The sequence below is a fragment of the Equus przewalskii genome, chromosome 16 (assembly GCF_037783145.1).
Source record: "Equus przewalskii isolate Varuska chromosome 16, EquPr2, whole genome shotgun sequence".
NCBI lineage: Eukaryota > Metazoa > Chordata > Mammalia > Perissodactyla > Equidae > Equus > Equus przewalskii.
The window spans coordinates 45,973,382-46,031,929 of NC_091846.1; the positions used below are offsets into that span (position 1 = coordinate 45,973,382).

Consider the following 58,548-nt stretch of genomic DNA (forward strand, 5'->3'; position numbering starts at 1 on the left):
TTGGTAAAAACCATTTCATTGTGGAATTTGAAAAATTTTCTTCATGTGTCTTTGTAAATATTGCTGACAGGGTTAGTTACGGATTTTAACAATCAAAGGTGTGTTTGTTGCCTGTAAATATGAATAAAAGTATAGCTTTACATTTATAATCAATGCAAATTAACCGTTATTTCCTTCTATGGTTAGACTACCAACCGTGTGGAGTTAAACCAGGATTGATCCAAGAAGGGCAAATCGCGAGCTTTGTTAGGCATGAATAAAATTTAAAAGATTATTTTAATAAAGCATCTATATCAGATTACTCCATTCCATGCTGGGCTTACCTATTCAAAATGCCAACTCTCTACTCTCCACCTAGCTTCCTTTCAAAACTATCTCAAGTTCACCCTTCAATTCACAATGATCTCTCCTTTCTCTGAAGCCAGGGCACTTAAAATTTATAGCACTCATTTGGTAATTAATCATGTAATGACCCGTGATATTTCTTTAATTGATATTATTTAATATCTCTCTCATTCTATCTCTCTCCTTTCCACCTTCCCCCACCCCTGTCTTTTTCTCTCTCTCCAACTTTCTCTCTTTTCCTTGTCTTTTAAACCATGTTTTAAGCTTTTATGGGAGTAAGCATGTGGTAAACTGCCACATTATGACACATTAATTCATGGCACACAACACTGTGTCCTGCATCCAGTAAGTGCTCAATAAAAGTTTGTTGACTTAAAAAGTGAATTTTAAAACTAAACCTTATATTGGAGGCCTGGCAGGTATCTGCAAATAATTAATTAAATTGACAAGCTGTGATTGAAGAATGGGAGGTGGTAGGTAGCTAGACAGTAGGGTGTAGCAAGGCTTGGCAATCTTTCAGATATGTTGTGCCAAATCTTCATTCATCCACTCCTTCCCAAGGTCAGACGCATAGCAACTCCTTTGGGAGAAGGAAGCATGGCAGATTCTCACAGATCATTCACGCACCTCCCTGAACAGAGGCCACTGCAGCATGACACAGTGTCTCAGCAGAGGAACGCCAAGAACATGAAGGACAAAAACTTCACATGCCTTACACTCCTGAAATCACTATGGAGGGAGAAGAGGAAGTTAGGTTTCTTCCTATATCTCTGTGTTCCTTTTAACATCTGAGCACTGGAAAAGCCAGAATCTTAATTATCAGCTAAGCAAGGACAGGAGTTTTCATTTACAACCAAGTGAGAGGAAGACAAGGTACTTGGAGGAACGAAGAGGGTGTCCAAGAAAAGTCTGGTATCCGATAGACTTACTTCTTTTTTCACTTTTTACTCGTAACAGCGAAACAATCTTAGACATAAAAAACAAAAGATTTAGGAAAGTTTGAGAGTTTTACACCAGATATATCAAATAGAATAAAGAGAAACAGGACGGACTGGCAGTGGAAAAGTAAAACCTTCCCAAAACCTTTAGTGCTCCTAGCTCAGCCATGGGATATATTTCTGCTTTGCAAGATGTTAAAAGTTAGAGAAATGGAAAACCTCATTGAAAGATTCACTGGTAATTTAGTCACAAACGGTGGTCAAATTTAAGAACATGGCGGAATATCAGACTCTCCATATTCACCTTCCAGAATGCTATGTAGATTCCGATAGAAGATTTTCAGTCAAATGCTTGTGATTTTTAATATAAGTTGGAAACCATTGGAAATCACTCTAGTTTTCTGAGGAAGAGAGAAAAGAGCCAAAACTATAATTTTGGAACAATGATTATTGAATGTAGGACTATGTAGCATTATATAATTATATAACTTTGTTCATGACTTCTTTGAAAACAAAAAAGGCACTTACCAAAATATTTAACATAGAATTTCAAAGGATTTAAAGACGCACATGTGTGAAATCCATAGCAGTCAATAAACATCAGACTAAAAATTCGTTTTGCAGATAGAAAGACCAGCTTCATGGAAGCTGGTGGAAAGCCATTGAAGTTCACCGGACATGGTATCTTTTCTCTATCAAAGAGACGGCCATGATGCTGTAGTTATTAGAAATGCTGTAGATGCAGTAAGCTTACTTTGACTGAATATGGTTATAGTTGGCAGAATAATGGCCTCCCAAAGACGTTTACATCCTAATTCCCAGAACCTGTGTATATGTTATTTTACCTGGCAAAGGAGAATTAAGGTTGCAGATGGAATTAAGTGTGCTAATCAGCTGACCTTCAGATGGGGAGATTATCCTGGATTGTTTAGGTGGGCCCAACGTTAACACAAGGGTCTTCATAAGTGAAAGACAAAGAGGAGGCAAGAGAATCAGTGTCAGAGTGATGCAGTGTGAGAAAACCTCGACTGGCCATTGCTCTCTTTGAGATGGAAGGAGGACACAAGACGAGGAGTGCAGGTGGCTGCTAGAATCTGCAGGAGGTAAGGAAATATTAGCCTAGAGAGACCCATTTCAGACTTCTGCCCTCAAGAACTATAAGATAATAAATTTGTGTTGTTTAAGCCAGTAAGTATGTGGTAAATTTTTACAGCAGCAATAGGAAACTAATACAATACCCAAGAGGAAGAGAAGTAGAAAATTCTCATTTGACTGCTAGACTGGGAAGCCAGAGAAATTAGTATATAAGTCTTTTCCTGGAAGAGTTCAAAGCAAGTAGAGCAGATCACCATTCCAGAACTCTAGGAGGATATGATCTGAAACCTGTTCATTAGAAAGAAAAAGTTGGGCCAACCCAGTGCTGTAGTGGTTAAGTTCATACGCTCCACATTGGTGGCCAAGGGTTGGCAGGTTTGGATCCCAGGCACACACCTATACTCCACTCATCAAGCCATACTGTGGCAACATCCCACATACAAAATAGAGGAAGATCAGCACAGATTTTAGCTCAGCGAAAATCTTCCTCAAGCAAAAAGAGGAAGATTGGCAACGGTTGTTAGCTCAGGGCCAATCTTCCTCACCAAAAAAAAAGAAAGAAAGAAAGAAAGAAAAAGTTAAATATAAGTACGTAAATAAACAAATCCAGGATCAATCAATAGCACACTTCAATAAATACTTATTAAACACCGTCAGCCTGTAATTCAGGGTAAAGTGCGTAAGACCAGTGTAGGAAGGAAAGTCCTCCCTGAGTTTCAGGAAGAGGCTTGGCCTGAAAGCTTCTTTCTGGTGGCAGAAAAGAAAAAGCAAAGAGAGAAAACAAGATGAAAAAGTGACTGGTTCCCATTTGTAGCTACTCTCTTCTGCAGGTCCACATATCAGCTGATTTTCCATCAAAGCTAAGATACTCTACTATAGATATGGCTGTAGTAAGAACCAGAGCAATTTCTCTTATGAAAGAATGTATTTCCCATAAACGTAGATAGAAATCCTGGAAGTAGTTTTCTATATTACTTGGTTCGTTTTTCCTCACACATCAGTCTTCTTCGTATCCTCCTTTATCTTTGCAGGACTAAACCTGACATTGGTAACTACATCAGGAGGTTCTAATACGCAAGCAAAACATATTGCTTTCCCAAAAATCCATCAACAAACACTAAGCATCAAGGACAGATTTTTTTTTCCCTATAAGTTTTGAGGACCACCTACAACAGCCATGACAGCTGCGCTAATCGAAAAAGCAAACGAGGCCACAAAGGGCCGTTCTTTGACCATGTAATCAATTTTCCACTCAATGCATTGTTCATTCTTGGAGACTTTAATGCCAGAATTGATTTTAACAGCCATTATAGAAATACTTAAGTCAAAGGGCTTGCAACCTTTTTTAGCATGACCAATGGAATTTTTTAAATAGATATGTGAATAAATCATTGAGTATGATTCATATGCTTTTTTAAAAAGGTTCTTTGAGTCACTGTCCAGACACATTCTTTACAAGTAGTCAAGTGAACTAAGTAAAACCCCATACTGAGAAATAGTGCATTAGCTCAGTTTATGCTTATAAAATTATATTTGAAGCATTTGTATACCATTTTCAGCAGCTCCCAGAAAAGCCAATAGGTACTCAGCCTATAATGGATGATCAGTGTTCAAAATGAAATCTGAGGAAGAAGTTGTGTAAGCAGTCCTGATGACAAAATGTGACCTTAATTTGTGTGCAAGGCAGACATTTAAAACTCCCAGAATGAGGAGAGATGATAAAGAAATAACTAATTGCTGCTCAAGGTCACCAAGTTGGGAGTTCTTCCATGTGAAATAAAATGTTGAGAGAATCACTTAAGTGACTTCATGTATTTTTCAAACACGCGAAGAGCAAGATAAACTAACGAAAATCCTTTGCTCATTCATATATCTTCTGATAAGAGTTACTTAGGACATCCCACATCTGGAAATGGAAATGTACATAAAATGAAATCAAGCCATAATTAAGGTAAAGAACAAGCAATCTATTAGAAAAGGATGCAGACTGGCAGACACTTTACATGTGAAATCTTTTTATAACTGATAATAGAGCTTTTAATTTGTATTCTCACGGTAGACAAATTTCTGATAAATTAGTGTGTATTTAGTCGTAACAAAAAAAAGGTTACCCAATAAGAAATTATTTTGTTCAGAATTTTACAACTATGTTGAGTTCATCTTGAACTAAAATGACATAGAATTTAAACCACATGATTGGAATATTGATAGCTAAATCTCGTGATTAGGGTCCCTCTATCGTACTGTCTTACAGCCATTCACCAGCTTCTAAAAAACCTTTGATCCTCCATTCTGCTTATACCAAGGCTCAAATGTTGTCCTCATAGGATGTATGCACAAAGTTTGTTTAGCAGGCAGTTCTTGTTCATGGAGTGAACAATGCTGTTAAGCACAAGCAGGCATCCATCAGCATTCTCAGCACCACACCTATTCTTAAGGAGATGTCTTCATGTGTGATAGGGTGCCTAAGTGACACAGGCATGACATCTGCGTTAGCAATCAGCATTTATCTGGAGTTCTGCATGCACCATAAAGCAGAGCTTTAATTCCATTTTTGGTTTCAACTAGGGACAAAGAAGGTGGGCAAAGGATGATGTCTTTTCTCATCTTTGTTCAGTGTTAATGCTGAGCACCATTCATTCATCTTTCAGCTGAATATGCCGTCTTTCTAGGTTTCCTATTCAATAAAAACAAGGCAGAGAATATTTCCAGTATAAAATAATTTCAGTTTCATTCCAGGGAAATCTAGAGTTAAATCCCCTAAAAATATGCGTTCTTAACATCTGCATAATCCCATGGGGGGAAAAACAGTATATTTATTGATTTAATGATCAATAAAAACTCACAAGTTGAATGCACTATGAACTTGCATCTGATATTGTGAAAGTTACTGATATTAAAAGTGCATTAAAAGTCATTTATGGAAGATATTGAATGAAAATTCAAGGAAGAAAATAGTTCAAATTATTTTCTCTTTGAAGATCAAGAGAATAAGTCAGCTTGACGGATAATATTAGATGATTTAGAGTCATGAAAAAGATCTATTAGAGCATGCATTAAAAATGGCATTACCCCCCTCCATGGGGCCCTGACTGACACAGGAAGCAATCTCAAGCTAGAAAATCTCAGGACTCTTCAGGGAGTTTATTTGGTAATTTGTAGTCTCATCTCTGATTCTGTAAATGAAAGACATTTAGAAGCTGCCTAATCTTCATTTGGGACAAAGTGTGGCCTTCAAAAATCAAACACACCTTTTTCTTCTACAGTATTCCCTTTGTACTCTGAGGGTCATTTTCACCCTTAAGGGCAAAGCGTACTTTTGAGTTCATCTACATAATATTAAATGTAGTTTCAGCCGTGTAAATATTAACAGCATTGCTAAAACTATTTCGTAGATCTCTGAAGTATCTCAATGGCCACAATGCACATTTCTGCAATGGGCAGACATATTTTGAGTAGAATGGTTATGTGCTTTTATCCTTATATCATCTTAAAAATGATTTTCGTACACTGACCCACAGTGTATAAGCTTCAATAAATACTAGAAATTTTAAGATTATGGATGTGGAGAATATTCAGGATAGTTATCAAGAGGGTTTTCAAAAAGCCCTTGTCAGCCAGGTGAATAGAAATTGAATATCTTATTGCTAAATAAGAAAACTCAAACATCAGTGATGTGTAAACCAAGTTTAAGGTATCTGAGCCTTTTCTATGAGCAGGTAAATGCCCAACTTTTCTCTGACAAGCTTGCCTGTATTAGTGTTCCCTGCATTGACAAGGCCAAATAATAGTATGTTACCTGAGCTACTGTTAAGAAATGAAGAACAGTTAAGGATATACAGGCAACACTCTGACCCTTAATTTATACCTCAAGTTGACTCTACACTTCTGACCCTTTAGTAAACAAATTCTACAGTCAAGATTACTCCATTACAAACCTAACCTCCTTTGGTTAATAAAATTTCGTGTTCAATAATAATTGCTTTGTGATGTTTTCTATCTTATAAGCACTTTCCTTACACAATATTTTTAATCCTCACGACTCTGTGAGATATGCATCTATTATCACCATCGTTCCCGTTGTGCAAATGACGACACTGAAGCACAGAGAGGTTAAATAACTTGCCACAATCTCACAGCCAGTAGGTGGTAAAGCTGCAATTCCGACCCCGCATGTCGAGCTTCTGCGTCCTGCCTCTTACCCACAGTGCTGTCCTGCCTCGGAGCTTTCTTTCTTTTACTGGCCAGTCTTTCTTCTACTTTTGCTCTCAGGGTTATATAAGACTGTATAAATATTGGTTAACTTCCAAAGGAGACTGCATCAATAATCACCTAGTTCAGACTCCTTCCCCAGATCCCAAAGTGCTCTCTACCACCAGGAGCAGACTACTTCCCTTCGCTCCTTTCTTGCTTAATCAAGCATATCACTCACTTAAGTACATCTTACCTTTGCCCCGTATGAGCTTGGCTTTGAAAGAAATAACATTTGCTGGTATATAATCCAACAAATATGAATAGAAACTAAAACATGTGGTTTCCTGTCCTTGTAATTTGTATTTTAGTTTGAGTCTAGAAGGAATAAGGAGATTTGTTCCTTTCCCTTTCTTGTGGCTCTCAGTTTAAAGTAATCTTCTGTGTTTCAAATAGTTAACTGGATTCCCATGCCCCAACTTGGAGTGAGCAGGTCAGGGTAGAGAGGGAGTTATTTCCGAAGGCTGCCCAGCGGCTGCGTGACACCGCAATCCAGAAGGGTCTCTTTATTTTTCCCCTTTCTGACCAAGTGCGTCCCTTCCTCCCTGGGATGCCAGGAGAAGGAGAAATGGCGAACAGCCATAGCTTCTGGCACACACCCAGGCTGAGTAAAGCCTAAAGGGTCGGATCTTTAAATCAGCAGCGAACAGTGCCCTCTGGGGCAAGCATCACTAGTAATGCAAAAACTCCAGCTACTTTGGAAAACTGTTTAGGAGAACAAATGCTGCACGCCAACAGCGGGAGCCAGTGTGGGCAACCTGACTTCTCCTACCCGGTCCAGCCCCACCTGCTCGCCTCCAGCTCTCCATCCTCATAATGAACTCTTTCCCTGTCCCATCCCTCTCATCCCTCAACCAAATGTTTGCCCTTGTCATGCTTTTTCCTTCAGTCCATGAGACACAGGGAGCACCAAAAACGTGTAAATCACCAGAGCAGGAAATCAACAAGTATTTTGTCCATAGAAGTTGGTAGTTAATAATTATTGAAAATGTTATTGTGAAGAGGTGTAGCTTTATGCCCCATGAGATGGGAGGCAGAGACTGTGGGTCCTCTACCTGTTGGGCCAGAGGGCAGCCAGGTTAAAAGAGCACTTCCCTCAGAGCAGGGCGGAGGACTGATGGCCAAGGAATCGTTCCAGGTATATAAACAGTGCCTTGCACAATAGCCCTGGGACGCCCTGCCAGAGCATCAGAGTGGGAGGGTAATCACATTGAGTTGCTGAACATGGCTGAATCCCCAAACAGGCCCTCAGCCATCCTCATGGAGAGCGACTTCTTGTGCTCGTCAGCATCCAGTCCTCATTTGTTCAAACCAGCAAAAGCTAACCCGCACTGATAGAAAAGGAATATTTGTCCCTTCCTAAAATAATTGATTACCATTCATTAAATATTTCCAAGATTTTTTGTGTGTGTGTGAGGAAGATTGGCCCTGAGCTAACATCTGTTACCAATCTTCCTCTTTTTTTCTTTTTCTTTTTTCTCCCCAAAGCCCCAGTACCTAGTAGTATATCTTAGTTGTCCTTCTAGTTCTTCTATGTGGGATGCCACCTCGGCTTGATGAGCAGCATGCAGGTCTGCATCTAGGATCTGAACCTGTGAACCCCGGACCCCACGAACTCAACCACTACCCGCCGGGCTGAACCCCCAAGATGTATTTTAAAAAGGAGTCTAAATTGACCTCACCTGCAAAATAGAAATTTCTGTAAGAAATATGTAAATGGGATCATATTTTTAAAACTTAGTGTCTCTTGAGTTTCAGCTTTGCTGCCTTAGTCTTTCAATGTAAACTATTTCTCATTAGTGTACGAACCCCTTTGATATGAAAGTGCTTGACAAACTAAAGGAAAGAATTATTGTATTAAAGAACCACAAGCACAGAAAGCATTTTAATAATAAAACGTTAGACTCTTAAGTAAAGGCTTGTTACAGGAGGAAGTAAAATATGTTTAATTTTTCTATTGTTTTCTAAAAATAATAAGCAATTTTGGTTGAAAGATATCTTCTCTGAAATGCCTATAATATTTTTTACTAGCATTGCTTGCTTTTTTTTTGGTGAAGAAGATTGGCCCTTGAGCTAACATCTGCTGCCATTCTTCCTCTTTTTTGCTTGAGGAAGATTCACCTGAGCTAAAATCTCTGCCAATCTTCCTCTATTTTGTATGTGGGATGCTGCCACAACATGGCTTGATGCATGGTGTGTAGGTCTGCGCTGGGGATCCAAACCCACAAACCCAGGCCACTGAAGCAGAGCACACCGAACTTAACCACTATGTCATGGGGCCTGTCCCAAGCATTGCCTGCTTTTTGCTTCAGCATATCCATTTCCTCATACATTAGATTATTAGTATTCATTAAATTACTAGGCAAATTTTATATGAATTTTTCAGTTTATTTCTTAAGTATTTGGGCAAAATCATATAACATCTATCCTAACTACCCTATACAATAGAAATTATGTGAAAAACATTGAGTTGAAAGAAAAGACATCATAAATTTAAATTATAATCACAATGTAAATTGTGATTAATTCAATTTGGAATATAATGTGATAGTTGTGAAAAGTATAAAGTACACGATCTTTCATCTGAAAACATTCTCTTGAATTTATGAAATAGTCAAATTAAGAATTCATCTAATTGTATATTTGTTTTCTTCATTATACTTTTCTAAATTGTCCAACTTTTATAAAGCATAAATGCTTTACTTCTAATTTGAAAAAATTAACATTATAAAAAAATCAAACAAATAAATCCTCTGCAATATACCTGCTGCCTTTGAAAAGTTTGGCAAAGAAAATCCAAATTCACATTCAGAGACCACCTCTGGGTAATATACATATTTTTTCTCACATACGGTATATGTAGTAATAATAGAAACATATCTCCCGCTTTCATCATCTTACTAAACTTGGTGGTACAATTCCAGCCACATTCCCTAATTAATTGCACAAGTTTGTGCAAACCTTCCTTTGCTATGGTTTCTTATTCTGAATAGCAGGCTCTCTTTAACCTTCCCTGATCCTAGGCTGTGAACAGTTGCCTTGATTATTATGACTGCCTCATAACAGAATCCACACAAAACCTGAGTTGACGGGTGGCTTGCCTCAGTTTCGTATCTATTTACATTTATTCCTCCAGCCTGGATTTCCAAGGAAAGTAAAGGTAGAAGTCACCCCAAACTTGAAATTGCCCTACCATTTCCTATTATTCAAATAATTTGAAAACAAATATTCAACGAGGAATTTTGCTTATAACAAAATGGTAGAAAACACAAATAAATAGCTAACTATCTAGTTCAGCCTTCAATTTGCTTTCTATTTTAACTCTTTCATAGGGACCCATTTCCAGCCCCTATTCTAAAAAGCAAGCAGCAAAATACAGATATCTCATCTCCATTTTAAATAAACAAACAGCTTTGCTTTCTCTCTTATCGTCAACTGTTTCTTTAAGTTCATCAATGGGTTCTGACTTTCCTCCTTTGTACACTTATCAAAATTGCAAAGGGATTCTCTTCTGATGCAGACTGCCATCACATGTCACTATCATTGACGCAGGATTCTATACAAGTAGTTGGCATCCAGAACAGCTTTCCATATCTTTCCACTTCATCAAATCTCCATCATTTTCTAATCACACATGAGAGCATCTTTTTTCCATCTCAACTATTAAATTTTCTTTTCTTCTGTTCATATTTAATTCCAATATTATTTTAACTTTGAAATGTTGGCAGTTGTAGCATGCATATAAAAAGCTATGTAAATGAAGCATTATTGTGTAGATAATACATGTGAATAACCGTGCAGTAGCTATGAAGCCAAACCAGAGATGCGTGCAAGGGCACACTACACAAAAAGAGTGGGGAGTGTCCATCCTGCCTAACTTCTGATTGACAGCTCCACTCTGCAAGTTGCCTTTACCTGTGTAGATGAACATTGCTGGACGACACAAAGAAAGTTATTTTGATGATACATACGCAAATATTCAAAATGGAAGTGCTTGAAACACACCATTGCCCAAACCAACAAATTCCCCTCTGAGAATAAAAGTTTTCAGCAACCCTATCAACTGCTTTATTATTATGCTAAATCATTTCTGCTACTTTCTACTGGATCAGTTAAAATCACTTTCATTTTTACCTAGCCAGCAAATTTTAGCTTCTCTTTGCAAATGAAACACCATCTATTTGACCTCATAAGAACAGTATCATGCAAGTTTTGGAGTAGATAACTTTCTAATGTTAATGATAGGAGACCTAGATTTCTGATTGATCCTAAGCTTTATTTAGTGAAAATATACACTTGTATTGGAATATGAGGACTTATCAAATGCTGAATTAAGTATTTCAACATAAATCTGTGTTTGCTGTCTCAAAGTGTTAGAAATTCTTACCCCTTTACTTATATGGGTGCCATAAATTTTACTTTGAAATGTACAGGTACTCTCTTTTTCATACAAATGAGGTCATTATTGATTGGCCTAGGAAATGGACTCTAGAGTGTTCATTTAAACTCCATTCCCTTAGGAAATTAACATTTTCATAATAATAAAAATAAAATAAAATATTTTAAATACAGAATTGTATGTTTCATCTCCTCTCTGTTTTTTTCTGAAACTCTATTGGATAGCCTAACAGCTGGCTTTAGTTTTTTTAAAAAAATAAGATGCCTGGGGTCAAAAAAATCAATTTTGGAAGTAGCAATATCAATTTCCTTGGCAGAATTGCTGAAGAGAGTTTTTATTGACTGTGAATCTAAGTTACTAAGAAAAATTAGTGATATTAGCAAATGGTTGTACTATGCGACGCCCTACGATAGAACAACAATAGCTCATCGTTCACAGATGGATGTGAAAAACAATTTTGAACAGTCTGAAATGATATGCAATGTTCCTTACCTTTTTGACTTTGAAAAACCTCAAATGACTTAAAAATTTATTCAACCTCTTTACCACTACCCTGAGTTGAAGGTATTTTTCTCCATTTCTTAAAGAAAGAAAAAGATCCGAGACTACTACATTAGGAACCAAACGAAAATGTTCTTCCTTTCCTCTTCCCATTTCACCAGCTGCATGCTGATATTAGCTGGACCAGTGAACTTCCTCTGAGGCTCTTCTCTTAGATTCTTTGTATGTAAGAACCTGAGTTATGGGAAAGCTTTGCTCTAATGGGAATCACTTGGCTTACGATTATTCTACATGAATTTACTTGGCGCCATCGGTGTGCCAGCTGATGGAAACCTCTTTTTGCGCGGAGTTATCCATCTCCACCAGATGGACAGTTTTTTATTGTTCTTTATCCTTTCTTTCCCAGTCTTCCAACATTATTTTCATTCACTCTCTGGATTTCCAACTTCGTTATCAAATTCTCTATGAAAACATTCCTTTAGGAATGGAAATGTTATCCAGTGAACATTTCAGGATATTCTCTTTGAAGCACTTCTGAAATGCCTGCCATGCCATGATGGACCGCAGTCAATCTGTTCCGCACTATTGTCGAGCTTGACATCAGAACAAGATTGACCATGCTACTTCTCATCCTAGGCTCCTTCAGTGACTCTCTGTTACACTTAGGATAGAGTGCCAAACTTGTTGCTATAAAATGAAAGGCCATTCAAAACATGACCTCCTATTACTCCTGATTTATATTGTACAATCATTTCTTTTTGCATCTTAATTTCCATAGGTTACTATCTGTAGCTATTTGAAATTATCAGCACTCCAGGCTATGTGCCCATATGCTGTTTCCTATATGTAGAACGCCCTCCAGGAGTTCCCTCCTCACCAATCACATCATAATTTTTTAAATAACTTATATGAATTAGCTTAAAGATTCTACTCAGAGGTCACCAGATAATGGCAACCTTAACTGATTCTTCTTCACAAGGTGCAGTTACTCACTCCCTCTTCATAGTCACACAAGAATGTATTACTCAAAATTACTCTTGGAATTTTGATTGCAATTATTGAATGTGTTGATCTCTCATATTTTATTGTGATCTCTATTAAGTCATTTATCTATATTCTTTGGCAGGTAGCACAGTGTTAGGCACAGAATAACCACACGATTCTTGGTGGAAGGTGGGAATCTGACATGCTAACATTATTCGTAGACCGCAAGTTCTGCTGCCAAATCATTGTTCTTAATTCCTTTCTTCCTTTGGTCAACAAATACGTATCGAGTGAAAATTTACAAAAGATAGTACTTTGTTCTTTCATTGATAAATATTTAACCCCTTTATACCACTCCTACATTCCTTCCCTCATAGCACTAATTTTTAGTCTTTCTGTTGGTTACTTTTATAACATTAAATAATAGGCAAATAGCTTGACTTCTTGATTCATGAGTAAGCCAATTCCCTGACTCCCTCCAGTGAAAGATAAGGACTCCAGGGCCCCCCTTTCTTTACCTGTAACTTTTCTTTCCTCTTTTCAACTCCCAAATTCAGCCATATGTGCTTACCCTTAATAAGAGTAATAGCATTTATGTTCTGTACTGTAAAACACAATTATGTCCCTCAGTATTTTTTGCATATACAAAATATCAATGGTTGTATTGTTATGAGTATGTAAATATTATGTACTACATAACCAGGAATGTACTATAATTACATTTCCTTTTGTGTACAGATTTATCGTTTTTCTTTGTTTTATTGGATTCTGTGTTACTTGGGAGTTTTTTTTCTGGAATTTCTGGAGTTTTCTGAAGTTGTTTTTTTCTTGTATTGACTGTCTTTATTGTGACGTTAAATTGTTCTGAATTCCCAAGGAAATATCAAATCCCTGGGATGCCCTTTTTTTTTCCAGAAGCTCCTCCGCAGTCCTGTTCCTATCTGGACTCATCGCTTTCCAGGCACACTGCACCATTGATGTCTTCAGTCAATCCTTCAAAACACTACTGGATTCTGTCTCGTCCTCTTTCCTGGTTTAAATGGCCAGAGTATATCTTCCAGTAGCGTCTAAAGTAAAGGAGATAAAGCTGCATGCCTTCCGGACATGAAAATATATCTCTTTTAGCTTCCAGTTTGATCAACAGATTGACTGGGTATTTAATTCTAAAGCAAAATCATTATTTCTCAAACCTTCAAAGGTATTGCTGTATTAATGTCTACCATCCAATTATACAGATGTGCAGTTGCTGCTAATCTGTTATTTGCTGCTTTCTGGATGAACCGTTTGCTTCTTTTAAGAAGCTTTTAGTCATTACATTATCCTTGGTGTTGTGAAAACTTCACAATTATGGGTCTAGTTATTTTTTTTTCACACATTATGTTAGGGATTGATCCTTCTGTTTAAGGAAACTGGCTTTCATTATATCTTTGATGGTGCTATTTGTTGAATGCTGACCCACCTGTATTGATTTTATATGTATTTTCTCTCTTATCTAATCTTTCCTCTCTTTGCCCTTTTAATCTACTTTCTGAGTGATTTCCTTGTCTTTATTTGTCAAATCTTGTACTAAAATTCTAATTTCTGTAACTGTATGGCATTTTGAAGATCTCTTCATTTACAGCCACCAATTTGAAGAATATTAAATAATCGGGAAATGAATCTAGTTAAATGTTACCACTAGAGTGTAATAAAACATTACAATATCTTATATAGAATAAGAAAATTTCTCAAACTTCAAATAAGTATAAGTAGAATGATTATCAACCATACTGATTACTTTTTGATTTGGTAGTACGAAATAGCAATGGACTAATGAAGTAAAATTAAAATCAGAATAGTTTAGCCTTATAATCAGAACTGTAATGCAGAAAATACATTGGGAATATGTTTTTACTATCAAATTTATTTTCTTCACCTAAAAAGTAAAAAGTAAATTTGTACAGTCCATAACTTATGGGAAAATCAATTTATTTCTATTTCTGGGGAATTAAACATAAAGAAATTATGTCTTCATCTTTATTTCACTTAAACTACATTATTGTACAATTACCAAGCTTATAAAACTTTAAAAATCTCATATTTACCAAACAGGTGACACTGTTTGGATTTTAAACTAGTATTAAGTTAGAAAAGGGTTTAAAATTCTACTGACTTGGGAGCTAAAATTTTTCTGATGTTTCATTATGTAGTTATGCATATCCAATTTATATTCTACAATAAGAAATCCATTCAAAACTACCTTTATTTCCTTGTTTACTTTGTACCTGTTTACGAATTTGCCTTTTCTCAAGAAGATTTTAAGTGTGTCAAATCAGAGAAACAAAAGGAAGTTAATTAGATTATTATTCAAGCTAGGTGCCCAAAAGTAGACACTGATTTTTTTTTAATTATATTCAGTGCAAAAATAGATAATGCGATCCCTATTTACAGTAGTTCATCTTGGCCTTTAATCATTTGTTTATCCACGAGACTATTGATTGCTGCTCCAGCAAGGAGAACAGCAGTGGCACAGGAATAAGAAGGGAAGCAGTGTAATTCTGTGCTGTTGGCTGTTCCCAGCGACGAAACTATAATTCACAAATTGATAGATAACAGAAGGTAATTTTATGGTTACTAAGAATGAGTTTGCATTTGTTTGTGTAGTTACTATATAAATTTATAGATGCATTTTGTTTGTATCGCATTTTAAATTTTAGTAGCTGAGCAGGAAGAGGATTGAAGTAGTGCAAGGAGTCTGCTCATGAACTCCTTCTTCAGCAGCCACTTGTAAAGGTGGACTGTAATTCAACATGAAATAGGTTCAGAATGTTCCCACAAACTCATTATAAATCAAGCTGCTTCGAAGGTATGGTGTTATTAAGTTTGTTTTTTGATTTTCTCTTGCCCTTCCTCCATCATCTTATCTAGAGAAAGAGTTTAAAGGCAGGAAAAGTAATTCAGCAAGGACCCACTTTTAGTGGCTGAAATAAAAAGAGTCTTGTTAGATACATTTCACTAAGCCATAAATGCAGTTGCAAGAGCCAGGGATTTTTTTTTTTCCCATATCATTGACTGACTTTGTCATCTGCTATCTGGCCAAAGTTTGATTATGAGGTGGTTAATTTATAGCACAAAGTCAGGCATGTGTTGTGGAATCTATAGATGACTGTCACGGGAGTCCAACTAAGTGATGACCCTCAGCTGATTCCGGTAATGATGACACTGGTTGTCTCTTTTGTATTAAGTCCAGCTAAAACATGTCAAGAGTTATAAAGGTTACTTTCTTGTCTTTGCATAGATGCTAGAAACTCATGTTAATATACACCGTTATGTTTTTTATGTCATGGGAAACTTCAGGTCTTATTTACATTAAGTAGAATTGAACCTGGTAAGGGCAGTCGCAAATCTACATTGAGAGAATTATACCTACGTTATACTGGTAGATCCTTTCAAGTCTGTGAATTGCTTGAGGACAAGGAGTTATACCTCATGCATTATAGTGGCCGGCACCTAGTTGTTTTTCAATGTATGTATATTGAACAGGACTGGAGTAAAACTTTGAGAAACTTGTATATAATGAATGGTTTTCCCTGATGCTTCTTAAATTCTCAATGCACGTTCTACCTAGTGAACAAACTATTTTCTCAGTCTGAGTTGTTCTCCACGATTAGTCATCCTGGAAATTGGTTCCCCCTAGATCTTGCAATCCTGTGCCATAACTTGGCATAAAATAGGCACTATATAATTGTCTACCAGACAAAGAAGAAGAAATGTGAAACATTTGGTAGCCGTAAAGTATCAGAAGTCTAAAAAATTAGAATATTAGAGAATTATATAAGGTAAAAGCTATCTTCATTTGACACATGTAATTCTAATTATTGCCCATTCAGCTAATTATTTAAACACTCTATAAAAGTAGATCTGAAAACATTCCTAACTTCAGCATGCAAAGCCTAAAAAAGATCAAATAAATAGGCAAGAGACTTTACATAGAGATCTGAAGAATAAAAGTGATACATTAATGCAAAATATTATTGGGGAAAGCTTTGTGCTTAATCAAATTAAACTAATTGAATACACATTTATTGAGTGAATATTATACCTTAGCCTGTGCTACATTCTTTAGGACCTTTTTAAGAAGTGATGCAGCATTCCATGTTTCTAGAGACTTTTAATGTAGCTGTAAGGAAACAATCTAATGAAGCAACTGGAGATCAATGACAGATGAAACTATGATGTAGCCAAATGGAACTAATCATTCTTCTCTAAATATATTCAACATTTTCTACCTCTTTACAACTATGTATAATATTCCCTGTGCCTGGATTGCCTTTGCATCCATTTCTGCACATTCCAAGTCTACTCTTCCTCCCAGGCCCAGTTATGCTCCCTTTTTCTGAAGCCATTCCTAGTCACACTGTGTCCGACCTCCACGTTGTCACCATACTTTGACCTATAACACATGCTTAGCATAGTCTCCTTTATATCACAGATTTGCACATTGACTCTTCATGTCTGGATTGAAAGCTCTTTAAGGATCAGGACTTAGGCATTTAAAAATCTTGAACAGTGTCTGACACATAAAAAATACTCAATAACAATTTTTTTCCTTCTACTTTTCTGATTTCTCTCCTTTACTCCCTTCAGTGTTTCAAATTTAGTAGGTATTTTGAAATAACTGATGTTGAATCATATATAACATCATACTTATATTGGGTATGCTAGAAGTTTGAAAATTAATATGGAAGAGAAAGATAGGAGTTGCAATAATTAAAGATCACTTCATAAAGAGTCCAACTTTCTTCAGCCACAATTTAGGGAAAAGTAGAGGATATACAGAGGTGACTTGAGGAATAATAAACAGGATTTTCAAAAACAGGAGGGTATTTGTGCAGAGGACTGGCAGGCCAGCATCATTTAATATTGCGTTTTGAAAAGTCATCAGAAATATGACTGGGAGACGGAATGAGGTGGATGTCGGAGGAAAATGATAGCTGGGCACAGAGCTTTAAATAGAGAGGAAATAGAAAGATACCATAATCTCAAGATCAGAGGAGAGAGAGAGAGAAATCAGGATTTGAGGAAGCTTACTCTGACAGCAGAGTACAGCATAGAATAGAAAAAAATAGATAGGATAAGACCAGCTAAAAGGGTGCTATAGTAATTAAGAATGAAATAGTGGATTTCTAAATTAGGGTTATAACCACATAAATGGAGAGTTTGGAGAAGAGTCTGAAACATGAGATAAATGGAATATGAGATAAACATACGAGATGAGGACTTTTTGACTCTGTATATAGAGCAGCCAGGAAATATCATGTTAAAATTTTTACCGGGCTGACACAGTTTTGCCAAATTTTATTTTGCCAAGTAAGAACATTAAAATAATAAAGCAACACCTACCACTGCCATGTTTTCATGAAAAAGATCTTTTAACACTAAAATGCAGTAAGGACTTTCTGCATCCTCTCCTACAGGTCTCTCCTCCTGGTTTTGATTGCTCTGGAGTGACCCACCTACTCTTTGAAATTCACTCATCCTTCACGACCGCCTTGAGACTCACTTCTCCATAGAGATTTTCACGATAACCACAGGTAGAAACAGTCAAATGTGCTTATTTGCCCCATTATGCATATCACATTCTTCCTCATATTAAATATATTTATTTTCATAATTGGTTCTTTTATTACAATGTAAGTTCTTTAAGAACATTCACCTTACATTATTCCTCCTCACCCAGCTGGAACAAAGTAGGTGCTCAACAGTTGAAAAAGACAAAAAGGTCAACAATGACTGAAGAGCTTCTGACGTCAGAGACTGAAAGCAGTGGTGGCATGGAAAGAAAGCAGAAGAGGAGTTGGTTTAGAGAAGAGGTGACAATGGTCCATTTTTGATATGTTGGATTTCAAGATATGGAATAATAATTGGAATAATTATGGGAAAGATTAATAATTTGGGCCATGAGTGAAATTTTAGAAGTTGAGCTATATTAAGGAGCTATCTGCATAGATGGGATTATTGACATAGATAATATCTTGGTGGAATAGGACTAAACAGAAGAAAATAAAATGTAGTAAGAATTTTGGAGACCACTGTGAACCAGTGGGGAGAAAGATGAAGAGAAACTGGTGAAAGATATGGGAAAGAGGGAGGTAGTGGGAGATCAGCAAAAGGTGTTGTCCTAGAAGCCAACGAAGGACTGAACTTCAAAAGCTGGAGGTCAGCAGTTAAATGCTGAAGAGAGCTGCCCTTCGTGATTTGTACATGCAACCCTGATAAACAAAATAAACAGTACTAAAACTGACTGCAAAGACTGACTTACAGCTGCCATTAAGTTATGTCTTTGAGAGAAAAAATCAAGTAAGAATACATTGTTTGTTGGGATGTTAAAGAAAAGAAACATCTACACCACAGCTACAAATTTTGGAGCATATGCTTCACAACAGTATGTCAGTGAAAATAGTTCATCAAGAGAAATTATATATAATTCTGGTTCAATGTACATAAATTTATTTTTCATTCCATTTTTAATGAATTCACATTAGAGAGGTTCTTTTGAAGTCATAATGTGTTATTTTTTAATAATTTATTTCTGAACTTTAAAAATTAATAATATTTGCACAGAGCCATTTTATAATCACAATATGGTACTTCAAGGTGTGAATTATGATATAATAACTCATAACTTGTGCATTTAAACAAGCACTCATCCTATGGCCTCATTCTTAGCAAAGCAAAAAGGTATGAATTATTATGCAATAACTCATGCATTGTCACATATTATTACTTAATTATAGAGGAAGAGGAGAATTTCAACTAAATTCAGTCTTGAAAAAAATTAACATTTTATCCTTGAAAAAAGAAGGCTCAGATGCCTATTTGACACAATCGAACCCCTTTAAGCCTTTTTCCATTCAGCCCACTCTAGATTAACTTTTTACAACACCTTCGTCCTTCTGCTTCTTGTTGCAAATCTCGAGAACTCTCCAATAGGGAAATTGAAAATCCCAACATAGTTCTCTAGTCTATATTTCACAGAATTATTGTTTTAGATCCCCAAAAGAAAAAGCTATATTACTTCAAAAATTTTTCAAAGTATTTCTTTGAAAAGAAAAGTAAAACTATGACTTCTATTTCTAACATACATGAGCAAAAAATAAGGGAGGAAGAAGGGAACCAAAAAAGGAAGGCAAAATAAGATTAAATATGAGGTTTTACTAACTATGATGATTTTCTGAGAGTTGTTAAATAATAAGAAAATCCCTCCAACATAGTACAAAATACACTTGTCTGTAATCGTTAGAAAACAACAGATATATTTCCCGGAAAAGGTTATAAATATTCTTTCAGGGCTATATCACAAATAGTCATCATTAAATGATAGTGAAAATTTGTCTCAAAATCCAAAGCAATGACATTATTTATTCAATGCTTTCCCTGGTGTTGGATACAGGATTTTTTTTTCTGCCCTTATGAAGCTTACAGTATAGGAAGGAGAAATGAAAGCAGAAGAAAGAGTAGATATATTACAAGAGACAAATAGCAGTTCAATAAAATAGTCAACATATCAAACAACTACTGTAGAGTGGAAGAGCTCTAATTCCTCAGATGCATCACTAAAAACTGATACGTTAAAAACTTTGTGGAGTTTGTGTGTCAGATAAAGGAGTACAGACTCAGAGAGGAAAAGATCACGCACATGTAGAGGAAGCCACCATGCCACTGACCAGCGGATGCTGACTGACTGATTGGTCCGTCTCTACTACGACTAACCAGTTAGTCAATGAATTAATGTTTAAACTTTCTTGCATAAACTTTTTCAGAAGCTATTCCTTTCTCCTGCTTTATCTATGATCTCCCACTCTAACTTATTGTTTTTATGGTATTTTTGTATCCTAGAGTTAGGAGTGGTGGTTATCAGTGACTTAAGGCTGGGAGATCTCGTACATTTAGATTTCATGGAAGCTTCTCAATCAATATAAAGATTTTTGGTCACACCATTAAGAAAACAGCAGGGCAACACAGAGAGAAAAGCCATGCTTCAGAGGCACAGACTTGCTTGACTTACCTTGAAGTTTTATGCTAAATCGTTAACACCTTCTAACAAATCTCTCTTTCCTAAGGGATATGTTAGCTTCTCATACTTTGGTTTAATGTTCCAGTGACAGCTATATAATCTGCCAGCGCACCTCCAAGGCAGCAAGACAAGGTGAGTGTTTTCAATTACTTTTTAAGATCTTTGATGATACAGCAGCACAGTCTGGTATCAGTCCTCGGTCATTTTCAAGCTGGCTTAAACTCAGTTCATCATGTTGTCCTGAGTTGCATGTATATGTATATAATGGCATGTCCATATGGTCATGAATTACCAGAACACAATAAGAACCGAGATATGTGTTCTCATATCATTTGTTACATAACTAGTGATTATATCAATCGACTTGTAATTAGAGTTAATTGATTTATAATGTAGTTTTTGTTATAAATGGGACTTTGACATTAATCACTCCTTTAATGCTTTACATAGGTTTTGTTTTAGTTGGGTAATATTACACAAAACAGTTTTTGTATGTTTTTTGGTAACACATGTATCCAAGATGAAGCAGTCTATTCTCATAGTCATATATCTCTTCCTTACGTGATGTAATTATTTTTTCTAGAAATTCATAAAATCATTTTTGCATTATTATTTAGAGAAATTCAAGAAACTTAAGATAATCAACGTGCTCATTACTTTGCTTAAAGTTCCACTATTTCTGTTTTTATGAATGTCTTAAAATGAAAGCTTCTTTAAAGAATAAATTATTCATTTAATGAGAACATTAAAAATAAGATGTTTTTCTTCATAGAATTAGATAAATTGCTAATTAGTTTTCTGATTTGCTGAGGTCTGGATCTCATTTAATATTTCCTGATTCTGAATGCAATATAGTTTTATATACTTTAGTTAAAGAGCTATGACAAGGGGCTAAATACCACAGCAATAAGCAATTAGGAAAATTAATCTGTTCAAAGAGAAATTAGGGGCAGAGCAGTGAAGAGTTCACCTCAGAATGGCAAACATTGTCTAAGGAAAGCAGATTACTAAAATTATATTAAAGTGTGATTATACATTGTGTAATAATATTTATTGTTGCCATATGTTCCTACCTCTTTAGTTTAGCAAGATCCACCACAGATGTCCCTACTAAATCCTCTTCAGTCCACGTACAAGATAAAACTCATGTCTGGATCCACACTCCATATGAGAATTTTCCCTCTCACAGATGTTGGAGAAAAGATCTTATTTTCAGTGCAGAACACGGGTTTGTGGAGGACTATGTGGAGTCTAACGAGAGAGAGCCCAAAGCTGCTTAATCTCAGCGTCTCTCACTCCCATCCCTCTGCTCTGGGTCTAAAACGACTCTTCGTCTCCACACTCTTTGAATGTGAACTGGTGAACACTCCAAATGGTGGTTGATCTGAGGAATAAACTAATTAGCTATTCCACAATATTGAAGGTAAACTGGAATAGTGACAATTGTTTAGTGACTTTCTAGGTATTTCTTGAACATAAAAAGAAAACCAACATCTTGCTGTCAGTGAGAAGCAAATAAACAAAAATGTAGCTCATGTTCTTTTATCTAAGTCTGTCCAGTTTCTTAGATTGGGCTATTTAGATTTTTGTGATTATTTTTCTGTCCATGTTTATCACCTAATAGTTTTAAGCTAGTATTTAATGCCTCTCATAGAAGAAAAAAATAATTCTATTCTCATAGGAGAAAAAATAACAGAAGATGGAATCTTCTGTTCCTCACTCAAAAGATAAAACTTATTAAAGAAAACAATCCTAAATACAACTCGATTAGCAATAGCCAACACTGTTTGAAATTTTCTCCATAAGATCGGTTGCTTCGTAAGTGCATATGCCACTTATTTTTTGAAAAGAACTATGAAGTTGATTATTTTACAGTGCAGTAGCTTATATTCCTATATTCTAGCTAAAACTTAGCAAGGAGGTTTGTTATATCCTTATAAATGTCTGCCCTTTTAACATACTGTAAATGCATTCTAAAATTTGTGTTGGGTTCTGGTTGTTACGGGGAAGAATTAATGCATTCTATTAAATTTAACTTTTGCTGAAACACTCTTACATTGGCTACAGCTCAGAGCTGTAACTGGAGACTAGCTTCCGCAGCAATTAAGGAAGAAAATACCCAGCTTTTATAATCCATCTTTTGTTCTGGGAAATGCCTATACTTAAATCAGTATGGCGTTAGACAAGGACTTGTGACCATTAAATATTTAATTTCATCAAATTTCATCCATATTCTGTGCTTTGACAAGCCCATTATTGCATAGGTATTATTTAAATAAGCAGGAACGTTTCAATTAAGTGTATACTTAAATTGGTCAAGTGATTATACCACATCTCTGCTCCAGAACCTGCTACACTCCTCGCAACATATAGATTAAAATACAAATTCCTCAGCCTAACACGCCAGTCGGTCCACCGTCTCCCTAAGCCATACTCTAAATTTACCCACCTTCATCTCTTTTCAGAAGCAACTGCCTGCTCCCAAAATGCCTTCCTTTCCTTATTTATTTAAACCCTACCAGTTCTTCAAAGTCCATTTCAAATGCGATTTAATCCACGATATCCACAACTGGAATTAATCTTTGGATCTTCCATGTCGATCCTTTTCCAGTCCACCTTCTACTGGTACCATTTATGAGAGTGCCTGCTTCTTACCTCACACCATCCCTAAGATGTTAAAAACGCGTTCAACAGGAGCATAATTTGAACTCTGTTCTTATGTTTCTCTCTAGTTTTGTGCCTTGGGCAAAGCAGGAGCTCAATAAATATTTATATAGTTAAGATAGACAATACCTCCATTAGACTCAGGTAAGAGGGACCTGCCCTGCCTGGACCTCATGTTTTATGAGCCCCTCTATATCACAAACACATGCAAAATTAAATGTATTAAAAAAACACACGGGGAACTCTATCATTAGGATGCTTCACTTAGCAGTGGCACAGCACAATTCATGGTCTTAAACATCTGCTCTGTATCCAAAACAACTCGGGCCCCACAGAAATGTTTCTTTGTGTCTCTTTGCCCAATGTCCTCAAGATAAAACAGTCGTGTTGCAATGCCCTAAGTTTTGTAGGTTGTGTGGCAACCTGCAGCAGAAGCACTTAGGTTACAAAGAAGACATATTAATTAATTTAAATTATTCCTCTCAGAGAGCATGAATACAAAGGACACTTGCACCAGAAGTGTTGTTTCCTAGTAGTGCCCATCAGTCATCTTCTTGTTTCTCTTTGTATTAAAGTTAATGACTTTCATGAATTAGCATATAATTTGCAATAGCTAGCACATGGCAGTGGAAAAATATTTTGCCATATAAAGCAATTTGTATTATCCTTAAATTTGTATATATGTAGGTGTAGATGACACTTGCACTAAACATAATACTAATTATTTACATAGTCAATGAGATGGTCGCAGAACACTAGAATCAGGAATTATTTTATCTGAACAAAAATAGTAAGATTTAAATCAATTTTAAAAAATATTAAATTGAAAATTTGAGTTTTGTTTAAGTACTTTTGATTTATTTATATCCATTAATAATTTGTTTCCTTATTTTTAATTTTAATAAAGAATTTGAAATAGCTGGAAGAAAATAAGTTTTTAAAAATACATTAAATACTTTAAATTTTTTTATTTTTCACTTTTATGTAAATATATTTTTATAAAAATAACTTTGATTGTATACACTTTAGCAGGGGTTGCGGTGGCAGAATCCAAAAGATTTTTATTTGTGTGGATGTTTTTATTTTTGTTTTTTTTTGTTTTGGATGTTATTTTAGTTTTACTTTATAATAAAATATTCATTTTTTATTTGAAAATATGTATAGAAAGGCGCACATATGTATAAACATTACCTATAACCCGATCACTTACATTATTTAAAATTTAAATGAAGACTGGCTAGTTTCTACTACTATTAAGACATTGGTGCATAGCCTTCCAATCTTCCCAGATTTCCTGAACTTATATAGAAATGTATGTGTACCAGCACATATATGTCTTTAAACAAAAAATTGAATCGTGAAATATATATTCATCTGCAACATACTATCTCCAAATTTCCAAAAGCAAAATTATAGGGAGATTTTTTAAAAGAAAAAGTTTCTTCTAATTGCTCTAACCTTCTGCAACTAATATCAGAACATAGTACTTTGATGTTAAATTCATCTGGTTTCTTTTCTTGCCTTCTGGAATTGGCCATAGTCTAGATTTCTTTCTGGAACCGAATTCAATTACTGATACTCTTCCATGCTAGTACCTGTCTCAGATTATTCAAGATGTTTTTTGGAAAGCAACTGACATTTAGAAACTGAGCCCCATTTTTGGAGCACCATAAATACAAACCCTAAAATAATCTAAGGAATAAAAAAATTAATTCCTCAGTGATCACCAATAATGCCATGTGAAGCCAGAGGCTCCCATAAGAAAATCTGTAGACTTTATAAAGAAGAACAGACCTAGGAATTTTCAATTTTGAGTGAAAAGGAATGATCATTTTCTGGCCTAAAACTCTATCTTTAGTCCAGTCACTGGCTAAACACGGCCACAAAGCACAGCAGAGGGGAAATTCGCGAAAAGGAAATGTCTCAGGTCCTCCAGCAGTTACGTCTTACTTGCACCACCAGAAGAGAGGACGGGGAGGATCTGTGGATAGCTCGTTCCAAAAGGAGGATTTCACCCTGAACTCCCTCCTGCATTTAATCAACTGCATATGTTGTTTATTGCTCCAGCGCCATGAGCATTATCGCTTAATTAAATTGTTTCAGTCTTTGGCTATCATAAATGCCACATCTCTTTAAAGCCATGTTTTATTTAGTTAAAGTTTGTTTTATCATCCACAGAAAGGATTATTAAATTGAACGGGTGACTATTTCAACTCAAGTTAAAATCAATAATATTTAGCTGGGCCTTAGGTGCTAAATTCTAAAGCCCCATGTTTTTTACTTTGCTGCAGCCCTGCATCTAAACATCACTGACGGTTCTTTCTCCCGGGTTCGCCTGTGATTTATGGCTCTTCTAGTAGGTGGGGCGAAAGCTTCAAGGCCTCTTACAGTGTTTAAGCTTCTAATAATCACAGGATTTTCGTTTCTTACACTTTTTGAACTGAGACTGCCTTTCTCAAATTTAGAAACTCATAAAAAATTTTTTTTAAGTTCAGAGCTTAATCTTTTTCTAAAATAGTTAATACTTGACTTTTAAGGAAAAAAATGTCACTCTATAAAACATGTCCTCAAATTTCATATAAAACAAAATCGACTTATGTCCTTGGATAAAGATTTTTAGCTCTTCCTTATTTCTTCATTACTCCAAGATGACCTGATGAGAGATGAAGTCTGAAAACTTTGAGTGGTTTCAAACATTAAAATTTTTCTAACAGCAAGCTTCTCATTCATGAAACTATAACTCACTCTTTGAGAAACAGTGTCTCTATTTTCCTATTTAATCCACGTAATGAAAGTGCTTATAAATAACATTATCAGAATGTTTAATATCAAAGCATAAATGATTATTAATTGCTTGAACACAGAGAAAGTTTGTCATTCAATCACTGTAAAAATTAGTTTTTATTATGTTGGGCATGTTGGAAACTAATTATCTAAATAGGCATGATTAAGATTTCACCAAAAGACATCCCCCCAAAATTAAATCCATATTTTTTAAATAAAATAAACTTTCAATCTAAATTATTGCTAACCTAACAAAAAAACAAATCACCCAATGACTAATTTGAATTACTGAAATATGTTTTGCCAGAAATCCTCTTTAAGAAGTAAGGTGCAAAAATTCAGTTTCTGTGACTGTATCACAATGTACTTATTTCTTTTTGCTCTTTATTATCAACATATCTCGATAAAAATAAATTAATTTCCTTAAAATTATGTTAGGAGTTTATTTACTGAAAACATGACATGAAAGAAATTTGAAAAATCCTTACAGTGATTCCTTTTTAGTGTTTTTTAACTCATTCTGTCCATTCAAGTTCAATGTAAAAAGTAAATGAAAACACTACACAGACAATATATTAAAACTGAGTAAAATTATACTGTGAGATATGTATTTTAAATCTATTTTGAAATTTTAGAAATTAGAAAATAAAGCATTTACTTTTAACAAAACTACACGTCTATGTAATGGTTTTTATATGTTTTGAATCTTTTACTCTTTTAGTTAATTGGAGAAAAGATCTTACTACAAAAGAGTAGCTCATTTAATTATTCTCATTTATGTAAATGCTACTTGATTATGCAAGCTACGTAGGAAACTCCTAAACATAATTCTGACAGATATTTTCACTTGCCATAAAATTAAAGTTTGGTGTGAAAAATTTGAGAAGGTATATTGAGAATTTGGCCTCCCTCTCACACACTTATAAAAGAAGAGGGATTGATTCCCCAAAATATGAAACCCAAGCCTGAAAGAATTGACTATACTATTTTAATCGTCATTAGTAAGGATTTATATCTAAAAACTCAGAAACACTTCAAGATTATTGACTTATACCAAAGGATGTTCAAAGTCTCCCTTTTCTTTATTTTCAAACTTCTATTTGTAGGGAAAGGAAATAACCTTTACTGTATAGTAGGTATAAAAGGAACCAGATGATTCATCTCTGTGAATCTGCTTGTTGAATTTGATGGATCATTCTTAAAAGCGACGTTGCTAATCTTCAGGTTTTCTTTTTTAGGTTATTCACAGATCAGTGGGTTTTCCAGCTAATACAGGTCTGATGCTCTTCTGTCTTCACACATGGTATTCATCATATCTTGACAAGAAAAGACCTTCAGTCTACAAATAACCTTCACTGAAGTAAGACATGTAAGTGGGTTTCTTTATGAAAGATAGATTTTATGGCTGAATAAAAAACAACTGTAGTTAAAAAGTGTCATTGCATGGCCTTATTTGAAGCTTTTTCCTTAAAGGAACTTTAATGTTTGTTGTTGAAACTACTAATAGACCAAAAAAAAAAAAAAAGAAAAGTATTAAATTACTTTATCATTAACCACAAACGCAAGAGGAAGGGTTGATCAGCTCCGTATTTTATCATTCTGAAGCGTTCAGCCTTTAAAATATTTAAGCATCCACATTAGTTCTTGTCAAACTAGCACAAAGCAGTGCATAATATGACCCGTGTGTAGGAGCAGAACAAGATAAGAGGTTATAGTCGGGGTGAAATTTCCACAATGGAATTGCCCTGTGCTATAGATAATAGTTTGGCTTCCTGTTTCCAGACAATTACTAAATGATGTTGAATGTTTTCTTTATGTTTTCACTTGGTCATGCTAAGGGAGAGAATCAAGTTTAGTTGCTACTGAACTATCAAGGGTGAGACAATAAATTTGAGGCATCCTACACACCCTGTATTATTCGATATGGCCAATTAGAAAAAATAAAAGGTTGATTAAGTTTCATGGTGTCAGATAGTGTGATAATTTGGGTTATCATGGTATAAATCACAACTTTAAAGGAAATATTAAGAACTTTCAAGCTGAGCAAGAACCAAAATGATTTCTCATTGAAACTTGTCTCTGAAGAAACACTTTGCATAGAGCCTACTGTGCACTGATGGAAGGCATAGCTGAGAGACAATCCTTCAAACATCCTTTAAATTCTTCCCTTTGCCTTAGCAATATTAGAGAAACCTTGTATAAACCAAAACATATCAAAATATGATTATCAATGAAATTAATATAGAGCATTTAAAAGCACAAATTCTAACCCTACTATGTGAAATGAGGGATGGTAAGGAGGAATTCGGTTGCCAGGAGGGGATTAGACAGTACTAACAAAAAATTCTCCTAAATTTTAAACCCCTATTTTCCATAGGCATTTATTACAAGGCTATCCTGTCCTTGGCTAGCTTTTAAACTGAACAGTGATCCAGGAAAAAAAATACTATTAATGAAATACAAGGAAATTTCACAACAGTAGGCATATGTTTAGTAAATCTACCCCAACTTTTAATCCAGTTATTCATTCTTTCATTCATTCAACAAACACTGAAGTCCTGATATGCATGAGTTGCTGGAGAAACAATGGTGAAAAAGATAGATGTGAGGCCTACCTTCCAGGAGCTTACAGTATGATGGGAGAGAAAAACAATGAATGAAGATTAAATATATAACAATTACAGGCTGTAATATGCAATGCATAAAATAAACCAGGTGTTGTAGTGAAACAGACTGGTTAGGGTGGGTTTCTCTGAGGTGATGCTATTTAAGCTAAGACTTAGATGGAGAGGGAGCTAGCTGATACCTGAAAACCAGGAGAAAGATGTTTCATGCTGAAGAAGCAGCAAGTACTTGGAAAGTTCTAGAAACTCTGAAACTTAGAAAAAGTCAGTGTAACTGAGGACTTAATGACCAAGATAGGGTGCACAAAATGAAATGGGAGAATTGCTTAAATCACATCAGGCCTTGTAGGCTGCTTATGGTAGTCTGTTTTTAATTATATAGGAGGATCTGAGAAAATAACCAGCATTCAAAGTGGGTGAGGTAATATATATTTAAACACTTGAATGTAAAACAATATTACAGATATGATATTGGATAGTTTAAAGTATTTGGTGACAAGCAAATAAGGGTATAATGATTGAGCCTCTTTCTTTTTTTTTTCTTCTTTTTCTCCCCAAATCCCCCCAGTACATAGTTGTATATCTTAGTTGTGGGTCCTTCTAGTTGTGGCATGTGGGACACTGCCTCAGCATGGCCTGACCAGCGGTGCCATGTCCGTGCCCAGGATCTGAACCGGTGAAACCCTGGGCCACCACAGCAGAGCACGCGAACTTAACCACTCAGCCACAGGGCCAGCCCCGGGCCTGCTTCTGAAATAACTTTACAAATGGAAAGTTCAAACTCTCTGCTTCTGCTTGCCAGAGCTCTTTGTATTTTGACATAAGGAGCAAGGATCAGACTTACCTTTTTCCATATGTTGTTTCAGACAAGCCTGAGCAATGAAAAGGCCAGGCTAGGTCCTACATTGAAGTCCCAGGAGCTGCCGAAGATCTGGGGCTTCCACTTTACTTTTATTATTCATTCGTTCATTCATGCAAAGGCCCTTTCTTGAGCACTTAATATGTACCAGGTGCCGTCCTAGACACGAGATTCATCAGTGAACAAAACAACAAAGATACTTGTTTTCAGAGAGTTCCTGTCCAGTAGCAGGAGACAAACACTAAATATTAACCGTAAGAAATAACTAAATTATATAGTAGTCTAGAAGATGATAGATGCTGTGGAACAAAGACAAAGCAGAGCCAGATAAGGTAGATCGAGGAATCAGGCAGGAAGCGGTTATAGTTTTAAGTCAAATAATCAGCACACATCTCCCTGAGAGGGTGACGTGTAAGCAAAGACGTGAAGTTGATGAGAGGTTTGCTAAGCATCTGAGGGCAGAGCATTCCAGGCAAGGCCCTCAGGAAGGTAGGCCTCGTGTTCTGGAAGAACAGCCAGGGGCTTGAGTGGCAGGAGCAGCATGAGTAAATCGGAGAGCAATTTTGCAACCTCGGTGCTGGTGAAGTGGAGCCCCCAGAACTGTGATAAAGGAGTGGCTTAGAGCAGCTACGTGGCAAGAAGGAATGGTGGTTAGGAGACGTGTTTTGAATTTGCATTTTGACAGCAAGCATGTGGTTTTACTTAGAATTTTTGTCACAAATTAATAAGAATATAAAAATATTCTAAAGATTATTTATTCACACTTTATATTTTTCTTTTTTTTAATTATCATTCTTTAAGGATGGTCGTACCACCACATCCCCAGCTACCCCAATGTGCTCTGGCTTGGTTCAGAGTCTTTCTAAGGACTGTGTGTCTATCTGGTTAAGTAAATACTGGTTATGAAGCAGTGACAAAGATTCTTACCTTGCCCAAACTCTAATCAGACTCCTCTGAGCTCTTTTTTTAACTAGTCCTTGACTTTTAGACTTTCTTTTTTGTCTCTGAATTATCCAGTTTTACCAAGAATCCTGCTAAGATAGTTTAGCAGAATCTCCCATCCTGCAGATCTGATCTCCCTCGATATCTAATCGGATTCCTCCTCCTCCACCATCCCCAGGTGATGTCTGATCACACCGACCTGCCCTCAGCAGCAATCCTGTTAGGTTTAGCCAGAATCTTCCTTCCCCCGATGTTTCCTCTTAGTAATTTTCCATCCACTGACTCCCTCCATACTCCTTGGCTATGAATTCCCACCTTTCCTTGTTGTGTTCATAGCTGGGTCTAGTCTCTCTTCCTCCACTGCAAGACCCCATTACAGTGGTTGCTACATCTGTCACGATGCCCTCTCCCTTGAATAAAGTCTACCTTGCCACTCTTTAACGAGTGTCTTGAATAATTGTTTCTTTATTGACAGTCAAAATGATAGGGAAGCCCAAGAAGCTGCCCAAATGCTAGAACAAAGATAAGCATAGTAATCACTTGGGAAAATATGGTGAATCCTTGAGAAAATATAAGGTTGTTAATTAACAAAATAGAAGGTTTTAAATGCACATTCAGGTGCATCGTGTGCCAAAATGGCACAAATAACTAAAGAGAAACCATGAAAATAAAACCCATGTAAAACAATGTCTCATCTATCAATGTTCAACACTCTATTTTGATTTTCTTAATTAAATTTACCCATTACAGTCAAATTGGGGGTAGGAGTGTTACTGTGTTTCAATATTGTTAAACAAAGTGGAAATCTTTTCATAAATTGTCAACTCGAAATACTCCAAAAGAAAGTAGATAGTTCCATGAAGCAAAGTGCTTTTCTCAACAAACCAACAATATGTGTTTATTGCATTGGAGCCCAGGACCACCACATGCGATTATAGTAAAAGCTCTGCCTTATTTCCATCTGGCAATGAGAACACAAGATGTTGTGTAAACTACCAGAAGAGCTCTATTTCATTGTAATTAAAATTTAGTGTTACACTTAAGCAATAAGGCAACTCCAGGAGATGTGATTATCATGAGATAATGACCTTGGAGTGTTGCAAGGCATACAAGGAAGCAAATGCCTCCAATCCTCTAGGGGGCAAGATTATTTCTACATAACAATCTCCACCTCCTCTTGCTCACCCTCCCCTGCCCCTGAAGCTGTATGATCAGTGAAAGAGGAAAGCTTGGGATTAAGAGCACCAATGTGATTTCTGCGAAAAGAGGACATTGGGGGACTGGTATATGACAAAGTTGGCATTGTAGAATGCTGAAGCAGCAGCTCCAAATGAGTTGTGTTGTTTGTGCAATAATTATGCAATGGCTTTAGAATTCTCTGGACACAGATAGAACTGTCAGTGATGTCATAGGCATGTAAGTAATCCCCAGCAAGGGCACAGATCTAACCTTTTCCCCCTGTTTTGGTTTCATGATTTCCATTTCATAATAGCAATAAGATATGACAGGTGGTGCAGTTCTTGAGGGTTTATTATACTTCTTGGGTGGTTGAAGCCACTCAGCCTTTGGCCTGAACCTCTCAAGACATCTGAGATGTATAATAATTTCCCCAAAATGCAATGCCTGTCATGTCTTATTGCCTAATTGCTTTGTACTTACTAAGTAATTCTTCTTAAGTGAATGCAGATAACAGTACTTACTTTATAGTTTACTCTATGCTACTAGAAACTACTTCTACAAAGGGATAATATGAAATAATTTCTGCTGTAATGACTGGAGGAATATTCCATTATATTACTGTTATAAACCCTAAAGTGAAAGGTCACTTACAACTTTGGGAAATGTTTATATTTTGTAACAATTTGTGGGAGGAGAAAATGATAAACTAAAATTCAAGAAGTCAATATAAAATGAGATTATCCTCAATGACAGCTCTTTGAGGAGACAGGTACATCAATTATTCAAGAATATCTCAAACTCTTCTATATCAAAGAGGTGAAAGTGGGAGCTTATGTTCTAAGTAATATTTTTTAGTGATAAAAAAAGTAAACCAAACATAAGTTTTATAAAAGGGAAGCATCGAGGCATCAAGGAAAATATTTTAAAATAGTAATATAGAAGGGATTTGTATATGTAAATATATAAGTGTGTATGTAAAATACAGGATTCATGGACAAACTGAAATGGTAAAAGAGTAAAGATGTAAGATATTAGGGGTTTTTTCCCAGTAGAGGAGGCCCTGCGAAACAGGGATGAGTCTGATTAGCAGTCTATCCCAATGAAATTTAGAGTTTCATTGCCATTTACTTCATTTCACCCCTGTATAGTCATGTCCCAGTAAACACCCTCAACTCTCCACTTAAGACAGAGTAATTTTTCCTTCTGTTGAGGCTGCATCTAAGGTCACACTAGCATATAAGTCTAGAATACTTTAGTATAAGTTTACATATTCTTGAAATTCAGGAATATCTATGAAAAAATTAAATCATAGGCAAAATATATGTATATTAATAAACATGATATATTTATACAAATCAATGAATATAAAGTTTGTGTTGCTATACTGTCCAAATTAATCCCTATAACTAGGTGATGTAGGTACATGACAAAATAATCCATTACATTGAGGGGTCTTAGTCCTGCTGAATACTTTCAATGCCACGCCCTGAACCTCCAGCAAGTCGACAGTCATTTCAGTGTAGGACGAGTGCGTGCACAGCTCAAGGGATGGTGGCAGGGGAAGGCTCAGTACTCTCTCCAGCTGGCTTCACGACCGCGTCTCTGACTCACCCTTTCTCTGGAGAACCAACTAGGAACTTCAACTCCCATCCTCTAATTGACCAGTCCTATGACCTTGCCCAAGGTCATTTGACCTTTCTCAATCTAGATTCCATCTTTTAAAAAATAGACAGCAACATCAGCCCTATCAACTTCACAGAGTTTTTGTAAAGATAAGTGAAAGAGATTATGGAGAAATGGTTTATAATTTAAGTGCTAGTCAAATCCATTTCTGGTATTGTGGTGGTTGTTATTATTAATTTTGCACTTGATTAAGCATGGAAAATGGGTGATAAACACGCTTAGGCACAACCTGGGGAAAAACACCAAACTAAAGAGGTAAAAGGTGTGTGTGACTAGAATAGGGGCCACATTCTTCCTTTTTTCTGAAAGTGTCAGGTAAGGGAACAGGAAAGATCAATTTTTAAATAATTATAATTAGACAAGTTTCCAAAAAGATAAACACAAGAAAAATTCAATTACTAAGTTTCTCCTATGTTGGAAGGTATTTGTCGCCTCTTGGTAGAAGGTGTGGCTGATTTTGGCCTCTTCCATGAAGCTTGCCTTAATTGAGAAGAAGGTAGCAAATCCTTTTCTGTATTATTACTCTGTGTCGACAGGAAACGTTCCAGTCACTTACTATCTAGCTGTGTCTTTACCTATACACATTTTGCTATTTTCATTATTATGTTGGCCTGACTTGTAGATTCTGTTGTATGTTCAAATCAGTTCTATCTTGGATTATAAACTACAGAGCAAGAAAAACACCTGACATAGATCGTTATATCAAGAAGTGTTAATAAATGTTTTTGATGATAAGGAAAAAATCTTTTTATTTAAAAATTCATCTGTAAATATTGTTATTTAGTAAGCCAACATATTCTGCACCACAATGTTAAGCATGCGTTTGCTTCTCCTACTATATATGCGAGGAAGTCTTTCTTGATTTATAGTACAATTTTATCCCTGTATTGAGTATAATTATTTTGTTCCTCTTTCTATTGAGTATAATTTTGCCTACTACTAGAACTCTTTTTGGAAAGAACCTAGATTATAATTGGTAGTTTTATTTCAAATTCCTTGTTTAAGATGCAGTCTGACGAGCAAGTACAAGAACACAGAGGAAATTCTCCACTCTCTCCAACATAGGTAGATTAGCTAAGCATAATTTGAGAATAGATTTAGGTGAAAAGTGAACTCTTTCTTCCATTTCTCTCTCTTTATTTTTTTTTTTTCACTATCAATAAAGAGTTCAACCTCACGTGATTTCTTAAAATTGTTTCCTTTACTTTTCTTTCTTTTTTGAAAGGAACTGGAGTCTTGAACCAAACCTGCCGAGAGAAAGTAAAATTATAATTGTCTACTGAATGAAGGCAATTTAGAAGGTAAACTAGTGTAATTCCAGCTTTCTCAAATCGTTTTTCCCCAATGGTATTTTTTTTTATGGAGGTAAGAGATAAAATTACAGAGCTTTTCCTAAATCAAGTACACCCTTGACAGGAAGTGTTTATTTACCTCTAGGAACTATTCAAACACAGTCTCTTCTGATACCCACCCAAGGGAAAAAGTGCCACCATTTTTCTACAGGCCAAATTTTTATTGCACAAAGAAGCCAGGTTAATCCAATCTAGACAATCCAATCTAGACAATTAGTAGCCAACACCTGTCCACTGACTATCTACCTATCTATTTATATATGTATGTATATATATATATATATTCTTTTTTAGAGGAAGATTTGTCCTAAGCTAACTTTTGTTGCCAATCTTCCTCCTTTTTCTTCCTTTTTCTCCCCCAAAGCCCAGGTACATAGTTGTGTGTAGTTGTAAATTCTTCTAGTTCTTCTATGTGAGCCACCGCCACAGCATGGCTACCGACAGATGAGTGGTGTGGTTCGGCACCCAGGAACTGAACTCAGCCCACCAAAGTGCAATATGCCAAATTTTAACCACTAGGCCACCAGGGCTGGCTCTACCTATTTATATTTTTTAATGTCATCTGGACAGAACACTGTTTAAAACATGACAACTCATTCAGGCAAGAGAACCACAGTCCCAGGCTTCTTCTGCCTTAATCAGTAGAGTGCTATCAACAACCTAACACACACATTCAGCACCTCATCTTGTCCCTGAGGTGATAATGACCTTTCTTGGTGGTGATGATGATAGGGGTATTGCTGCACAGCAGCATTATTGATGTAGCTATTTCGTGGTTCACCATGACTCTCTAGTTTCTGAAACAGCTGTGCTTTCCAGAATGCTCTGTTCTTTCAAGAACTTTCCAAACAGTTTAATACACACATTCTGGCCTTTTTATTTATTTTTTCATGCCACTGGTTCCCATTGTCTAGCTCACATCTAACATGGTGACAGATATTAATTACACATTTGCCATGGGATAAGAAGGTCTTCAAAGATTTCCCACGAATCCTCATAATAGCTGCTTGAAGCTTTGTTGTATTCCCTGGCACCAGATGTCATTAGTGTGAGACTTCTTTTATTAAGAGTCCATCTGCACATTGACTCCTTATAGGTCAGAGATCTTTCAAATATACTTCCTGTATTTCCTTGAATTAAAATATAGAATGTGGGTGCTTAAACTTCAGAAATATCTTTACACTTTGTGGTGTTGTCATTGTTATGCACTCTACTTAACGGTAAATCTTGATGGCTGCTATGAATTCTAACAGTTAAAGACTTCTAGGCAGGGACATTTAGGATATCTAAGAAATCTCTATAGGATTCCCTCCATGAACACAGGTGCTATTCCATACTTACCTATACATTGTAATAGCACCTGGCATTTTCAAAAGCTAAGTATTTGTGACCATGTTCACTGTTTATGAAGAAAACTGAGGTAGATTTAAGCCTCATTTCTCCTGGGTAACTTTAGTTTGCTTTTGTCATAGAGAATTAGATGGAAATCTTTCTTTGGCTCTGAGCGTGAGAAGTTCTCCCAATAAAATGATATCACAGTTCCATAGGACCAGATTTTTTCCTTCCACTTTAAGGATGTTTTCTATGGGAAACAATAGAGTAAGTCAATCATAAGAGGACTCCATTAATTACTACACTAGTGACCTGTCATTCTCATGGTCCATGGTGGGCACTTGCTGATTTATATATCTATTCATTAACAACTGTGGACTAAGAACTTAGAGATGCTTTAGGGATTTAAAGAGTAGAAGATTCAACCTAGCTCTGTAGAAGTGTATTTTCTTTTTGCATGACTTCTTTTTTCTCATGAAATGGTTGGCTTAGATTTTTATAGACAACCTCATTTTGTAAAGCAAAAAATAAATAAATAAAAGTCTAGAAAAAGAAGTGGAAGAAATACTCTAAGGAAAATAAATGCTTCAAATAAAATGACACAGATCACAAAATATTTTAACAGAATTAAAGTAATAGAGTACCACAAACAAAATATATTCCCTGTTATCCAAGGCACTGACAGAACAGAGATTGCAAAAATCATCGCACCTATAAACCCAAGACATTTTTTAAACAACTGTTTAAAGCTCAGGTCCCACTAAATCATGAGTCCAGGTTGCTAACAACAAGAACAAAAATGGCAGACTGGGGCTTCATCTCCTTTAACTTCCTCTCTTCAACTTCACAAACTATGAAAATGTAAATAGATAGGCAGTCAGTGATAGAAATAATTGACATCTTACCAAATCCACAGATTGCGTTATTAGACTCTAAAAATACTAGAACCAGATTTAAAGGTGATTCAACATCAGAATATAATTTCAACAATGTTGACTTGAGCTTCTACTGTGCCAGCCTTGTTTCTCTAGAGTCTGATTCAGCAAGTAGAATTCACTGGAAATTGCATCTTCAAAGTCTTCACCTTCATCTCGGAGAAGTGAATCAGTCTAAAATGAATCTCTGCTTACATAAATGACTTCCTCCTTTGCCTTGCTGAAGGAAATGAGCTTATCAGAATCAGCCTAGTGACAAATCCAAAAGTTTCTTGATGAGATCAGATCATATAGTTCCAGTAAATTAGCACGTACCAAATACAGTATCTGCTGAATCTTCAGTATTCAGGCTCCTAGCCATTGTCAGCAGTAGAAAATGACCTTCAAGAAGGCTGCTTAAACTAAGACTCCTGAGTTTAATTGAGTCTGTGACTAGATTCAAAAGTGTTGAATCTGTGTTCAACTGCTTCACATTGAGAGTCTATGTCCTCTCTGACTTCATGAATATATTTATTAACTATAGAGAAGTGTTAATACACCAAAAAGTCCAAAAAGACTTCTTCATGTTGCATTCTAATGTTCTCAGAGTTCCCTTTGCTGTAGCCTCTAATTTAGAGCCACAAGTTGGCAGAGGCTGAACCATAAGACCCTTCTATGACTTCACCACCCAACCTGAGTCCTGGGTTCCTGTCAACATTTTAAAGTTACTTTCTTGGTCAAAGAATTTCGTGAAAGAGGAAGAATATTGAAAGTTGTATGTAAAATATATTTTAATAAATGTCAATTCATTCAGAGATCGTGATGTACTTTTGATTTTTGCCTCACATAGTTCTAGCTCATTTCATCTGATCTCACCATCCAGCAAAAGCCTGATCATTTATATCTGTCTATCTATCTGTATCTATATTTATATATATATATATATATACACACACACAAAAAGCAGTTATATTAAACAACATATTTATTATATATTATATATATAAAACAATTGGTGAGTCTAGGTAAAGAATATATGGAAGTTCTTTGTAATTTTGTGTTTTCTATAAGGTTCAAATTATATCAAAATTAAAAGCTAGTCCCTCTCAATTAAAAAGTAATCAAAATTGAGAAAGAGAGATGAAAACTAAATACAACATATGGTCCTGAATTGGATGCTGAACCAGAGAAAAAAAATTTCCCTGAAGGATGGCAATTGGTGAAGTTTGAATAAAGTTTGTATATTAGAAAATAATAGTTATCAATGTTAATTTCCTGATCTCAGTAATCGTGCTGTGGTTATATAATTCTTGTTCTTATTCTTAGGAAATATTTAGGGATAAATTGCCATAATGTCTCCAAGTTATGTTCAAATAGCTGAGAAATACACACACACACACACACACACAGATTGATAAACCAAATGTGACAAAATTGTGATATGTTAAAAATGAGTGAATCTAGTTAAGGGTATACAGGAGTTTTTCTGCAATTCTTGCAACTTTTCTGTAAATTAGAAATTATTTCAAAATAAAATATGAGTATACATATGTATATTTATTTGTGAGTTTCTTTCGTGAAATATTTTAAAACTAGTTTGAAAAGACAATATAGTCATACATAAGTCTCCTATAAGTTTCATGTTATGCCAATTTACCATTATGAAAAATTAAAAATCCCCCTTCCTGTTTCCCATTTCCCAAAACAAATGTGTTCGCCATTGTTCTCTATGTGTCATAGAGTATTAATGTTTATATAAAAGGCAAAAATACTAACTTTCATAGTTGATAAGATTTCCAAACTATATAATTTTTGTTGTGACACCATATCTTAAAAAGCACTTTTTAAAAATACTAAGCTTCTTTCAGCATTCTTCTACTTGTAAAGAAAAGAAAAAGAAGAAAATAACAATAGTGCATAGTTGTCACACAAGAGTCTGTTTTATTTTCCAAATATTTGTCAGGAAATTTCCCTGGATTTGAAAAAAATATTAAAGTCCAAATATCTCATTTGTAAGATAAATAAGTAGCATTTCAGTGAAATATGACTTAAACTGTGGGAACACAATAGAGAAAAAGGGAGGTCTTTAAGGAATATGAGACATAAATCTCACGGCAACATTCTAATGTTTTGTGCCCAGAGATTCCCAAGGGTTTAATTTCTCTGGTATTTTCTTCTTGCCTTATTTTGAGCCTAAAAGCATGCTAATAGAGTAAAGTGGAATCAGCCAAAATAATTTTCTCCAATAAAGGCAGATAAATCATTACAAGAGAAAACACTATGCATGTCAACAGCCAAGATTGTATATTGACGCCAATATTACTAGGAGTAAGCGCTTGACTCTAGCCTCCACTCTAAAACTTGGGTCTACAAAGACCTTTAAAAAATGTTTGGGGGGATGCTGAAAAGTTGACGTCAGTCTTTTTACTTTTGGGCATTCAAATGCTGCTATCATTTGACACATTCTGCTCACAAACAAGATGAAAGATTCAGAATAGCATCCAGTTGTGTCCCTGAAGCTCTATGAAGTCCAAACACACCAGTAAGAAGTTCTCTCACTGAGCCTCAATCCTAGAGACCACTGAAAAGTCCTGCCTTGCAAGCCAAACATCTTGGATACTTGTATTTGGAAAAAGATGAGCTCCATCGACTATTACTACTGTCCTTTGAACTTGGTACCACAAAGCCTTGACCATTTTGTCCCAAAAGATACTATACAATAAGTTGCATAAGGGAAAGGAAAGTAAGCATGAGATAGTCCACAAAGTTCTTAGGTCTTGTTTTCTGTCTGGATATAGGATGCATGCTTAATACATTCAAGATTAGCAATATTCCTATTAAAGAATAGGATATCTGCTCCCAGTTGTAATTGGATGTCATTGCTGTCCTCCCTGCAGGGTGCGGATGACTGCCCCTTCAGAAACAGTCATCAGGTCATGCTCATGGAATGCACTAAAAGGGAGAGAAGGGGAGTGGGGAGTTAACCACAAAGAAACGACCTCAGCAACGGAGAGCTGAAAAAATAGTGTGAGTCTTATTGTCTTATTCAATTACTATGTAATATTATTTTGAGTAACAAAAATGGGATATTTTTTTTCTTTCTTTCTTCTCCTCAAAGCCCAAAATGGGATATTTTTGAAAACCCCTTTGTATAATTTCTGCCTCCTAGAATTCTGACCATTTTGTCTCACTGCCTTGTAAAATAATCAATTAACTGGGTAAGACAAAGGATTTTCCCCTGATCTTTTCAAGAATCCTTGAAAGGTATATTTCTCACCAAGGATCTCAAAAGTGTATTTTTAGCCAATGCCAAGAGTCATTACTCAGAGACTTACATTTCACAAATGGAATCAACAGCCTAAGGAGAACATATATTGGTGTTTGGTCTCAAATAAAATATACGACCATAACATAAATGTTATATATATTCTGAGACAGCTTCTATGACCACCTACCGAAAATAAACTCTTAACCTATCTCTTCTTCGTCATGGCATGTACCATTCTCTAGAATTACATCAGACGTTTCTTTTCTTGTGTATTGCCTCTCTCCTCCACTAGATGCAAGCCCCATGAGGACAGGGACTTGTCTTGTTCAGCCTGGCAAGCACAGCATAAGAGCATGCCTGGCCCTCAATAGATGCTCAGAAAGTACCTTTTGGACAAATGAATGATGGCTCTCACCAATATGGCAGTTAAACACAGAACCTAAGTGCTCCAGACGATGAGTAGGAAGGTTCAGACATTCAAATGTCTGTCTTGCATGTGAAGTTTACACCTGTGCTCCACTTACAGACTCGAGGATGCAGAGCACAGAGTCTGTGAGAGAAAAGTCCATCTTAAAGTGAATTTCAGCCCACTCTCCCGTGACTTTTGTTATGATTTTGCAATTCTAGCAGGCCCACAGAGGAAGCTTCACAGCACTACTGCATTTTACAGCAGGGCTTATCCGAACCGTAGGCCACTGGTGAAGACGGAATTAACGCTAGTCAATAAATCAATGAAGATGTCTTCCAGAATATTGTTTCGTGGTGTCCTTTGCTGAAGTGTTGAAATGGCTATGAGCTCTTCAAAATTATGGCCTAAATGTTCCTAGAAGTTATGCTGACAATGTGCAATATAGCTTTTCATGGGACTGAAAAAAACAAACACCTTTTAAAAGCTTATCTTCTACAACAACGTAGGGCAGAGGGTGGGAAGAAATACCTCTTGGAAAAGAATATTCTTCAGTCTTTGCGTGTAACCTTTATGAAAACAGATAGAGACCCTCAGGGAACTTTGTATCTATGAGACTCAATGTTTACAGAAAAATCCAAAAATCGCTTTCAAACCTGAGTAACTCACTTCCGTGAAACCACAGAGAGTCTGATAAAACCTAGAGAACAAACAACTAGAAAAAGGTTTCTGATCCACGGTGCATTTTAAAGTATTCTGAACAGTAATGTTCTACTCCAAGGCTGTGATTTACAGGCCTCCCTAAATCTGGTCTCCAGAGCTGACTTAGGCTAATTTCTAGATCCTACTGCATCTACTTAGATCTTGTTCCCCATATATTTTGAATGCTAAATGCAAAACATGTACACTATTGGTGGCTATATTTTAGGTGGGAATGCAATTCTTCCCCATAGTGGCAATATAGCATCCTCTCAGTTATAAATATCTTCACTTCAATGAGAAAAGATGATGAAATTCTTTTTGAAGACTCTCAAAGGGCTTGCAGATTTTTAAAAATATTACCGCCACTTTGTTTGGAAGAAATACAGTTTGGTCGTAAAACCATCATTTGTGACTGGATTTATGAACATGACAGGCATTTGCATGCTGTGCGTGAAAACTCTGCACCAAAGAGTGGTTTCAAACAAGGGAACTGTTGCTAGTCAGAATTTTCTCACCTGTGTTATCATTCGCAAATTTCAAGTTCTCCAAACCTGTTGAAAATAAATGTAATTCAAAGAATCTTCCTTTGCATGGACAGTGTCTGTAAACTTCAAAATTCCTCATGCCCTCATTGAAATTTTTCCAGTTAGAATTGTAAATTCCTTTTTATATATGCCCCAAAGTGCTTTCTCTTTTAAAGTTGGATCAGGAGAAAAGCATCTTTCTTCTTAGTTATTCTATTTGTGGCATGCTAAGCATTTATGATCTATCTGTAACTTGCTTAGAACATGTTATCATCACTGAGCATAGTACTAAGAAATATGTTAATAAAAAAAAGAATTGCCTACTAAACCTAATTCATTTGTTCAACAATCTTGATTAAGCATGAGAAACTGTATCAGTACTGGATTTTTTTTACAAAAGTAAGAAGATGCTTTAAAGAAGTTTAAGTTTAATATCCTATACTATAAATTAGAGGGAGATCAGGTTAAAGTAAAGGTACATGTGATATTTTATGCTAAAAAAACATGTAAAGGGGCAACTAATTAGGACTTGGGGGATCCGGTAAAGCTTCCCGAGAAGTTGTCATTTGTATTTGGTCTGAACAATTGGTAGAACTTTGATAAATGGAAAACAAGGAAAGTGGAAAGGTCTGACTCGGTGATTCAGAGGCCTCTCTCAAATCTGCTAGCGGGCTCAGATCAAAATTTCATGAAAGCAAATGCTTCAGACTGATATTGAAGATGTGAAATGAAGTCCAAGGTTTAATGTACACTTCTCAAGAACTGCAGTAAGGTAACCCTTAAGGAACTTGGTGATTGACTAAATTACTTGTAGTGAAATAATCTCCATAGATTCATATTTTAAACACCCAATGTTTATGCACAGAGAAGGTATAAATTAAGATTCCATATTTTGAGCATTTTCTACTGTACTCCTTAAGAGAAACAAGAATTCCTTTATGAAATAAAATACCAATGAGAGTACATTTGGCAGAACCACTCCATGCACGTGTAAAGCAGCACCATCACCACCGCAGTTGCTTTGGTCCCAGTGCTTTATCCTGTCAATAGGAAAATCCTTAATGTGCTTCACCAGTTATGAATACACAGTTATCCTGACAGCCATCTTCATGTAATATTCAAGATCGCTTTTACAAAGTCTCAGTTATAATATTAGCCTGAGATCTAACGCTTGCTCTTTATTTAAGGGATGATGAACTTGATTTGATGCTTTCTCTGCTGTGAGCCGATTCAGACTCAGAATTCTCCTAGGCAGATTTCCCCATCTTTAACTGACTGTAATCTGAAGCTGTTACTAGTCAAAAATCCTGTTCTTATCAATTACTGTTCTACACCACCAGTTTTACCCAGATTTAACTCAAGAGATATTTTCATCAGCTATCCACCAAGTATTGCGCCTGACCTTTGAAATTTTGTAGCCACTGAATTCCCATCATGCAGAAAGGAAAGGAAAAACTGTCTTAAAAGCTCTATCTTGGTTCAAAAGAGAAAAAAGAAAGCTATTCTATGACATTAACTGTCTCAAAGCCCTTTTACTATTGCCAATCTACGCAAGATTGTTGTGATGGAGTTTACCAGATTGAAACCCATATTTGAGAAGGAAAGAGGGAGGGAGAGAGGGATGGAAGATGAGAGGGAGGAAAGGAAGGAGAGAGGGAGGAAAAAGCTGTGGCGGAATGTAGGGAAGCTACAGGGAGAATGCAGGGCCCAGGACTAGTAGGAGTGGATGGCCATTATCATCCCCAGGCCTAAAGGAACCATGAGACAAGGGAGGCTGTGACGAGAGGGCCACCTGACAGGGCCACCTTAGGTTAGGGAACACAGCCAGCCTTTGGCAACACTGCAGGCGGAGAGCCAGGAGGATAAATACTCCAGCCTCACTTTTTACCCTCTGTCTGATGTTCAGCTTGTGCACCCCACTGGTGAAACTCAGTGGTCAAGGAACCAGTGGGCAAGGAAGCCCACTGTTCTGTTCCCATAAATCCCCCCCAGAAGCACAGAGTGAGGCTCAGTAAGTAGCATGGAGAGTAGATCTAGAGGGACTAACAGCAGAAATCCAGCACATCACATTAGTCATATAGATTAAACAGGTTATTGCAAACAGAAGATTTATGAAGAAAAAAGAACAATAGCAGGGGAAAAAACCCAAACTCCTTATTTCATTGATAAGGACTTTTTGGCCCTAGAGTTTTCCAACACAGAAAATTCAATGATTTTGAATAGCACATACTCTTAAAATTATACCTGTACACATAGATACAGCAAAGTAGAGTATGCTAATTATTACGAACTCAAAAAGTTTGATTGGGAATTGACAGATCAGTAACCTTTGCAGGCTCTACAACAAAAGGTGGTATATATGAGGATCTTGTTTGAGGCTAACAGGAGGTAAGAAGTTTTGGACATGTAGACACAGGGAGAGGTGAGGGTAATAAATAGTGCAATGTCTTTCCTCTCTTACAGGTTTCTTGGCTTTGTTTTGAGCTGTGATGGAGTTACTAATTTAAGCATATTCACTCAAATGTGCAAAGAAAAGTAGTGTCTTTATATTTTCTATGCCTATCTGAGCTTATTTATAAGGTCCCAACACATTGAGTAGTGGGGGAAGGAAATCAACTACATTGAGTAGTATAATCCATTAATTCCTATCAATCTATCTATTTGAACTTTTTTTAAAGAAGTAATTTAGCCTATTTTTCCATATATGTCCAACCTGTCTGACTTCTCCCACCACACCCTGCTTTTCTCTAAGATGGCAGGTGGGCCTGTGGAGAAGTGAAGTCTAAAGGGCCTCGTGACAGAAGGAGGAAGTGGGAATCACATGCAGATCTTTCCACTGTTCAGCAGCAGACGTGGCAGCTGGTAGCCACTGGCCCCCTCACGAGTATCTGTGGTCAGTTCTCTCATCATTTAGTCAGGGTCTGTGATGGTCCCTGCTGACCAGGCCCCCACTCACTCCAGTGGGTACTGAGAAGCCCTGAGATGTGGCTGTACTCCCCCTTGGTCCTGGTCCCAAGAAGTCTACACCACGGGCCTCAACAACAGGCCGGCTTCATCTTTACTACCATGATTCCCTCTGGCGAGCTTTCCATTCAGATTCTGTTATCTGTCCCCCTTCAGAGTCCTGTCCACTCCATCTGAGTACAAGGTACAGCTCAAGAAAGCTCAATTCACACCTCCCTCCGCGAAGCACATGTGCCCTTCCTCTGAGATATCTCCCAGGGACACCTTCGGATAGAGGCAGCTCCAAAGTCACAAAGGAAGAACTTGGGTCCAGAAAGAGATCAGGATGTCTTCCTACCTTACCTCTCCGACCTTGCTCTCCCCTTATCCTTCCCACAATCCCCAATGCTGGCAGAGTCAGCTTCTCTCTACTTTTCATTTTGAGATCTCCCCATAGAGTAAAATACCTAAGCTGTAGTCAAGGAGTTCTCAAAGTGGGCTCCAGGGAACCCCCTTCAGATCCCCAAGATCAAAACCACTGTCATAATACTATTGTGTTATTTCCCTTTCCCTCTTTTAGGAGTATCCAGTGGGGTTTCCCAGAAGATACATGACATGTGACATCATAAAAGACTGAATGAAGAAGCAGATAGGAGAATCCGGCTGTCTTCTGTTAAGCCAGACATCTGCGAAAATCTTAAGCAGTGCCATTCTTCTCACTAATTTTTCCTGGTTTCAGAAAATATAGTTTTCGTAATGAAAATATATTATTTATGTTAACATGTAATGGGTTTATTATTGACATATTAAAATGAACTTGTGAATAAATATTTTTATAATTTCTCAGTTTTAAGTTGTGTTAAGTAAATATCAATAACTCACATAATCAAAAGCTTTTTGAGATCCTCAATAATTCTTTAAGAGTTGAAAGGCATCTTGAGAACAAAAACTCAAGTCCTGCTGCTCTAGTCTCCCAGGCTCACTTCTTGACATATCAAAAAAGTGTTATTTAGAGACCCCTCCACAAAGCCACAGCCTTACTAAGAGCTCAAAACAATCAACAGTGACGTAAATGCTCGCGTTCCAGGCAACATCAGGGCTGTCCCTCCCTGGGCAATAACACTGTGGTTCACACTTAAAGGTGAATTGTTGAACATAATGCAATTCGAAGAGGGGATTTAAAAAGTCCTGGTTCAATATCTGCAAGATTTTGCCCTTGATACTTTCCTGTGAGAGGATTCGGGAGACAACGAACCAAGTGTGAGATTCTGGACTCAGGTGGTGTCCCATCAGGGGCCCAAGTGACAAAGGGTGACTGAGAACTGGAGAGCAGACGTCCTCTTCCCTGTCCCTGCCTCCCAGTATAGCTCTTTGAATGCTCCAGGTGGCACAGCTGTGGACGGCTCCCCGGGGCTCCCCAAATGGGGCCCTGCTGAGGCTCTGGTGGCGCCTCTTATTGAGGAAGGTTAAATAGCAGAATATGAGTAAAATTTTTCCTGACACTTGGGGTTCCCAGGAGAAACGTAAAAGGGTGGGATCTGTCATTCTGGGTCAATCATACCAGATCCAGGCACTATCAAAAGTCAACTACCCGTCTTGATGAAAGAAGATTACCTTTTTCCCTGTGGACTGGTGGAGCCTGGGACAGACATGTAGATTACATATCTGATCACTGTTACCGTAAGTTGTTACAGAAATGTAATACAATCCATATATTGTAGTTTCTGAGTCAGCCAAATAATTTAAAATTGTTTTATCTTATGAATATAAAATGACTTTTTTTTAAGAGTGTTAAAACTAAAATTATAACAACTAGAATTAATGTTTTTTGAATGCTAGATATTGTTCTAAATGCTTACTTAGAATGAATCCTCATCTAATTGTCTAATCAACCCTGAAATACAGATATTACTATTATTATCATCCCCATTTTAGAGTTGAGGAAACTGAGAAGAGATTTTTCCAAGTTCACGGAGCTAGGCAGTGTTAATAAATATGCTTTTTAAATATTTTTCTCCTCAAATCTCCTTTAACAGTAAAAATCAGGCACTCTGTCATGTTACACATTTACATATGCTTCAGCAGAGTTCTAGTATAAAAGACCCATTCCTCAACTCTCATCAACCTGTCCCCTTTGTCACAGATACCCATCTCAAATGGTCCTGAGAAAAGCAGTCTGGTTCAATTTGCTAAGGGGGCAAAAATTCCCACTAAGATTTAGTGATTGCTGCAGTTGGAATGTTCTGAAACCAAGACCATGTTCCTGTCATGGCAAATTAGGTCAACATTGCAAGACATGGAATCATGGGATGACGGAATATAAGAGTACATTATTAATTGGTGTCCTCTTCATTTTATTTTTCCTGGGTGACATTTAACAAATTGAATGTAAACGTTCAGAAGCACAAAATGCTCTGTTAGATGGTTAAAAAACTGTGGGGGGAGAAGGGAAAAGCACAAAGACTGGCAGTCAGTATAGTAATAGGACATTGACTATTGTGCACGTTTCAAGAAATGTTATGTTTCCAAGAATGTCTTTTAGAAATTATCCATTAAGTAGTCAGTACTTTTTTGCTCAAGCTACTGTTTTTAAGTTTATCAGAACTGATTTTGTACACTCATAAGTGGTAAAAACAGAGTTTTTAATATACAACCTTCTAATTGTATATAATGATACTATACAAGAATTAATAAAAGTGGAACATCTTAAACCTACCCTAAACCATACCAAATACCAGAAAATGGTAATTTTTTTATTTTAAATCTCATGTATTTCAGACAATGAGTAAGACAGAGAAGGAGTATAGCTTGGTGGTTACACATATGGGCTGTGGAACAAGATTCATTGATTAGAATCCTGGCTCTACCACCTACTAGCTGTGTGACCTTAGGCAAGTCACTGAACTTCTCTGCAACTCTAATGTGTTATGTGAAACTGAGTTTAATAATAATCATAGTTACTTCATAGGAATTTTTGTTATGAGGAATAAATGAGTTAATATATGGAAAATACTGAGAAAACTGCTTGATATATGGTAAGTACTCAATAAAAGTTAGCTATTAGTACATCTTAGAGCTGCTGGGCTTTCACTGCTGTTCTAATCTAAATGTTTTACAGAGAAAACCCAAATGAAACTTCATGGTTTTCACCAATGTTAAAGCAAATCAAAATACAGAGATGAATTGAAAGGAAGCATAAATCCAAATTCAAAGGACCTGAAAAGAACTTAGATTTTACTTACAGATTTTTTTTTGCAGATACAAGATTATCCACAGCAAAAATTCTAGCATATCTGTTTTTTGAAATAATGCTTATATTTGCCACCTATATTTTTAGAAGACCACTGTGACCATTGTATAGACAAGGAGGTTACAACAGGGGGAAGGAAATAAGAGATGGCTGTAATTGTCCAAGGAAGGGATAAGGTTGAAATGGACTACACTCATAGAAACAGAGATGAGCAAAAGCAGAATTTCTTTATGAAATATCTAATACATATAATTTGGGGCTACTCCCCCCCCTACAGATACAAACAATGTAGATACAGACAATAACAAGTGTTGGCTAGGATGTGGAGAAATTTGAAAACTGATATACTGCTGGTGGGACTGTAAAATGGTACAGGAACTTTAGAAAACATTTTGGCAGTTCTTCAAATTATTAAACATAGAATTACCATATGACCTAGAAATTCTACCCTTAGATATTTACCCAAAAGAATTGAAAACATGTGTCCTCAAAAGAACTTGTCCACAAATGTTCATAACACCATTATTTACACTAGCCAAGAGGTGGAAACAACACAAATAACTGTCAAGTGACGAATGGATAAACAAAATGTGGTATATCAACTCTGTGGAATATTATTTACCATAAAATCAAATGAAATACTGATAAATGCTGCAAGATGGATGAACCATGAGAGCATTATGCTAAGTGAAAGAAATCAGGCAGACACAAAAGACCACACATTCTGATTCTATGTACATGAAATATGCAGAAAGGATAAATCCACAGAGACAGAGAGTAGATTAGTGGTTGCCTACACCTAAGCCAGAGAAGGATTGGGAACAAGTACTAATGGGTACAGCGTTTCTTCTTGGCGTAAGGAAAATATTTTGGAATTAGATAGAGGTGATGGTTGTACAACTCCGTGAATACACTGAAAAACCCTGAACAGTACCCTTTAAAACAGTAAATTATATGGCATTTAAATTATACCTCATCAAAGCTATTACTAAAAATTACAGAAAAATGAATTTAAATACAAAGATATCTGAGGAGCTATTTCTTTATCTCTTCAATTCAGAAAATGGATGATTTTTAGAGATATACTGAGTCCCCCTAGCAAATTTTGTTTGGGAATAAGTAATTTAAACTTCTGGCAATGTAGACTAGCAATGTTGGTTATCTTCTGGCACATGCACTCTGTAGATAACAATTATTTATTTTTCATAAAATCAAATAGTTCTCAGCCCAACCATCGAAAGGAAGAGTAAAAAGCTAATGAGCATCACCAAAAATTAATTTTTTTCATATCACTCAAAGCAGAAAGAGACTAATTAGGCCTGAAAATGCCTAATTCTTGCATATATATTCTTACGCCATCAGAACGATCACCCAAGAAACTATTCAGCACAATGTTTGGTGGAGTATAATGTCTGGTGATGTTCTAAGCATTCTAAGTCACCTTTTTAAAAAATCAATTAGATAAGCTAACTAATGTACTCTTAAGACCCTCCAACTTCTTTCTTTTATGGTCCCTGAAGCTTGTACACCCCTGAGGCTTATACAAGAGAAAAATGTACCCAAATACTTGGAAGTTGAAGAATAAAAAGAAAAGATGCTTAGCTTTACAAATTACAGTGTTATAGAAATGATGGTGTGGAATCTATTATGTGCCATAGGTATTTTACTAGATACTTTAATTCATTCATTTACCTTAGCTAACTAACTTTGGCTATATTGCCATAGAAAGAGGCTGGAATATTCTTGTCTTTTTTTTATTTTTAGGGTAAAGTCCATAAGTACTCGCAAGCGCACCAAGTTCTTGATATTCCTTATACCTTTTCGTCTCTTTCTCGTTCAGTTGTGGACCAAAGAACTCTATACCAGTTCTGAATCTGATCAACATGTTCCCTCCTTTCCAAAATGTGAGGGCAAAGATAGGTGAATAAAGGAGAAAAAAAAACTACACTCTGCCACAGAGGTTGCATCTGTTTGAGGAATATAAAGATGTTTCAGTTAAATGTACCAGATAATCAGGGTGGTAATTTCATACTTGTTCTGAAATATTGAAAACATTGAAAAATTTTAAATGTGTGTGTTTGGCTGAAAGAAGGAGCTGGAATCGGTCCTAAATACTTTTTGGCACAAAGAATAGGACCTTGCTTCTTCAAATCTTGTAATGATGCCAAATGTTCTCTCCTCCATTGACTTTTCATTTAAAATGTTCACCTTCCAAGTGCAAAAAAAAATTATAATTAATTAAATGTAGTTCAGCAAAGGCTGTATATTTTTCCTGAAATTTTAGCAACAATGATTTCCATGCCAAGTTGTTATGACCTTCTTTGTGCTATGAAAACAGAGCTATATTTTCTATAAGCAGTTAAATGAATATAAGCTAAGCTAGTCATCCTCTTTGGGCCTAAATGGATTTTTGAAGGATTTCCTTTTTAAGTGAAGGATGCTTTCCTTTTTTGTTTTGTTTTTCCTTTTCAGACGCACCTGTTACATTTTTACCAACACTTATCAGCCCAATTCTATGTCCAAACAATCTTCTTCTAAGCATTTTGAACATCTGCTATCATATTTGATCCCCTAATAAAAAATTCTAGGGGACCCTTGGGTCTGAAGATCACAAGTCTGTGAGTTCAAAAACAGGAAATAAGACACAGGTGATTTGACAGGTAAATTCTCCCAATGCAGCTACCTGGGTGGTGTGTTGCCCAATGGAAATGGCACAGTCTTTGTATTTAGGGGTCAAATCTTAACACCCAGTATTATTATCTTGTTTAAGATTTTAATTTATTAGAAGTTACTTTTCTTTGTATAATATTTCCATCAAAAAATCTTACTTCCTTTTCCTCCTTTTTGGGGCAATAGAAAGTTCAACAGAAAAGGCAGAAGACGAGAACCTGTCCAGCCTGCCCTCCTTAATCTCTCTTGTTTGCATTGCCACCTGACAGGTTTAGCCTCTCGGGCCTGGTTCTATGTCCTCACAATCTTCTTCTAAGCATTTAGGGTATTTGTTATCATATTTGATCTTCAATTAAAAAAGTGATTCCTTCAATATTTATATATTTCTCTTTTTACAGTATCGTTTCCTTGTTTATAGAAATAATGGCACTATTTTCTTTCCCCAATTGTAAAAATATGTAGAAACTACATATTTTCGTTTGATTGGTTGGTGTTGGTTCATTCTACTTCTTTTCTATATGATGGCACCTTTCATTTTGCATGACAATTTATGCCATGCATATTTTTCTATTATAAGGAACTTTGGTGATAATCCTACTAAGGACATAATTCTATAAGAATTAAAAAGGGCAGTTGTGGAAAGGAATCTGTATGGATGAAGAGGGAGCTTTCTGATAAGCTCCAATTTTAAAGAGACATGTTCAACTGAGAAGGTAAAGCCAAAGAGATGGCTGGCAAAGGCTTATAATGCTTTCATAGATTCAAGAAGGTCAAGGAGGAAGAAGTCCACTACTTAAGATCCATGGTAACTGGAGCTCTTCAACTTTGCATAGACAATCCTTGTGATGAGAAGAATCTCAACACTGAAAACCATCCTTTCTGATCTTGAAGTTCTGTGAGTCTATGATTTACATCCTACCCTCAGCACTGACACAGCACCTGCCACAGAGTAGACACTCATTAAAATGTAGTATGAATGAATGATCAGGATTAACAGTTTCAGAACTACATGGCTTTAAAGACATACAAATTTAGGGAAAGATTAAATTAGTTACATTAAGAAGATCTCAAACACAGCTAAAGTTTAGAAAACCAAAGAGCTTTAAGAATAAAAATCTCAAAGAAATGACACATTCAAAAAGGAAAGGAAGAATTCTAATGGTTAGAATAAATATTATTTTAACGTCAGAAGATTATTTCAAAGAAGTCATATATCCACATGCATAATTTTAAGCAAGGTAGGCACAGATCTGATCAAAATAACCCCACCTACCTCCAACTTGGGCCAGAAATATCTGTTTTTATGGCTTTGTGTTTATAATTATTTTTGTTTATCCTCTTCTCCCCATGAGATTTTAGAAACTATATCTATAATTGCATTATATCATTGGTATTTAGCCCATCAAGTCTTCAACTTACTGAATAAACAAGCAAATTGACTACCAAGCTTTTTTCTAAACAAATCTTATTTTTCCATTTACTCCAAATACATTATCAAAGATCTATTCCCACAGGAAAAAAGAAGATAAAGTTCTCAGGGAACTGAGCGGAAATTCCTGATGAGGGAGAAGTTAAAGGATAGCTTCTCCCCTTAACAAAAACCCTGTCCCAAGCCATTAGGAACTTGCAGAACAAGCAGTTCACTCTTCAGGTCAACCAATATTTTCTTCGCGCTGTTTTGCATTTCTTTTGGAAACAGCCCACTTCACTTTAACATTTGACATACTCCTTCCCTTTTGCCTAGCCCTGTAAGTCACAGGACATTCTCCTGTGCCTGGAAATCAATTCTGTTGGCCTCCTTTTCCATAATGTGGATAATAAGATAGCAGGAGTTAGTCAACAATCTCGTAGTTCTGCCTTCCACACTGCCATCTAACATGTGGTACTGCAAGCTGAAAACTCTATCACTTAAATGTTAATACAAAACAGAATAGTCCCTATTTTAGAAATCTATAAACCAACATGTTCACCAATTCGGTTTATTTACGAGATGAACTAATTAAAATAGAAGATCAACAAAGTTTTAGCAGGTTGGCAGGCATTCAGCATTGTAGCAAAGTGTCCTAAAAGATTTTTGTCCTAACAGTCAGTAATTCAGGAGCTCTTACTATGTGTAAGGGATGGAATTAGTGTCGTAAGGAGGAATAGTAAAATAGAAGACATAGCCTCTGCCCTATGAAATGTAAAATGTAACTGAAGAAACAAAACCACTGAAAAGTTTTTAAACTGCATAAAATAATAAAATTATATTCGTGGAAGTAGAGGGCTAATTAAATGAACAAGGCAGGAAAAAATCCTACAGTAATTCAGAGATATAAAAGATCACATGGGTTGGACTGCTTCACATAGAAGGGATTTGTGTTATGACTTGAATGATGGATGGGATTGAGAGAGGCAGAGAGAAAAGAGTGCATGCCAGGCCAGCAGGATTGGTTTAAGCAAAAGCACAGAATCAGAAAAGTTCAAAGCAGCTTAGGACAGAGTTTAGCTAGAGTACAGTGCCAATGAAGTGAGTAGTTAGAGCTGTCTGCAAAGGTTGCAGTTCAATGGTCAAGGACTTACATTGTCAGAATAAGCCATTTGGACTTCATCTGGTAGGCTGTGGGGAGTCACTGAAGTCTTTGAGTGGGGGAATGACAAGATTGAAAGAGTGTTTTATGACCAATTTGTCAGCAATATGAATGATGAATTGGCAAGAAGAAAAATTGGAAGAAGGGTGAATAATTAAAATTAAAAAGCTTCTATAATGGGAGAAATAAGGAAATATGATAAAGCTCAGAAAGAATAGTGATACAGGTAATAGGAGAATTGGGGAAAGAGATGGAACAAGAATGATTTTGATGAAAGAGTTGACAAAAGTTGATGACTGGTGAGATCAAGGAGATAAAGAAGAACATTCATGAAGTGGAATTTTAAAGCCTGGATGACTAAGACATCTTACATTTGTGCTGCACACTATAGTTAATTTGCAAAGCACATTCATAATGGAAATAAAGAAATGGAAACTCTCTTAGTAAATATTATTCTACTGGAGGATGATACAAAATGTTCTTTCGGCTACATATAGATACTTGAAGGGTGCTCCTCGGCTCATGTTCCTTCTCAAAACGGCTCTTCACAGCTGTGGAGCACAAGTCTTTATAGTTCATCATACATACACCACATCATCCATCTCTCTTTTGACCAAGCTTGGGTTGAATTAGGCTAGGCACTGAAGACTGCATGGGGCCATTTTGGGCCATTCAAACCCAGAAATTTGGAAATAAAATCTAGAAAGATTGACAGCTACAGGCACTAAAATATTAAACTGATATTTATTTTATATTTTATTTTATTATATTTTAGATTATATTTTGGGTAATCTATGAAGGGGTTATGTGCAACTACAGTAAAGGAAACAGTTGAGAGAGAGGAGAATGAAATTGGCAGATGAGCAGAGAAAAGCAATGAAAAGACATGTAAAACCAGAGGGAAGAAAGAGAGTATCTGTTTGGATCTGGCTTACTGTCTGGTTCCTGGTTCCCTAGCAAGACTCTGCAGCACTTCCTGCCTCTGTCTGTCAGGTACCGTGTATCCTTCCTCAAACGTCTCCTTTTGCTTAAGGTAGTCTGAAAGAATGTCTGTCCTTTGCAACAAAGTTATCTCTAGCAAAGAAAACTTCATCTTTGCCCTATTTCTTCAAGGCGTCATGAACTGAAATAAAACAGCCAACAGGAAAAGATGATTTTAAGAACAGACAGCAGGGAGAGAGCAAGTACAGTTCTAAACATGTTCATGCATCTAACACACCACTGGAAGTACAGGAGTGAAGCCAGGGCAGGGGGTGGAAATGTCAATTTAGTCAGTTGAGTAAAGATGGTGATTGAAATTCTCTCACCAGTGAGCACATATGACAGAAGACAAAGACCCTTGGCAGGAAGGGGAGGAAAACCTAGTAGAAGTGGTCCAGGAGAGCACCTGATCTCCAGTGAAGGCCCTTTAAAATGAGCTGAAGGGGCCGGCGCAGTAGCACAGCGGTTAAGAGCACACATTCCACTTTGGCGGCCCAGGGTTTGCTGGTTCAGATCCAAGGTGCCAACATGGCACCGCTTGGCAAGCCATGCTGTGGCAGGTATCCCACATATAAAGTAGAGAAGGATGGGCATGGATGTTAGCTCAGGGCCAGTCTTCCTCAGCAAAAAGAGGAAGATTGGCAGCAGATGTTGGCACAGGGCTAATCTTCCTCAAAAATAAAAATAAAAAAAATTTTAAGTAAAACAAAAAATGAGCTGAAAAGGGAGGGAAAGATTATGTCTACCTGAGATTATTTCCTTTGTCCTTTGTTAAAGACACAACAGCAAATTTATTTTGAAATAAAAGAGACTTACTAAACAAATTTTATTATGGTTAATAGCTTCTTTTCATGAGGACAGAAAAAGTAAATGTAGGTTTAATTTCAATGCCTAAAAGTTAAAGTTTAAAAATTTATTTTGACTACAATGTTTCTAAGTCTTTTTCCATAAAGATCTTCAGACCCGGAATGGACAAATCTCCTTTCTCATGTAAGCTGAAGTCCTTCCTTCTCCATGAACTCTTCCCAGGGAATAAGAGGAAAGTAGTCAAGTCTACAGTCTTAAACATGAAAAAATTTTCAAGACTATCTCCAAATAAGCATATTTTTCAACTGAATACCAATGTCTTAATTTGTACTTTTTTATATAGTATATTAGAGTATTACCATTTGATAGTTAGGGACAGGTCTGAGAAGTCAGCCAACAGGAATGTGACCCCGTCAACAATGCTCAGAGTGTGCCTGCTACATGGAAGGGGCAAGAAAAGGTGACTCAGTTTTAACCACCAAGAAGCAGGACTGCTTGGCCAGCAAAGTTCAGAACCTAGTATAGTGTTAAAAGCGCATTTGTACTTTTTGATCCTGAAAAAAATACGTGTGCAAAACTCTCTAGAACTATTACATATTACACTTGACCTAAAATCCTGGATCTATCTTCAAAAAGTAATTCATTTTCAACAAGTCTCTAAGAACTTCATGGAGCTCAACTAAATCAGATGCAATTCTGGTCTGTTACATGCACTTTGGTGGAAATATTTCCTCTTTTAAATACAAATGTATTGAACTTTAGCTCAGAGACGGAGCTGAAACTTTGTAAGTAATATCAATGAAGTTCCCTTATTACAGAGGTACAGGAAGCTGTTTACACCGTAAAATAATCAAAGAGTTAATCTTGTTTCATTCTTACAGGAGTAAAACCCACTGGCAAGCTTTAACTATGTTAATTTTCAAACTTTCAAGTCTGTGCTCAAACCACAAAGCCAGTAAACTAAAGGTAACCAAAGGAGCTGTTTGGTAAAGACAGAAATGAACTATGCCTTTTGAAGTGTTTCCAGGGAAATGTGTTTGGAATATTTAAGTCCCAAGTGAATTACAAAGGTTATTCATTCACAAGTGAGATAAATTCATAGCTGTCAAATTGTCTGGATTCTCTGTGTGATCACCAGGGCTTCAAATCATTTATTTTTTTTTTCTAGCAAAAGTTCAATATTTTCACAGCTTCAAATTTGATCGTACTTTATAATTTGGAAATAAAGAATTGCTTCTCTCCCTCACCTGCTCACTGAAGCAATAAAAGTCCATGAGTATATGAAAGCGGTTTTTCTCTTCCGTTGTATAGTTGTATTTTGTTTCTTTTAATAAAACCAAATGTTTCTAAATTGGGTGTTTCTCCCAGTAAACTAACTGGATCTAATTAACAAAGTGTCTGGTTTCACAAAACAGATGGGGGGAGGGGAATGGATTGTTGCAAATATAAATTTTACAGTGTTTTATATTCAGCTTCATTTTCTTGAATAATTGTAAGTGAAATTGTTCAAAAGTCCCCCGAAATAAATTTTGCCCTTTTTTATTTTGCTCTTTTAAGAGCTACTGGAGATTATTCATAAAGAAAGAAAAGAAGAACTTTATTTTAATTGCTTAGTAAAACTTAAGTTAGGATTTCAGAGAGGAGTAAGAATCCTTAACAAAGATAACAAAGGTAGATGAAAGGCAATTCTTGACAGAATACTTCACAGAGAAAGAAATGAGCTGTGGCTACCAGCCTGGTTAACTTTAGGTTCATATCAGGTCAAAAAATAAAGGAGAAGAGATGATTGTAGGGAGCAGTGTCCAGGCCTGATCTCCTCTGCTCTGGGAGGAAAGCAAGAATTCAAGAGTCTCTGCCCCAGCGTGATAAAGCCAAGGAGCTTATGTATACAACTGCTTAGGAAAGCAAGCCAAAGGAAGAAGCTAATATGTAACTGATCTGTAAGTCCAGATATTTCCGATTCTAGTGAGGAGAAGAAAGAATCACTGTTACTCACAAACTCTTATTGATGACCCACTAAGGACCAGGCAAAGTTAGAGGTGATCCTTGCCTTCAAGAGACACCTCATCTCTTCGGAGAGTCAGGGCGCATGTGAAAAAGGCTAAGTTACAATGTGAAGTAAGTGAATACTGACTGGAGTATGGATCATTGCTGAAGGAACACACTATGGGAGCGAGGGAAGGAGAGCACTGAGATATGTGGAGAGGAGAGGAGGGGCCTGGAGACAAAGAGAATGAGTCCATGAAGTTGTGAGCCACGTTTGGGAAACTGTGACGACCTCTGTTATTTTTCAGCAGAGGACCTATGTAAGGTAACAGTGGAAAAGTAGTGGGGAGAGTGGGAGGAGCTACACTGAAAGAGAAGTTAAAAAGTTTAGAGAACTGGCCAGCACTTTTGAAGCCTTTTTTAGAGGGATATTATGTGTAAAGTTGTACTTTAAAAACTGTTACTCTGGTACTGTCGATAGGATGGAGAGGGAAGAGATTGTAGCAAAGCAGGCCCATTAGAAGGTTGTAGTAGACAGGAAATGATAATACGTAAATTAGAAGTGTGCAATGAGAGTGAGAAGGACACGATAGTTGGAGTTTATCAAGTATTTACTAAGTGCCAGACACACCACTAAGTCCTGTAAAATACATGAGTGTGAAAAGAAGGACTTAAGACTGACAAAAGGTAACAGGTAAGGTTAAGTCTATGGTTGTCCTATGAACAATGACATATTCCACATACAAGAGGAGCAACTTCTTTGAACAGAAATGGAAGCTTTATCCAGATATATCCATATCCAGTTAAAGATTTGGTTAGAGATTCAGGTCATATCCCATTTTCTATCAGTACTATATGTATGTAAAAGATTTTTTCCCATAAAACAACTTATACAAGTTTTTAAAAAGATCAAACATTGTCTTTTGACATGTTTCCTAACACTGGCGACTTTAGGTCAGCTGTCTCACACTTCATTAATATGTATGTTCTTTAGCTGTTTATAACTCAAATGGTATTTTAATGATCTCAGGAAGATGGCTTTTTAAGAAATCCTATTGTGAATCTGTAAACTATAAGAATTCTGTAAAGTGAAAAAACTTTTCATGATGTGATTTTACTTATTTTCAGAAACTGGAGTTTTACAATAAGAACATCTGTGCCATCTCATAAGTTCTTTGCTCAAAAAGCTGAATGAATTTGAATCCAAAGGAAGAAGAATAATAAATATTAACTGGGAGTGCAAAAGAGAGAAATCACTATGGGAGACCTGTTATCAGGGGCAATTATTATTCAACTCAATTATTTGATTTACTTTTCAAAAATAGCCTTTAAAAACTATCCTTCTACGTGTTCTGTATATTCTCTTTGGGGTTTTGTATTGGTCAACATTCTGATGCAGAGAACAGATTCCACTGTAGACAATTTGAATATAAGAATTTATTACAGCATGTCAGATGGCTCACGGAATTATTAAGACGGTTGAATAAAAATCTGTAGCATGAGATTCCAGAATCTATTCTCAAGTCTATACGGCAGAAG

At 36.3% G+C, this 58,548-nt stretch overlaps 1 long non-coding RNA gene across 1 annotated transcript; it reads left to right on the forward strand.

The window, feature by feature from the left end:
* Window positions 1-19,913: 19,913 nt before the first annotated feature.
* On the forward strand, window positions 19,914-45,563 carry LOC139076480 (uncharacterized). Its single transcript, XR_011528129.1, has 4 exons — window positions 19,914-20,701; window positions 27,256-27,386; window positions 39,800-39,929; window positions 45,326-45,563. It is a non-coding gene; the product is annotated as an uncharacterized lncRNA (long non-coding RNA).
* The last annotated feature ends 12,985 nt before the right edge of the window (window positions 45,564-58,548 follow it).